Source organism: Cervus canadensis, chromosome 2 (assembly GCF_019320065.1).
Source record: "Cervus canadensis isolate Bull #8, Minnesota chromosome 2, ASM1932006v1, whole genome shotgun sequence".
Taxonomy (NCBI): domain Eukaryota; kingdom Metazoa; phylum Chordata; class Mammalia; order Artiodactyla; family Cervidae; genus Cervus; species Cervus canadensis.
The window spans coordinates 54,189,956-54,259,389 of record NC_057387.1 but is presented as its reverse complement, the minus strand read 5'-3'; the positions used below and the strand labels follow the sequence as shown (position 1 = coordinate 54,259,389).

Sequence of the window (69,434 nt, the reverse complement as noted above, 5' to 3'; positions counted from 1 at the left end):
TCTCTCTCTCTGACTAAGTTCTCTGGGGCATGGAAACCTGCTGAGCTCACTTTCCTGCCCAGGTTTTCAAGACCTCCTCGAGAGGAAGCCCTGTGCCTTCGTGAGCGGTACAAACCCTGTTCTAGGGCTTTATTGGTTTTCTGCATAACCCAGGGAATGTTAGTCTCTTTCCTTCTTTCACTTTCTTATTGTCGACTCCAGACTACCAGCTTCCGGTCCATTAAAGGACAGCAACACATAGTGATAAATAAAACTTTTTTCTCTTCTTGCTGTCTGGTTGAATGTTACTTCATACAAAAGTTTTCTGGAATAATAATTCAAACTTTATCAACATGTTAAAGTTGTCTATGTGAATAGTAAAAATACAAGTGTCAGAATGAAAAGAGCAATATTTGGGGGAAAATTAATTTGATCTTGGTCCTATTAAGTATTGATGACATTGTATCCTCTAAATATCTACAAAATAATGTAATGTTTATTGCACTTTATGGAAATTGAATGTTATAGCATACAATACAGTCACCACCTATCATATCATGACTTTTTCCTATTTCATCCCAATATAAACAAATATCTATGCCTCTTACCTTAAAAATACATATGTCCTTGTATGCTTTTCTTTTATTATAGAAAAGAGTTAGTGAAGCTGCTATACATTGCCCTTGTTTTCAGATAAATAAAGAAAAATAAATGTTTATAAAATATTTTTCCATCATTTAGAGTCATAGATCCTGAGACGAAGATGGATTCCAAAACCTACATTTGATTAATCTCAAAAAATGATGCTCAAGATACACTCTCCAATGGATTCTGAAGGGCCTGAGGCTTATGGAAGAAAGTCTGAGCTTCATTCTAAGTGTAGAAGAAGTTGTTGATGATCTATAAGTGTACTCTAATTTACATTTCAAAACCATTCTCTGGTTTCTGTGTATAAAGGGAATCTACAATACATGAGAGGAAATGTCCCATGAGAAAGCTATAGCAGTTCTCCTGGGTTTGAAATGATTTTGGTTTAAAGAAGAACAATAGGGGAAAATGAACATACTGAAAATAAAATTAAGTGGAATAGAGAAGATATGGTCATGGACTGTATGGGGGAGATAAAGAGGAGTGAATGTGAGGATGAATCCCAAGTTTCTAACTGAAACTATGGGCAAACAGAAGTGTCATTTACTGAGATGAGGAAGATTTTGGAAAAGAGAATTTTAATAAAAGGAATAAAGAGCTGAGTTTGGATATTTACATTTAGGTAGCCTGTGAATAAATGTTGTTAAATAGAGATACACATTTTATGGTTGTCAGCATATAGATGGATTAAAACCATAGTAATGATTAGATCAATTAAAGAGAGAGTGTAGCTTGAAGAAAGCAGATTTAAGTAGCAGGCCATGACCATGCCTACAGAGGTCCTAACAATGAAGAAAAAACTAATAAAACCACATAAAACTATGGTCTACCAAAATGCTAAAAGAATTTGGCTTCAAGAGAGCAGGCAGACTTATCAGTCCAAGTTTATAGGCTTATTGTTTCTTTCTTCTCATGTTGCAAAGGGAATTTTACCACCAAAATTCCGCTCCCTGAGGACTGGAGAGATATGAAGATGACCATCCATCATTTGCCTTCTTATCACTGATTTGGGCTTCCCAGGTGGCTCAGCAGTAAAAAATCGCCTGCCAATGCAGGAGATGAGGATTCAATTCCTGGACTGAGAAGATTCCCCTGAAGAAGGAAATCGCAACACACTCCAATATTCTTGCCTGGGAAACCTCATGAACAGAGGAACCTGGTGGGCTACAGTCCATGGTGTTACAAAAAAGAGTTGAACATGACAGTGACTAAACAACAACAATTCACTGATTTGGAAGCAAACCAAAATGCAAGCCAAATAAGGTGAGCTTGGGGGTCATCTTTAACAATCTTCAAACACAGACCAGACTTTGACCTGGCGTAATTCCTTTGGTCTGAGTGGCAGGATTGACAAGAAGGATGCTGTGGTTCAAATGAGAAGTGCAGAAATCTAAAATCAGAGGAAAGTGGGAAGTCCTCAATCAGTGAGATGTTCTGATTTATGCTCATGACACTCAGTGGAACATGAGCTCTGCATATAGGCATTCTGGGGCCTGCCTGAGCTGTTGAGGCAGAAAATCTGTTGGCACTCTGTTCCTCCAGTGAGCTCGCACCAACTCAACCAGTGCTAGTGGTTCTGAATAAACAGGTAAGTGTGGAGGAGGTTTGAGAGGGGTAAGTGTAGAACACTTGAACTATTGCTAAGATGATCAAAGCCTGAAGTTCTGTGTTGGCAACCAGTGGTGTAATTAAGATCACCGATGTAACTTGTAGGGCCCAGAGTAAAATGAGAATGAGAGGGCCTCAGTTGAAAAACAATTATGAAATTCAAGATAGCAACAGCAAAGCACTAAACAAAGGGCAGGGCCTTCTAAGCTTGGGGCTCTGTGCAAGTGCAAAGGACTTATGTCCACTAAGCCAGCACCAGCTATAATCCAGGTTAAACTAGTAATAACACATGTAATATGGAATCTCTGTACAGACTTTCCATTATAGCCATACAGCAACATTCATGATCTAATACTTGATGTAGTTAATCACAAAAAAACATGAAGTTTGGAAAGAGAACCTTAAGACTATTGCCTCTTGGAAGGAACCTAGCTACAGAAAATAAATATAGGTTTTCCCAAGTACAGGAAAAGAGACAGCCCTATGTGAAACAGGGCAGCCTTAGAACCAACCTCAGAGTCTCAAATGACTTCAGAGTTTCTGAATTAAAAAAAAAACCACACAACTGACTACTGCCCCTGGAGGTGGGCAGTCAGAAGTGCCACAAAGTATACTCCATCTACCTTCAGGAATCTGTCCAAAGATATAATACTGAGGGGTGGTATATATTCACCATCCTTCCAAACCAGTCAGAAGGGACTCCCTTTCTGTGCTCCTAATTCATGTGATGACAGGAGTTGCAGGTCAGAGTCACCTAACAGAGCACATGCAGATGGTGGGACCCAAACCATAGTGTCTGATGAACAGTCACCATAACAGAAACCTAAAATGAGATTCAGAAAAGCACAAAGCACGTCTTGAGTTAACATTAAAGTGAGGTCAAACAGAAAAGTATAGTAGCTAGTTTCCAAAACTAGCTTTGGAGTTTGGAAACTGTTTTCAAAGATTCATAAGACCTCTTATTTATGCCTTTGTGTAGGCCCTTCACAAACTGGGTCTGGGCCGGTCCAGTGACTTGCTTTAATTAGTAGGATGTAGCTGGGTGTTCATTGGAAGGACTGATGCTGAGACTGAAACTCCAATATTTTGGTCACCTCATGCGAAGAGTTGACTCATTGGAAAAGACCCTGATGCTGAGAGGGGTTGGGGGCAGGAGGAGAAGAGGATGACAGAGGATGAGATGGCTGGATGGCACCACCGACTCAATGGACATGAGTTTGTGTGGACTGCGGGAGTTGGTGATGGACAGGGAGGCATGGCGTGCTGCGATTCATGGGGTCGCAAAGAGTTGGACACGACTGAGCGACTGAACTGAGCATGGATTATGAAAGCTTCCATTTTTGTGTTCTTGGGAGCCCATGTGTAAAATCCAGCTATGCTGATGGAGAAGTTCCAAGACTATAGGCAGAAAGAAACAACCTAACTATTTCAGATTCCAAGTCAACCCTCTAGATGATTCCGTTCATAATTATCAGACTTCAAGTAAGACCAGGAGAGCCACCTAAGTTAGTCCAATCAACCCACAGAATCATGAAAATAATAAATTGGTTGTTTCAAACCACTAAGTTTTGGGATAGTTTGGTACACATTAATAGCCAAAACAACCAATAACGATATCAGAGTTCCATCAAGAAAACAGAACTACTATGAATATTATACAGTAGGGAAGTTATTATAAGAGTTAATTGGGGAAGCAAAGAACTGAAGAAAGAGTTGGAGAGTTAAGAAAAGTTACTAACAGTGTTTCCTGAAGCACTGGAGCTAGCTTTTGGTGTTGAAAGTTAGAAGCTAAGCAAGGCCAGGAACAATTAATAAAGTGTGGCTGTGAGAGTCTGGTGTCAAAGTCTGTGGAAGCCTGTGGCCACTGTACAGCTACCACCTCTGTGAGTTCTTCACTAAGTGTCTCGTTGTGGGTCAGGGATCATGATAGGTGAACAAAGCCAGAATTCATGAAGAAGAGTTGAAAATGGAGTAGGGAAGAGTAAGGGTGCCAGTCCATTTCCATCTGTTTTCTTTCTTACTGTGTCCTGTCATCTCTCTCTTCAGACAGTAATGGCTGTTGTTTTACTTCTGTCTTCCATTTTAACATGTATTTATTTTAAAAACTCGAACCAAAGTCTTGTGGTTTCTGGGAAAAGTAGTTCAATCTTCTCTATGTTGCCTTCAAAGCCAATTGATACATGGAAATAGGCAATGCTGAAAATTGTGAAAAAGCAAAGAATGTCCTTATGTAGCAGTGTAAGGATCCTGTCTTAGATGAACAATAAATAAATAATAAAACAATAATTTATAAGTAATAAAATAGAAATAACTATATAATAATAAACAACAAATTAGTTTAGTTTAATTTTTTTGCTTTTTAAAAATTTGTTTATTTTAATCAGAGGCTAATTACTTTACAATATTGTAGTGGTTTTTGCCACACATTGACATGAATCAACCATGGGTGTACATGTGTTCCCCATCCTGAACCCCCCACCAACTTCCCTCCCCATCCCATCCCTCTGGGTCATCCCAGTGCACCAGCCCTGAGCACGCTGTATCATGCACTGAACCTGGACTTGCGATCTGTTTCACATATGATAATATACATGTTTCAATGCTATTTTCTCAGATCATCCCACCGTCACCTTCTCACACAGAGTCCAAAAGACCGTTCTATACATCTGTGTCTCTTTCACTGCCCCGCATATAGGGTTATCATTACCATCTTTCTAAATTCCATATATATGCGTTAGTATACCTTATTGGTGTTTTTCTTTCTGACTTACTTCACTCTGTATAATAGGCTCCAGTTTCATCCACCTCATTAGAACTGATTCAAATGCATTCTTTTAAATGGCTGAGTAATATTCCATTGTGTATATGTACCACAGCTTTCTTATCCATTCGTCTGCTGGTGGACATCTAGGTTGCTTCCGTGTCCTGGTTATTATAAACAGTGCTGTGATGAACATTGGGGTACATGTGTTTCTTTCAATTCTGGTTTACTCCATGTGTATACCCAGGAGTGGGATTGCTGGGTCATATGGCAGCTCTATTTCCAGTTTTTTAAGGAATCTCCACACTGTTCTCCACAGTGGCTGTACTAGTTTGCATTCCCACTGACAGTGTAAGAGGGTTCCCTTTTCTCCACACCCTCTCCAGCATTTATTGTTTGTAGATTTTTGGATAGCTGCCATCCTGACCGTTGTGAGATGGTACCTCATTGTGGTTTTGATTTATATTTCTCTGATAATGGGTGATGTTGAGCATCTTTTCATGTGTTTGTTAGCCATCTGTATGTCTTCTTTAGAGCAATGTCTGTTTAGTTCTTTGGCCCATTTTTTGATTGGGTCATTTATTTTTCTGGAATTGAGCTGCAGGAATTGCTTGTATATTTTTGAGATCCTTTGTCAGTTGCTTCATTTGCTAGTATTTTCTTCCATTCTGAAGGCTGTCTTTTCACCTTGCTTATAGTTTCATTTGTTGTGCAAGAGCTTTTAAGTTTCATTAGGTCCCATTTGTTTATTTTTGCTTTTATTTCCATTACTCTGGGAGGTGGGTCATAGAGAATCCTGCTGTGGTTTATGTCAGAGAGTGTTTTGCCTATGTTCTCCTCTAGGAGTTTTACAGTTTCTGTTCTTAACATTTAGATCTTTAATCCCTTTTGAGTTTATTTTTGTGTATGGTGTTAGAAAGTGTTCTAGTTTTATTCTTTTACAAGTGGTTGACCAGTTTTCCCAGCAACACTTGTTAAAGGGATTGTCTTTTCTCCATTATATATTCTTGCCTCCTTTGTCAAAGATAAGGTGTCCATAGGTGTGTGGATTTACCTCTGGGCTTTCTATTTTGTTCCATTGATCTATATGTCTGTCTTTGTGCCAGTACCATACTGTCTTGATGACAGTAGCTTTGTAGTATAGCCTGAAGTCAGGCAGACTGATTCCTCCAGTTTCATTCTTCTTTCTCAAAATTGCTTTGGCTATTTGAGGTTTTTTGTATTTCCATAAAAATTGTGAAATTATTTGTTCTATTTCTGTGAAAAATACCATTGGTAGTTTGATAGGATTGCACTGAATCTATAGATTGCTTTGGGTAGTATACTCATTTTCACTACATTGATACTTCTGATCCATGAACATTATATATTTCTCCATCTATTTGTGTCCTCTTTTTTTATCAGTGTTTTATAGTTTTCTATATGTAGGTTTTCTGTTTCTTTAGGTAGATATATTCCTAAGTATTTTATTCTTTTCATTGCAATAGTAAATGAAACTATTTCCTTAATTTCTCTTCCTGTTTTCTCATTGTTAGTGTATAGGAATGCAACGGACTTCTGTGTATTAATTTTATATCCTGCAACTTTACTATATTCATTGATTAGATCTAGTAATTTCCCAGTGGAGTCTTTAGGGTTTTCTATGTAAAGGATCATGTCATCTGCAAACAGTGAGAGGTTTACTTCTTCTTTTCCAATCTGGATTACTTTAATTTCTTTTACTGCTCTGATTGCTGTGGCCAAAACTTCCAAAACTATCTTGAATAGTAGTGGTGAGAGTGGGCACCCTTCTCTTGTTCATGACTTTAGGGGAAGTGCTTTCAGTTTTTCACCATTGAGGATAATGTTTGCTGTGGGTTTGTCATATACAGCTTTTATTATGTTGAGGTATGTTCCTTCTATTCCAGCTTTCTGGAGGGTTTTTGTCATTAGAGGGTTTTTAGCATTAATGTATGTTGAATTTTGTCAAAGGCTTTCTCTGCATCTATTGAGATAATCATATGGTTTTTGTTAATGTGGTGTATCACACTGATTGACTTGTGAATATTGAAGAATCCTTGCATCCCTGGGATAAAGCCCATTTTGTCATGATGTATAACCTTTTTAGTATGTTGTTGGATTCTGTTTGCTAGAATTTTGCTAAGGATTTATGCATCTATGTTAATCAGTGATATTGGCCTGTAGTTTTCTTTTTTTGGTGGCATCTTTCTCTGGTTTTATTATTAGGGTGATGGTGGCCTCATAGAATGAGTTTGGAAGTTTACCTTCCTCTGCAATTTTCTGCAAGAGTTTGAGTAAGATAGGTCTTAGCTCTTCTCTAAATTTTTGGTAGAATTCAGCTGTGAAGTCGGCTGGTCCTCGGCTTTTGTTTGTTAGAAGATTTTTGATTACAGTTTCGATTTCTGTCCTTGTGATGAGTCTGTTAAGATTTTCTATTTCTTCCCAGTTCAGTTTTGGAAAGTTATACATTCCAAAGAATTTGTCCATTTCTACCAAGCTGTTCATTTTAATGGCATATAGTTGCTGACAGTAGTCTCTTATGATCCCTTGTATTTCTGTGTTGTCTGTAGTGATGTCCCCATTTTCATTTCTAATTTTGTTGATTTGATTCTTCTCCCTTTGTTTCTTAATGAGTCTGGCTAGTGGTTTGTCAATTTTATTTATCTTCTCAAAAAACCAGCTTTTAGCTTTGTCGAATTTTGCTACAGTCTCTTTTGTTACTTTTACATTTATTTCTGGCCTAATTTTTAAGATTTCTTTCCTTTTACTAACCCTGGGGTTCTTCATTTCTTCCTTTTCTAGTTGCTTTAGGTGGAGAGTTAGGATATTTACTTGACTTTTTTCTTGTTTCCTGAGGTAAGCCTGTATTGCTATGAACCTTCCCCTTAGCACTGCTTTTACAGTGTCCCATAAGTTTTGTGTTCTGATTTCATTTTCATTCATTTCTATGCATATTATAGTTTCTTTGTTGATTTCCTTTGTGATTTGTTGGTTAGTCAGAAGCATGTTGTTTAGCCTCCATATGATGGAATTTTTAACAGTTTTTTTTCATGTTCAGGTCGTTCAGTTCGTTCACTCGGTCATGTCTGACTCCTTGTGACGCCATGAACTGCGCCATGCCAGGCCTCCCTGTCCATCAGCAACTCCCAGAGTCCACCCAAACCCATGTCCATTGAGTCTGTGATGACATCCAACCATCTCAACCTCTGTCTTCCCCATCTTCTCCTGCCTGCAATCTTTCCCAGTATCAGGGTCTTTTCAAATTAGTCAGTGCTTCGCATCAGGTGGCCAAAGTATTGGAGTTTCAGCTGCAGCATCAGTACTTCCAATGGAAATTCAGGACTGATCTCCTTTAAGATGGACTGATTGGATCCCCTTGCAGTCCAAGGGACTCTCAAGAGTCTTCTCCAACACCACAGTTCAAAAGCATCAATTCTTCTGAGCTCAGCTTTTTTTTAGTCCAAATCTCACATCTATACCAGACCACTGGAAAAACCATAGCCTTGACTAGACACAGAGAGTGAAGAGGAACTAAAAAGTCTCTTGATGAAACTGAAAGAGGAGAGTGAAAAATTTGGCTTAAAGCTTAACATTCAGAAAACTAAGATCATGGCATCTGGTCCCATCACCTCATGGGAAATAGATGGGGACAGAGTGGAAACAGTGTCAGACTTTATTTTTTGGGCTCCAAAATCACTGCAGATGGTGACTGCAGCCACGAAATTAAAAGAAGCTTACTCCTTGGAAGGAAAGTTATGACCAACCTAGATAGCATATTGAAGACCAGAAACATTACTTTGCCAGCAAAGGTCCGTCTGGTCAAGGCTATGGTTTTTCCAGTGGTCATGTATGGATGTGAGAGTTGGACTGTGAAGAAAGCTGAGCACCGAAAAATTGATGCTTTTGAACTGTGGTGTTGGAGAAGACTCTTGAGAGTCCCTTGGACTGCAAGGAGATCCAACCAGTCCATCCTAAAGGAGATCAGTCCTGGGTGTTCACTGGAAGCACTGATGCTGAAGCTGAAACTCCAGTACTTTGGCCACCTCATGTGAAGAGTTGACTCATTGGAAAAGACCCTGATGCTGGTAGAGATTAGGGGCAAGAGGAGAAGGGGACAACAGAGGATGAGATGGTTGGATGGCATCACCGACATGATGGACATGAGTTTGAGTAACTCCGGGAGTTTGTGATGGACAGGGAGGCCTGCGTGCTGTAATTCATGGGGTCACAAAGAGTCGGACAGGACTGAGCAACTGAACTGAACTGAACTGACTAGACGGACCTTTGTTGACAAAGTAATGTCTCTGCTTTTCAATATGCTCTCTAGGTTGGTCATAATCTTCCTTCCAAGGAGCAAGCGTCTTTTAATTTCATGGCTGCAATCACCATCTGCAGTGATTTTGGAGCCCAGAAAAATAAAGTCAGCCACCATTTCCACTGTTTCCCCATCTATTTGCCATGAATTGATGGGACTGGATGCCATGATCTTAGTTTTCTGAATGTTGAGTTTTAAGCCAACGTTTTCACTCTCCTCTCTTACTTTCATCAAGAGGCTCTTTAGTTCTTCTTCGCTTTCTGCCATAGGGTTGTGTCATCTGCATATCTGAGGTTATTGATATTTCTCCCAGCGATCTCTATTCCAGCCTGTGCTGGAATCAGGCACACGAATCGATGATCCATCAGATGTTGGCAATTTGATCTCTATTTCCTCTGCTTTTTCTAAAACCAGATTGAACATCTGGAAGTTCATGGTTCACGTATTGCTGAAGCCTGGCTTGGAGAATTTTAAGCATTACTTTACTAGCCTGTGAGATGAGTGGAATTGTGTGGTAGTTTGAGCATACTTTAGCATTGCCTTTTCTGGGGAATCAGAATGAAAATTGACCTTTTCCAGTCCTGTGGCCACCGCTGAGTTTTCCACATTTGCTGGCATAGTGAATGCAGCACTTTTACAGCATCATCCTTCAGGATTTGAAATCACTCAACTGGAATTCCATCACCTCCAATAGCTTAGTTTGTAGTGATGCTTCCTAAGGCCCACTTGACTTCACTTTCCAGGATGTCTGGCTCTAGGAGAGTGATCACACCGTTGTGATTATCTGTATTGTGAAGATCTTTTTTGTACAGTTCTTCTGTGTATTATTGCCACCTCTTTTTAATATCTTCTGCTTCTGTTAGGTCCCTACCATTTCTATCCTTTATTGAGCCCAACTTTGCATGAAATATTCCCTTGGTATTTTCTTGAAGAGATCTCTAGTCTTTCCCATTCTATTGTTTTCCTCTATTTCTTTGCATTATTCGCTGAGGAAAGCTTTCTTATCTCTCCTCGCTATTCTTTGGAACTCTGCATTCAGACGGGTATCTTTCCTTTTCTTCTTTGCTTTTTGCTTCTCTTCTTTTCACAGCTATCTGTAAGGCCTCCTCAGATAGCCATTTTGCTTTTTTAAATTTCTTCTTCTTGGGGACGTTCTTGATTCCTGTCTCCTGTATAATGTCATGAACCTCTGTCCATAGTTCATCAGGCTCTCTGTCTATCAGATCTAATCCCTTAAATCTATTACTCACTTCCACTGTATAGTCATAAGGGATTTTATTTAGGTCATATCTGAATGGTCTAGTGGTTTTCTCCACTTTCTTCAATTTCAGTCTGAATTTGGCAATAAGTAGTTTATGATCTGAGCAACAGTCAGCTCCTGGTCTTGTTTTTGCTGACTGTATAGAGCTTCTCCATCTTTGGCTGCAAAGGATATAATCAATCTGATTTTGGTGTTGACTATCTGGTGATGTCCTTGTGTAAAGTCTTCTCTTATGTAGTTGGAAGAGGGTGTTTGCTAGGACCAGTGCATTCTCTTGGCAGAACTCTATCAGCCTTTGCCCTGCTTCATTCTGTACTTCAAGGCCAAATTTCCTGTTACTCCAGGTGTTTCTTGGCTTCCTACTTTTGCATTCCAGTCCCCTATAATGAAAAGGACATCTTTTCTGGGTGTTAGTTTTAGAAGGTCTTGTAGGTCTTCATAGAACTCTTCAACTTCAGCTTCTTCAGCATTACTGGTTTGGGCACAGACTTGGATTACTGTGATATTGAATGGTTTGCCTTGGAAATAAACAGAGATCATGCTGTTGTTTTTGACATTGCATCCAAGTACTGCATTTCAGCCTCTTTTGTTGACTATGATGATCCATTTCTAAAACCAGCTTTTTTCCTGTAGTTGACATCTAATCTTACTGCATTGTGGTCAGAAAAGATGCTTGGAATGATTTCAATTTTTTTGAATCTACCAAGGCCAGACTTATGGCCCAGGAAGTGATCTATCCTGGGGAAAGTTATGTGTGCACTTGAGAAAAAGCTGAAATTCATTGTTCGGGGGTGAAATGTCGTATAGATATCAATTAAGTCTAACTGGTCCATTGGAACATTCAGCAATACGCAAACCATGAACTTCCAGATGTTCAAGCTGGTTTTAGAAAAGGCAGAGGAACCAGAGATCAAATTGCCAACATTTCCTGGATCATCAAAAAAGCAAGAGAGTTACAGAAAAGCATCTATTTCTGCTTTACTGACTATGCCAAAACCTTTGACAGTGTGGATCACAATAAACTGTGGAAAGTTCTGAAGGAGATGGGAATACCAGACCACCTGACCTGCCTCTTGAGAAATCTGTATGCAGGTCAGGAAACAACAGTTAGAACTGGCCATGGGATCGATGACGACACCCTCTCATGTATTCCTTGGAAATGTGAACAAAATGAGTGAGAACTCACTACCGTCTCCTCATCGAAACTGAAGTCCAGCACGTTGGAAAAAAAAAAGAACTGGACATGGAACAACAGACTGGTTCCAAATAAGAAAAGGAGTACGTCAAGGCTGTATATTGTCACCCTGCTTATTTAACATTTATGCAGAGTACATCACAAGAAACGCTGGGCTGGATGAAGCACAAGCTGGCATCAACATCGCTAGGAGAAATATCAATAACCTCAGATATGCAGATGACACCACTCTTATGGCCCTTATGGCAGAAAGTGAAGAAGAACTAAAGAGCCTCTTGATGAAAGTGAAAGAGGAGAGTGAAAAAGTTGGCTTAAAGGTCAACATTCAGAAAACTAAGATCATGGCATCTGGTCCCATAGCTTCATGGCAAATAGATGGGGAAACAGTGGAAACGGTGGCTGACTTTATTTTGGGGGGCTCCAAAATCACTGCAGATAGTGATTGTAGCCATGAAATTAAAAGATGCTTATTCCTTTGAGGGAAAGTTATGACCAACCTAGACAGCATATTAAAAAGCAGAGGTATTACTTTGTCAACAAAAGTCCGTCTAGTCAAGGCCATGGTTTTTCCAGTAGTCATGTATAGATGTGAGAACTGCACTATAAAGAAAGCTATAGAGTGCAGAAGAATTGATGCTTTTGAACTGTGGTGTTGGAGAAGATTCTTGAAAGTCCTTTGGACTGCAAGGAGATTCAACCAGATCTCTTAAAGATCCAACCTTTAAGATCCTTCCATCTTAAAGGATATTAGTCCTGGGTGTTCATTGGAAGGACTGATGCTGAAGCTGAAACTCCAATATTTTGGCCACCTGTCCAAAGAGCTGACTCATTTGAAAAGACCCTGATGCTAGGAAAGATTGTATGTAGGAGGAGAAGGCGACGACAGAGGATGATATGGTTAGATAGCATCACCAACTCAATGGACATGAGTTTGGATAAACTCCTGGAGTTGGTGATGGACAGGGAGGCTTGGCATGCTCTGGTTAATGGGGTCGCAAAGAGTCAGACACGACTGAGTGACTGAACTTGACTGGTCCATTGTATCATTTAAAGTTTGTGTTTCCTTAACTTTCTGTTTAGTTGCTCTATCCATAGGTGTGAGTGGGGTATTAAAGTCTCCCACTATTATTGTGTTATTAATTTCCCCTTTCATACTTGCTAGCATTTGCCTTACATATTGTGGAGCTCCTATGTTGGGTGCATATATATTTATAATTGTTATATTTTCTTCTTGGATTGATCCTTTGATCATTATGTAGTGTCCTTCTTTGTGTCTTTTCACGGTCTTTATTTTAAAGTCTGTTTTGTCTGATATGAGTGTTGCTACTCCTGCTTCCTTTTGGTCTCCATTTGCATGAAATATCTTTTTCCAGCCCTTCACTTTCAGTCTGTATGTGTCCCTTGTTTTGAGGTGGGTCTCTTGTAGACAGCATATATAGGGGTCTTGTTTTTGTATCCATTCAGCCAGTCCTTGTCTTTTTTGGGGGGCATTCAACCCATTTACATTTAAGGTAATTATTGAGAAGAATGGTCCCGTTGCCATTTACTTTGTTATTTTAGGTTCGCATTTATACACCTTTTCTATGTTTCCTGTCTAGAGAAGATCCTTTAGCATTTGTTGGAGAGCTGGTTTGGTGGTGCTGAATTCTCTCAGCTTTTGCTTGTCTGTAAAGCTTTTGATTTCTCCTTCATATTTGAATGAGATCCTTGCTGGGTACAGTAATCAGGGTTGTAGGTTTTTCTCTTTCATCACTTTAAGTATGTCCTGCCACTCCCTTCTGGCCTGAAGAGTTTCTATTGAAAGATCAGCTGTTATCCTTATGGGAATCCCCTTGTATGTTATTTGTTGTTTTTCTCTTGCTGCTTTTAATATTTGTTCTTTGTGTTTGATCTTTGTTAATTTGATTAATATGTGTCTTGGGGTGTTTTGCCTTGGGTTTATCCTGTAGGGACTCTGAGTTTCTTGGACTTGTGTGACTATTTCCTTCCCCATTTTCGGAAAGTTTTCAACTATTATCTCCTCAAGTATTTTCTCATGGCCTTTCTTTTTGTCTTCTTCTGGGACTCCTATGATTCGAATGTTGTGGTGTTTAACATTGTCCCAGAGGTCCCTGAGGTTGTCCTCATTTCTTTTAATTCTTTTTTCTTTTTTCCTCTATACTTAATTTATTTCTACCATTCTAGAAGATAGAATGTTCTTGCGTTGCTGGAGAATTTGCATGGTGTATCTTCTGCCTCTGTTATTCTACTGTTGGTTCCCTCCAGAGTGTTTTTGATCTCATTTATTGCATTATTCATTATTGACTGACTCTTTTTTATTTCTTTTAGGTCCTTATTAAACATTTCTTGTGTCTTCTCAATACTTGTCTCCAGCCTATTTCTCTGTAACTCCATTTTGTTTTCAAGATTTTGGGATCATTTTTACTATCATTATTCCAAATTCTTTTTCAGGTAGACTCCCTATCTCCACCCCTTTTGTTTGGTTTCATGGGCATTTATCATGTTCCTTTACCCACTGAGTATTTTTCTGCCTTTTCTTCTTGTTTACTGTGTTTGGGGTGGTCTTTCTCCATTTTGGCAGTTTGTGGTTCCTCTTTATTGTGGAGGTTCCTCACTGTGGGTGGGGTTGGACAGGTGGCTTGTCGAGGTTTCCTGGTTAGGGAAGCTTGTGTCAGTGTTCTGGTGGGTGGAGATGAATTTCTTCTCACTAGAGTGCAATGAAGTGTTCAGTAGTGAGTTTTGAAATGTCTATGGGTTTGGTGTGACTTTGGGCAGTCTGTATATTGAAGCTCAGTGCTATGTTCCTGCATTACTGGAGAATTTGCATGGTATATCTTGCTCTAGAACTTGTTGGCTCTTGGGTGATGCTTGATTTCAGTGTAGTTATGGAGGCTTTTGGATGTTCTCTTATTGATTAATGTTCCCTGGAGTCAGGAGTTCTCTGGTGTTCTCAGGTTTTGGGCTTAAGCCTCCTGCCTCTGGTTTTCAGTCTTATTCTCACAGTAGCCTCAAGACTTCTCCATCCATAGAGCACCCATGATAAAACATCTAGGTTAATGGTGAAAAGATTCTCCACAGTGAGGGACACCCAGAGAGGTTCACAGAGTTACATGGAGAAGAGAAGAGGGAGGAGGGAGATAAAGGTGACCAGGAGGAGAAGAGGGGGAATCAAAAGGGGAGAGAGCAATCTAGCCAGTAATCAATTCCCTATGTGCTCTCCACAGTCTGGAACCCTCAGAGAGGTTCATGGAGTTACATAGAGAAAAGAAGAGGGAGGAAGGAGACAGATGTGACCAGGAGGAGAAAAGGGGGAATCAAAAGGAGAGAGACAGATCTAGGCAGTAATCAGCTGCCTAAGTGTTCTCCACAGCCCGGAACACACACAGGGATTCACAGAGTTGGGTAGTGAAGGGGAGGGAGAAGATAGAGGTTACCTGGGGGAGAAAAAGGAGAGTCAAAATGGGGAGAGAGTAATCAAGCCAATAATCACATTCCTAAGTAAAAATGGGTACTGAAGATTGGATTCTTAAAGGTACAAAATTGATAACAAATACCAAAAAGCAAAGATTAAAAATCTAGAGTAGAGGTTAGACTCTCAAAAATACAATATTAAAAAAACAAATGAAATCACAAAAAGTATAAAAAATATATATGAAGTTTGCTCTAAAAATAAGGTCTTTTTTTTTTCAAGGTAATAGTAGGTTATAAAAATGAAAATTAAAGGAGTAATTCAGTTCAGTTCAGTTGTTCAGTAGTGTCTGACTCTTTGCTACCCCATGAATCACAGCATGCCAAGCCTCCCTGTCCATCACCAACTCCCAGAGTCCACCCAAACCCATGTCGAGTCGGTGATGCCATCCCACCATCTTATCCTTTGTCTTCCCTTTTTCCTCCTGCCCTCAATCTTTCCCAGCATCAGGGTCTGTTCCAATGAGTCGACTCTTCGCACCAGGTGGCCAAAGTATTGGTGTTTCAGCTTCAACATCAGTTCTTCCAATGAACACCCAGGACTGATCTCCTTTAGGATGGACTGTTTGGATCTCCTTGCAGCCCAAGGGACTCTCAAGAGTCTTCTCCAACACCACAGTTCAAAAGCATCAATTCTTCTGAGCTCAGCTTTTTTTATAGTCCAAATCTCACATCTATACTAGACCACTGGAAAAACCATAGCCCTGACTAGACAGACCGTTGTTGACAAAGTGATGTCTCTGCTTTTTAATATGCTGTCTAAGGGAGAAGCAGTCAATTGAGACTGAGGCTCTATACGCCTTTCTTCCCTATTTCAAGTCAGAGACGGAAATCTGATCTGAGTTAGAGGAAGGGAAAGAGGAAATCTGAAACTCAAGTAAAAGACACACGTTTTAAAATGAATAGGTTTGGGTGTTAACCATCAAACCAAAACCATATGAATACTCAATACTGACAATGCTAATAGAACTGGACTACGATGTAAGTAATAGAAATTGCTACCCAATTAGATAATGGAAACAATGGAGCACAGCTCATTATAGATACTGAAAAACATTACTTTTCCATACTTATGTATCAAAGAGATAACACTGCTCAATAAATTGATTTCACAGTGATCACAGCTGCATGAACTTATGGTGACAAACCAACTGATATCCAGACCCATTCCCTAGACATCAAACTCTTACTGTCTGACAGGGAAGTTACTGTCACATTTCCCTCTTGCAGATAACATCTGTGTTCATTTTCCTATCATATATTCTCCCATCTACAAGAGGTCCAATCATATTCCATGTTAGATTTCTTGGCAATTCCTCGACTTAATCTCCCATCAGCCCTCCTACCATCACCCTCTCCTTCTGGCTTCATTCCTTGTGCTGGCTGCGTTTCCTCCTATTTTTGTCTTCTGTTTCCACATAACCCTAAATTTTATCTGGGACCACCATATACACAACTCTAAAGGATACACAACTATAAGGATTCATTCAAATAATTTCTTAAATGGCACCCATGGAGTTTCACAAAGAGTAATCTGCATATGTTCTTGCAGTAGTCCTACTCTTACAGCTGACATATGAAAAAGTATTCATTACAAATCATTTTATATTATTCCATAAGCCAGAAAGTTGTGTTAAAGCTTCTGTATCTACAACAACATTTTAGTAAAACACTTAGTCAAATACAATTTGTTGCTAGTTAATTTTTTGTGCTTCATCCAATCCAGCGTTTCTCATGATGTACTCTGCATATATGTTAAATAAGCAGGGTGACAATATACAGCCTTGATGTACTGCTTTCCCTATTTGGAACCAGTCTGTTGTTCCATGTCCAGGTCTAACTGTTGCTTCCTGACCTGCATACAGATTCCTCAAGAGGCAGATCAGGTGGTCTGGTATTCCCATCTCTCTTCACCTATACTTTCTTCTAAATGTCTTATCTCAGAGAAAGAAAAATATTTCATCACCGAGTCACCTAAATCAGAAACCAGGAGGCAATTGCTTGACCCTCCAATTCCCTCACACTTTGCATCCAATCAATCAACAGTCTTATCATAAACATCCCCCTTAACCTTTGTCTCTCCCCACCTCATTTTCAGTAACATAGCCTCAGTTCAGCATCCACAGTTATCTCCTGGATACAGATGCTCCCTCGCAGGCCTCTGTCTTCATCCTACCCTCCCCAATATGTCTACAACGCTGGCCCCAAAGTAACACACAAAACCAAAATAGCTCTTAAATTATTTTAAAAATAAAGTTTCATGCCACAAAAGCAGATACTATGACATTACATAAATTTTTCTAAGAATCAAGGACAAAAGGAACAAAATATTTGTCAGATAAATGAGTGCCAGGCCTGCGACTATGCGGCCCTTGCCTCCACTTCCCTATCTATTCCATCCCAGTGATCTCACACTTTTAATCAAAGACTTTTAATCTTCCCAAAAGTCCACGTTGTTTTATATCTTTGTATCTTTATCAGAAATACCATACCCCTTTCGCCCTTCTCCATTTCTATTTATTTTTCTTTTTAATTAGAAGATAATTGCTTTACAAGGGCTTCCCAGGTGGGACTAGTGGTAAAGAACCTGTCTGCCAATGCAAGAGATGTAAGAGACACAGGTTGACCCCTGGGTCAGAAAGATCCCCTGTAGGAGGGAATGGCAACCCACGCCAGTATTCTTGCCTGGAGAATCCCATGGACAGAGGAGCCTGGTGGGCTACAGCCCGTAGGGTGGCACAGTCGGACATGACTGAAGCGACTTAGCAGGTATGCCCACGCTTTACAATGTTGTGCTGGTTTCTGCCAAGCAATAATGTGAATCAGTCATAATTATCCCCTACCTTTTGGGCCTCCCTTCCCCCTTCCATCCTACACCTCTACGTGACTGGGTGTCTTAAACAAAAGAAATTTATTTCTCACTGTTCTGGAGGCCAGGAAATGAAGATGAAGGCACCAGCAGATCTGGTGTCCGGTGAGAACTCTCTTCTTGGTTGTCAGATATTTGTCTTATCTTATCCTCAGATAGTGGTGTCCTCATTTCTAATTCTACCACCTTCAGGCTCCATCTTCTGCCCCTGAACGTGTTTCTCTTTTAAAACCCCACCTCTACTGCCATCCCTGACTGTCTTTACCACTCTCAGGCAGAAGAGAGGATTCTTTTTTGCATACAACCCTCCACTCTTCATAATGAATCTAACTTCCAAATGAATTTACCTCTTACATCTGACATAAGCCTCCCTAACTCCCCTCAATGATACAGTGAGCTCTTTACCCTGTTACAACCAGTCACCAAACCTTGTCAGTTCTGAGTACCTCAAAAAGTCCTCCACCTTTCTTTATCCTTAGTTCATGCCCCCAGCATCCCTCACCTGGACTCCTACATAACCTTTTGCAAACTGAGCCACTGTGAACCACTGTGCAGGTTATGCCCTGCCTGAATGCACCCAGTCTTGTCAGGGGCATGGAGACTAAGGGTAAGATACAGTCCAAACTCAGCTCCCAAGATTAAGGTTTGGGAGGGGCGGCAATATCTGATCGTCCCTCTGCCTAGTGGGAATACATTTTTCTAGTTCACCAGTTGTTTTTCTAACTCACACAACATATGTGCAAGTAATGTGGCCCTATTTCAATCATTATCCACCTTGCTGACAGAATCTTTCTAAAGTACAAATCTGATCCTTTCACTCTCCTCTTTAAAACCTTCTAATGACTTTCCTTTCTACTCTGTGTGAAGTTCAAGCCCTATGATATGATTGATAATGTCTTTCATGTTCCACCTCTTGTTGACCACTCCCGTCACAGTCCTTACACCTCACACTCTCCAATGTATATACTGAGCTCCATCTAACCTCTCTGTGTCCCCAAGCTGCATCTCCATCTTCCCTCAATCAGCCGCCCATTTCCACATTCTGCAGTTATATGAATGACTCATGCTCACACTTCCCCTAGACCTTTGGCTCTAGGTGCACACCAGGACCCAGGAGAAAGGGGCAGTAACCCCACAAGAGACTGACCCTGACTTGCCTGGGAGTGTCCAGGAGTCGCCAGTGAAGGTGTGGGTCAGTGGTGGCCTGCTGCAGGGTGGTAAGCACCGAGTGTAGCAGTACATGCATGGGACCTTTGAAGGAGGTTGCCATTATCTTCATTACATCCACCAGTTTGGCCTAGGTAAAGAGCAGGAAGGGAACACAGCTCCACCCATCAGAAAATTGGATTAAAGATTTACTGAGCATGGCCCAGCCCATCAGAACAAGATCCAGTTTCCCCACAGTCAGTCTCTCACATCAGGAAGCTTCCATAAGCCTCTTATTCTTCACCAGCAGAGGGCACACAGACTGAAAATCACAAGCAGAAAAGTAACCAATCTGATCACATGGAACACAGCCTTGTCTAACTCAATGAAACTATGAACCATGCCTTGTAGGGCCACCCAAAAATGGACAGGTCATGGTAGAGAGTTCTGACAGAATGTGGTCCACTGGAGAATGGAATGGCAAACCACGTCAGTATTCTTGCCTTGAGAACCCCATGAATAGTATGAAAAGGCAAAAAGATAGGAAACTGAAAGATGAACTCCCCAGGTCCGTAGGTTCCCAGTATGCTACTGGACATCAGTGGAGAAATAACCCCAGAAAGAATGCAGACTGAGCCAAAACAAAGACAACACCCAGTTGTGGATGTGAATGATGATAGAAGCAAAGTTCGATGCTGTAAACAGCAATATTGCATAGAAATCTGGAATGTTAGGTCCATGAATCAAGGCAAATCAGAAGTGGTCAAACAGGAGATGGCAAGAGTGAACGTTGACATTTTAGGAATCAATTAACTAAAATGGACTGGAAAGGGTGAATTTAACTCAGATGACCATTACAGCTTTACTGTGGGCAAGAATCCCTTAGAAGAAATGGAGTACCCTCATAGTCAACAAAAGAGTCTGAAACGCAGTACTTGGATGCAGTCTCAAAAAGGACAGAATGATCTCTGTTCATTTCCAAAGCAAACCATTCAATATTACAGTAATCCAAGTCTATGCCCAGACCAGTAATGCTGAAGAAGCTGAAGTTGAATGATTCTATGAAGACCAACAAGACCTTCTAGAACTAACACCCAAAAAAGATGTCCTTTTCATTATAGGGGACTGGAATGCAAAAGTAGGAAGTCAAGAAACACCTGGAGTAACAGGCAAATTTGGCCTTGAAGCACAAAATGAAGCAGGGCAAAGGCTAACAGAGTTTTGCCAAGAGATCAAACTGGTCATAGCAAACACCCTCTTCCAACAACACAAGAGACAACTCTACACATGGACATAACCAGATGGCCAATACCGAAATCAGATTGATTACATTCTTTGCAGCTGAAGATGGAGAAGCTCTATACAGTCAGCAAAAACAAGACTGGGAGCTGACTGTGGCTCAGATCATGAACTCCTTATTGCCAAATTCAAAATTAAACTGAAGAAAGTAGGGAAAACCCCTAGACCATTCATGTATGACCTAAATCAAATCCCTTATGACTATACAGTGGAAGTGAGAAATAGATTTAAGGGACTAGATCTGATAGAGTGCCTGAAGAACTATGGACGGAGGTTCACGACATTCTACAGGAAACAAGGATCAAGACAATCCCCAAAAAAGAAATACTAAAAAGCAAAATGGCTGTCTCAGGATTCCTTACAAACAGCTGTGAAAAGAAGAAAAGTGAAAAGCAAAGGAGAAAAGGAAAGATATACCCATCTGAATGCAGAGTTCCAAAGAACAGCAAGGAGAGATAAGAAAGCCTTCCTTAGTGATCAGTGCAAAGAAATAGAGGAAAGCAATAGAATGGGAAAGACTAGAGATCTCTTTAAGACAATTAGAGATGCCAAGGGAATATTTCATGCAAAGATGCGCACAATAAAAGACAGAAACGGTATGGGCCTAACAGAAGCAGAAGATATTAAGAAGAGGTGGCAAGAATACACAGAAGAAATACACAAAAAAGATCTTCATGATCCAGATAATCACAATGGTATGATCACTCACCTAGAGCCAGACATCCTGGAATGTGAAGTCAAGTCGACCTTAGGAAGCATCATTATGAACAAAGCTAGTGGAGGTGATGGAATTCCAGTTGAGCTATTGCAGTCCTCAAGGATGATGCTGTGAAAGTGCTGCACACAATATGCCAGCAAATTTGGAAAACTCAACAGTGGCCAGAGGACTGGAAAAGGTGAGTTTTCATTCCAATCCCAAAGAAAGGCAATGCCAAAGAATGCTCAAATTATCGAACAATTGCACTCATCTCACACAGTAGTAAACGAATGCTCAAAATTCTCCAATCCAGACTTTAACAGTACGTGAACCATGAACTTCCAAATGTTTGATCTGGTTTTAGAAAAGGCAGAGGAACCAGAGATCAAGTTGCCAACATCAGCTGGATCATTGAAAAAGCAAGAGTTACAGAAAAACATCTATCTCTGCTTTATTGACTATGCCAAAGCCTTTGACCGTGTGGATCACAATAAACTGTGGAAAATTCTTCAACAGATGGGAATACCAGACCACCTGACCTGCCTCTTGAGAAATCTGTATACAGATAAAGAAGCATCAGGTAGAACTGGACATGGACCAACAGACTGGTTCCAAATAGGAAAAGGAGTATGTCAAGGCTGTATATTTTCACCCTGCTTATTTAACTATTATGCAGAGTACATCACGAGAAATGCTGGGCTGGAGGAAGCACAAGCTGGAATCGAGATTGCTGGGAGAAATATCAATAACCTCAGATATGCAGATGACACCACCCTTATGGCAGAAAGCGAAGAACTAAAGAGCCTCTTGATGAAAGTGAAAGAGGAGAGTGAAAAAATTAGCTTAAAACTCAACATTCAGAAAACTAAGATCATGGCATCTGATCCCATCACTTAATGGCAAATAGATAGGGAAACAGTGACAGACTTTATTTTTTTGGGCTCCAAAATCACTGCAGATGCTGACTGCCACCATGAAATTAAAAGAGGCTTTCTCCTTGGAAAAGAAGTTATGACCAACCTAGACAGCATATTAAAAAGCACAGACATTACTTGGCCAACAATATCTGTCTAGTCAAAGCTATGCTTTTTCCAGCAGTCATGTATGGATGTGAGAGTTGGACTATAAAGAAAGCTGAGCACTGAAGAATTTATTTTTTTGAACTGTGGTGTTGGAGAAGACTCTTGAGAGTCCCTTGAACTGTAAGGAGATCCAACCAGTACATCCTAAAGGAAATCAGCCATGAATATTCATTGGAAGGACTGATGCTGAAGCTGAAACTCCAATACTTTAGCCACCTAATGCGAAGGACTGACTAATCTGAAAAAACCCTGATGCTGGGAAAGACTGAAGGCAGGAGAAGAAGGGGAGACAGAGGATGAGACGGTTGGTTGGCATCACTGACTAGATGGACATGAGTCTTAGTAATTCCGAGAGTTGGTGATGGACAGGGAGGCCTGGCATGCTGCAGTCCATGGGGTCACAAAGAGTCAGACATAACTGAGTGACTGAACTGAACAGAACTGAACTTACTAATATTTTAAAATTCTTCTCTGAATCTGACATTGATTCTTGAGACTGGTGGCTCAAAGAGTAAAGAGTCTGCCTGCAATGTTATTAAAATTAGTCTTTAAAAGTCTAGCTTTATTTACAGAAAAACACTGAATTCAGAAGCAAGATTCAATTTAGAAAATAAGGGATAAGATTTTTAAAATCTATTATTCTTGTATTTTTCATTTAAAAAGGAAGTAAAATGAGTTTCAGCAAGATATATATAAAAATGAAACTTTTTAAATACTTGAGTGTATTATTTAAAGTTCTTATGAAGAATTTTCTTGGATTATTATTTAAAAATTATGTCAGAGATAACTTATATGTGATACAAGCTATAAATGGAAACTGAGGTCAATTTTAGAAGAGATTTTCAAATGCAAATTTTGATTTTTCAAAAAAAAAATGATCTCGAAGATATTTTTGTTTACTCTAAGTGCTACTGGCAAAGCTGCCTTTCGTAGGAGTTTTGTGGACTATTTAAACATCCATGAATCAATAAATTAACAAGTACTAATGATCCATAATTCATTCAGTGAAGATTTAATTATGTGTATTCAATTTGTAATCAGAAGGTAGGTACCTAAACCTTAGCATCATTTTTACTAATCACATGCCAATTTTTTTTCTTTTTATGTAAATTTGTAAGATATGAAGAAAAACACTCCAGGGTATTTTGAAGATCTAAATACAGATAATATATGTAAATTCCCTAGCATAGAACCTAGCAAATAATAGCTAATCAACCCTATAAGCTGTCCTTTCCAGTTTTCTTAACTGTAAAATTATATTAATTTATATCTGTCAGAGTAGTCATGGGAAATAAAAATGAAGTACGTATTGCAATGTATAAGCACCTATCAAAATGCCTGGCACATGGTAGAAGCTCAGTCATTCTTCCATTAGCTCCTGATTTCCTGTCATTTCATTTTCACACCAACATATTTGCTAAGCATCTACTTATGTGCAGTGGATCCTGAGCAATGAAGGTAAACAAGACAAATGTGATCTGTGCCCTCACAGAATTTATAATCTTGTGCTGGAGCAAAGACAAATTAGTCATTTAATTATAATTAGGTGGTAAGAAAGCCTTCATAACCAAAAATATGTGTTAGTCTCTCAGTCATGTCTGACTCTGCAATCCCATGGGCTGTAGCCCACCAGGCTCCTCTGTCCATGAAATTCCCCAGCAAAGAATACTGGAGTGTGTAGCTATTCCCTTCTCCAGGGGATCTTCCCAATCCAGGGACAGAACCCAGGTCTCCCACACTGCAACAGCTTCTTTACCATCTGAGCCACCAGGGAAACTCAACCAGCTTTTAAGTCTGCCAAGTCAGCACTAGGCACTGGGAATACAAAGGTTATATGTACTTGCTTTCATTTGTTTTCAGAAATTATTTAGAGAAGCCTGTCTACAGCATGATCACAGGTATGTCAGTGAGGTCCTGACCATCCCTCAGTCTCATCTGTCATTTGGGTTCTATTGTTTCTCTGTAGTTTTTATTCTTCTTGACTCAGCAAGTGATTAATATCTGTCAATGACTGTTTTGTTGTCACAACATTCACATTCCTAAAATGTGAGTGGTAAATGGTTGTTTACTATAGTTCAAGTAGAGGCTAGTATCAGCATTGCTGACAACAGAATGTGACCCAGTGAAGAGGAGATGCTAATAAACTCTTCACTTTGTTACTGTCATAGAAAATCTCCTGCAGGTTCATGCAGGTGTAAAGCAGCTATTTACTTGAAATGATTTTTAGATCACTGTGTTCAAGCTTACCGCCTGTGCAAAGTTCTCCTATGGCTTACCTTGGAGTGCGTCTACCCTTCCTACATTATCTACTTGCCATCAGTAAATTCATTTCTTCAGGTTCAATTCACTATGACAAATATTTATTGAGTGCCTATTGTGTGCATATCCTCAGGAATCTAACATTTCAAATACTCCTTGTGTGGGAGCAAAGTTCTTAGCCCTCCAAGAAGTAGGGGAAACCTATTAAAGATGCTGAAGGAGAGACCATCAGCAGAGGTTCAGCAGTGTCAGTACACTAAACCAAGGAAGGTGCACTGAGCTGACAAGATAAACCTGGCATGGATGGACATGACTGACTGTTGAGCAGTACCCTTCTTTAGCACCTATTCTAGTTCATATCCTCAAAACAAGAAGTATTAAAACATCACAAAAGAACCTCTTGAGAACTGTATAAGACACCAACCAAGGAAATGCCTGACCTCCCAGTAATTTAACACTTGGCCATGTTGTTATCGCTCAGTTTTCCTTATGGAACACCATAGCTCCCCTCACCTCATTCACTACCCTAATACATAGCCTAAATATGTCACTTAGGACCATTCCTCCCTTGCCATGGTGTGTACCTAACACTGGATATGCCAGTCGCAAAGACCTGACACCCTGACCACGCAGATTGGTTCAGAGGGTGAGCACATAGCCTGAACCAATATAACCAGAGTCCCTTGTCTTGCATGTTTAAGCTGTGAGGTACGTGACAATAAGCTCTTTTTTCTCAGGTGGTGATGTTGAAAAGATATGAGTCTGATCTGTCAGCAGCCAAAATTCCTAGCTTGTAGAGAAAGTCAGTCTGAAAGATGGATACTAACATGATAAGAGAAACAAAAGCAAGAAACGAAGCGTGATTCCTGCTCATCCTGGGGTCCCCTACACCTAACCTTATTCCTATTTCTAATATAGTAATAAACTTGGCATGTTCAAGGAACTGAAATCAAGCAAATGAGGAGACAGTGAAAGCAGATGAGTTGAAGATCTCAACAACAATGAAATTTTGGTGTCTGTTAATATAACTCCATAGTTAAATATTAAAATCATCTAGAAGGTTTATACAAACACTATGGATTTACACTTATAATAATGTCAATTTGGCAATTCAAGTCAACCTTCCCTCTTGTATCAATATTCCTCTGGAGATTCTAGCAGTGTAATAACATGAGAAAACAAATAAAAGTCATCAAGATTAGAAAATAAGTAAAACTCTCCTTGTTTGCAAATGATATGATCATCTATGTGGAAAATCTAACCTCTTCTACAAAAGCTATAAAACTAATATGTGATTTTATCAAGGTTGCTTTATACAATAGCAATTTATTTTTTAAAAATCCATTACTTCTGTGTGTGTTCAGTCTCCAAGTCATATTCAACTCTTTGAGACACCATGGACTGGCATGCCAGGCTTCCCTGTCCCTCCCAGAGTTTGCCCAAATTCCTGTGCATTAAATCAGTGATGCTATCTAACCATCTCATCCTCTGCCACCCGCTTCTCCTTTTGTCTTCAGTCTTTCCCAGTATCAGGGTCTTTTCCAACAAGTTGGCTCTTTGTATCAGGTGGTCAAAGTATTGGAGCTTCAGTTTCAGTATCAGTCCTTCCCATGAGTATTCAGGACTGCTTTCCTTTAGGGTTGACTGGTTTGATCTCCTTGCTATCCAGGAGACTCTCAAGAGTCTTCTCCAGCACCATAGTTCAAAAGCATCAATTCTTCAGCATTCTGCCTTCTTTATGGTCCAACTCTCACATTCATACATGACTACTGTAAAGACCATAGCCTTGACTATATGGACCTTTGTTGGCAAAGTGATGTCTTTGCTTTAATACATTGTCTAGGTTTGTCATAGTTTTTCTGCCAAAAGCAATCATCTTCTAATTCCATGGCTGCAATCACCTTCTGCAGTGATTTTAGAGCCTAAGAAGAAGAAATCTGTCACTACTTTCACGTTTCCCCCTTCTATTTGCCATGAAGTAATGGGACCAGATGTCATGATCTTAGTTTTGTTAATACTGAGTTTTAAGCCAGCTTTTTCACTCTCTTCTTTCAGCCTCATCAAGAAGTTCTTCAGTTCCCCTTGGCTTTCTGCCATTAGCGTGGTATCATCTGCATGTCTGAGGTTGTTGATGTTTCTCCCAGATCTTGATTCTAACTTGTAATTCATCCAGCCTGGCATTTCACATGATGTGCTCTGCATATAAGTTAAATAAACAGGGTGACAATAAACAGCCTTGTCATACCCCTTCCTCAATTTTGAACTGTCTGTTGTTCCACATAAGGTTCTATTGCTGCTTGACCCACATACAGGTTTCTCAAGAGACAGGTAAGATGGTCTGGTGTTCCCATCTTTTTAAGAGTTTTCCACAGTTTGTTGTGATCCACACACTCAAAGGCTTTAGCATAGTCAGTGAAGCAGAAGTAGATGTTTTTCTGGAATGCCCTTGCTTTCTCTATGATCCAGCAAATGCTGGCAATTTGATCTCTGGTTCCTCTGCGTTTTCTAAAACTAACTTGAACATCTGGAAGCTCTTGGTTCATGTACTGCTGAAGCCTAGCTTGGAGAATTTTGAGTATAACCTTACTAGCATGGGAGATGAATGCAATTGTCTGGTAGTTTGAACACTTTTTAGTACTGCCCTTCTTGAGAACTGGGATGAAGATTCACCTTTTCCAGTCCTGTGGCCACTGCTGGGTTTTCCAAATTTGCTGACATATTGAATGCAGCATTTTAATAGCATCATCTTTTAGGATTTTAAATAGCTCAGCTGGAATTCCATCCTCTCCACTAGCTTTATTGGCAGCAGTGCTTCCTACGGCCCACTAGACTTCACACTCCAGAATGTCTGGCTCTAGGTGAGTGATCACACCATCATGGTAATCTGGGTCATTAAGATCTCTTTTGTACAGTTCTTCTGTGTATTTGTTCCATTTCTTCTCGATCTCTTCTGCTTCTATTAGGTCTTTACCATTTCTGTCCTTTACTGTGCACATTTTTGCCTGAAATATTCCTTTGATAACTCTAATTTTCTTGAAGAGATCTCGTGTTTCCCTTTCTGTTGGTTTCCTCTATTTTTTCGCATTGTTCATTGAAGAAGGCGTTCTTGTCTCTCCTTGTTTACTTCTATACGCTAGGAAAACAGCTGAAAAAATTTAAATGCCGTTTATAACAATACCTTCGAGGAAGAAAATGGCAACCCACTCCAGTATTCTTGCTTGGAGAATCCCATGGACAGAGGAACCTCGTCAGCTATAGTCCAAGGGTCACAAAGTATTGGACATGACTGAGTGACTAAGCAAATGCACTGTATAGAGATAATATGACAATAATTGTAAAAACAAAAACAAAAAAGCTTGTACACTGAAAACTACAAAATATACTGAGAGAAGTTAGATGACCTAAATAAAATTGAGCAATAAAATCATATTTATGTACCAGAAGACTTAATATTGTTAAGATGATAATTTTCTCAAAACTTATCTATAAGTTTAACAAGATCTCACTAGGTTTTTTGGTAGAAAGTGAGAAGAAAATTCTAAAACTTGGAAATTGAAAGGAACTAGGAAAAAAAAATTTCTGAAAAGGAAGAACAAAGTTGGGGACTCACATTGTCTGATTTCAAGAATTACTATAAAACAACAGTAGACTGAAAACTATAAGTCATTGATGAAATTGAAGAAGACACAAACAAATGGAAAAAAATTCCATACTCATGGATTGGAAGAAATAATTTAAATTTTCATACTCAAAGCAATACAACTAAGCCCGTGTGCCACAGCTACTGAGCCTGAGCTCTAGAGCCCATGAGCAGCAATTACCAAAGCTCGCATGCCCTAGATCCTGTCCACAACAAGAGAAGTCACCACAATGAGAAGTCTGAGGACGGCAACTAGAGAGTAGCCCGTGCTCCCTCAATTAGAGAAAGTCCCTGCACAGCAATGAAGAGCCTAAATAAATAAATAAAGTGGAATTAAGATATATGAGAAGGATAATATAAATGGGGAAGAAGGATTGGAATTCAAGTTTTCTAAGGTCCTTGTTTAATCTGAAAAAAAAAAAAAAAGATAACTTGATTAACTTTGAACTTTGTTAAGACAAATATGGATACTAAAATTTTTAGGGGAAACAGTAAACAAATAGAAATATAGCATATAACTTCCAAACTATCAGAGGAGAAAAAATGGCAAGAGAACTACCTGATGATCATGAGCCCAGCCAGTTAGCTCAGCTAGTTAAAGCCCACCACAGGAAAGACTTCTCCTGCAGATTTTATCTCTATATACTAATACAGAACAATTAGTATTACACAGAGAACATTTTGTTTTATGGCTGGAGACTTTGGACTTTAACTTTAGGTAAAAGATCTATTTAGCATGTGTATTACTGGAGTAGATAACAGAAAATGTGTTACTTCCAGCATGAATGTATCAGTAACATTTCAAAAACAACTCAAGTCATATGACTTCCCAGTGCTGAGTTCTCTTCATAGACCAAGGTCCACACCTGACTTCTTAGCTTTATTGTATGGGATAGACTTGTGGTACTGAACACCCTATTTAATATTCTAAATAATAACGCTTTCTATTTGAATAGTATTTTGTATATACGGGCTTCCCTTGTGGCTCAGCTGGTAAAGAATCTGCCTGCAATGTGGGAGACCTAGGTTCAATCCTTGGGTTGGGAAGATCCCCTGAAGAAGGGAAAGGCTACCCACTCCAGTATTTGGGACTGGAGAATTCCATGGACTGTATAGCCCATGGGGTCGCAAAGAGTCGGACACCACCAAGCGATTTTCACTTTTACTTTTCCTTTCTTTTGTATATACAAACAGTACTTACATTCTCATTTAATTTCCATGGGAATTCTTAAAGATAGATATAAATTTATGTTATAAATGAGGAGCTAGAGGTTATACAAGTTGACACAGTTTGTACAAAGTAAATTCAGTTCAGTTCAGTACAGTTCAGTCACTCAGTCGTGTCCAACTCTGTGCGACCCCATGAACGCAGGCAACGCCAGGCCTCCCGGCCCCTCCTGTCCATCACCAGTTCCTGGAGTTTACTCAAACTCATGCCCATCGAGTCAGTGATGCCATCCAGCCATCTCATCCTCTGTTGTCCCCTTCTCCTCCTGCCTCCAATCCCTCCAAGCATCAGGGTCTTTACCAATGAGTCAACTCTTCGCATGAGGTGGCCAAAGTATTGGAGTTTCAGCTTCAGCATCAGTCCTTCCAATGAACACCCAGGACTGATCTCCTTTAGGATGGACTGGTTGGATCTCCTTGCAGTCCAAGGGACTCTCAAGAGTCTTCTCCAACACCACAGTTCAAAAGCATCAATTCTTCGGGCACTCAGCTTTCTTCACAGTCCAACTCTCACATCCATACATGACCACTGGAAAAAACCATAGCCTTGACTAGACGGACCTTTGTTGGCAAAGTAATGTCTCTGCTTTTTAATATGCTGTCTAGGTTGGTCATAACTTTCCTTCCAAGGAGTAAGCGTCTTTTAATTTCATGGCTGCAGTCACCATCTGCAGTGATTTTGGAGCCCCCAAAAATAAAGTCTGCACTGTTTCCACTGTTTCCCCATCTATTTGCCATGAAGTGATGGGACCAGATGCCATGATCTTAGTTTTCTGAATGTTAAGCTTTAAGCCAACTTTTTCACTCTCCTCTTTCACTTTCATCAAGAGGCTTTTTAGTTCTCTTCACTTTCTGCCATAAGGGTGGTGTCATCTGCATATCTGAGGTTATTGATATTTCTCCCAGCAATCTTGATTCCAGCTTGTGCTTCTTCCAGCCCAGCGTTTCTCATGATGTACTCTGCATATAAGTTAAATAAGCAGGGTGACAATATACAGCCTTGACGTACTCCTTTTCCTATTTGGAACCAGTCTGTTGTTCCATGTCCAGTTCTAACTGTTGCTTCCTGACCTGCATACAGGTTTCTCAAGAGGCAGGTCAGGTGGTCTGGTATTCCCATCTCTTTCAGAATTTTCCACAGTTTATTGTGATCCACACAGTCAAAGGCTTTGGCATAGTCAATAAAGCAGAAATAGATGTTTTTCTGGAACTCTCTTTCTTTTTTGATGATCCAGCGGATGTTGGCAATATGATCTCTGGTTCCTCTGCCTTTTCTAAAACCAGCTTGAACATCTGGAAGTTCTCGGTTCACGTATTGCTGAAGCCTGGCTTGGAGAATTTTAAGCATTACTTTATTACCATGTGAGATGAGTGCAATTGTGCAGTAGTTTGAGCATTCTTTCGGATTGCCTTTCTTTGGGATTGGAATGAAAACTGACCTTTTCCAGTCCTGTGGCCACTGCTGAGTTTTCCAAATTTGCTGGCATATTGAGTGCAGCACTTTCACAGCATCATCTTTCAGGATTTGAAATAGCTCAACTGGAATTCCATCACCTCCACTAGCTTTGTTCGTAGTGATGCTTCCTAAGGCCCACTTGACTTCACATTCCAGGATGTCTGGCTCTAGGTGAGTGGCATCACACCATCATGATTATCTGGGTTGTGAAGATCTTCTTTGTATAGTTCTTCTGTGTATTTTTGTCACCTCTTCTTAATATCTTCTGCTTCTGTTAGGTCCATACCATTTCTGTCCTTTATCGAACCCATCTTTGCCTGAAATTTTCCCTTGATATCTCTAATTTTCTTGAAGAGATCTCTAGTCTTTCCCATTCTGTTGTTTTCCTCTATTTCTTTACATTGATCGCTGAGGAAGGCTTTTTTATCTCTCCTTGCTATTCTTTGGAACTCTGCATTCAAATGGGAATATCTTTCCTTTTCTCCTTTGCTTTTGCTTCTCTTCTTTTCACAGCTATTTGTAAGGCCTCCTCAGACAACCATTTTGCCTTATTGCATTTCTTTTCCATGGGGATGGTCTTGATCCCTGTCTCCTGTATAATGTCATGAACCTCCGCCCATAGTTCATCAGGCTCTCTGTCTATCAGATCTAGTCCCTTAAATCTATTTCTCACTTCCACTGTATAGTCATAAGGGATTTGATTTAGATCATACCTGAATGGTCTAGTGGTTTTGCCTACTTTCTTCAGTTTAATTTTGAATTTGACAATAAGGAGTTCATGATCTGAGCCACAGTCAACTCCTGGTCGTGTTTTTGCTGACTGTATAGAGCTTCTCCATCTTTGGCTGCAAAGAATATAATCAATCTGATTTCACTGTTGACCATCTGGTGATGTCCATGTGTAGAATCTACTCTTGTGTTGTTGGAAGAGGGTGTTTGCTATGACCAGTGCGTTCTCTTGGCAAAATTCTATTAGCTTTTACCCTGCTTCATTCCATACTCCAAGGCCAAATTTGCCTGTTACTCCAGGTGTTTCTTGACTTCCTACTTTTGCATTCCAGCCCCCTATAATGAAAAGGACATCTTTTTTGGGTGTTAGTTCTAAAAGGTCTTGTAGGTCTTCATAGAACCGTTCAACTTCAGCTTCTTCAGCATTACTGGTTGGGGCATAGGCTTGGATTACTGTGATATTGAATGGTTTGCCTTGGAAACGAACAGAGATCATTCTGTGGTTTTTGAGATTGCATCCAAGTACTCGGACTCTTTTGTTGACCATGATGGCTACTCCATTTCTTCTAAGGGATTCCTGCCCACAGTAGTAGATATAATGGTCATCTGAGTTAAATTCACCCTTTCCAGTCCATTTTAGTTTGCTGATTCCTAGAATGTCGACATTCACTCTTGCCATCTCCTGTTTGACCACTTCCGATTTGCCTTGATTCATGGACCTAACATTCCAGGTTCCTATGCAATATTGCTGTTTACAGCATTGGACTTTGCGTCTATCACCAGTCACATCCACAACTGGGTATGGTTTTTGCTTTGGCTCCATCCCTTCATTCTTTCCGGAGTTATTTCTCCACTGATCTCCAGTAGCATATTGGGCACCTACCGATCTGGGGAGTTCCTCTTTCAGTATCCTATCATTTTGCCTTTTTATACTGTTCATGGGGTTCTCAAGGCAAGAATACTGACGTGGTTTGCCATTTCCTTCTCCAGCGGACCACATTCTGTCAGACCTCTCCACCATGACCCTACCATCTTGGGTGGCCCCACACGTCATGGCTTAGTTTCATTGAGTTAAACAAGGCTGTGGTCCTGTGATGATTGTCTAGTTATCTATGATTATGGTATTAGTGTGTCTGCCCTCTGATGCCCTCTCGCAACACCTACCGCCTTGCTTGGGTTTCTTTTACCTCGGACGTGGGGTATCTCTTCACAGCTGCTCCAGTAAAGCGCAGCCACTGCTCCTTACCTTGGACAAGGGGTATCTTCTTACAGCCACCCCTCCTGACCTTGAACGTGGAGTAGCTCCTGGCTGCCTATAGACTACTTCAAAAAATACTTCCAAGTTGCTACTTTACTAAATTTCTTTCTCCAAAAGAAGTTTAATCATAATAAATTACAAAATGTTTAATTTTCAAAATGTTTATTTTGCTATACTATAAATTGTCTTCCTAATCCATTATGTCAATAATGTTTTAGTGTATATATCTATGTGTGTATGTGAACATATATCAAACTACCAAAATGACTTATTTCAGAGAAGTAGCAAATATTGATTCCTGATACATAACTAGGAAGAGTTAATCTAATACTGTATCCCTCCCTTGGTTTACCTCTTCTTTCAAATTTTTTAAACTATTTCTCACGTTACCCATAAGTTTGTTTAGCAAACATAACATCAACAAAAAACTCTTTCCTGGGTATTAAGGGATGAATGATTAAAATGCAAGTCAGAAGATGGCGGAGGAATAGGATAGGGAGAACACTTTCCCACCTACAAATTCATCAAAAGAATAATTAAACGCAGAGCAAACTTCACAGAACAACTTCTGATCGCTAGCTGAGGTCATCAGGCGCCCAGAAAAGCAACCCATTGTCTTCAAAAGGAGGTAGGACAAAATATAAAAGATAAAAAGAGTCAAAAGAGCTAAGGACGGAGATCCGTCCCAGGAAGGGAGTCTTAATACAGGAAGTTTCCAAACACCAGGAAACCCTCGCACTGGCGGGTCTGGGGGAAGTTTTTGAATCTCGGAGGGCAACCTGACTGGGAGGGGAAGAATAAATAAAACCCACAGATTACGTGCCTAAAAGCAACTCCCAGCAGAAAAGTACCCCAGACACCCGCATCCGCCACCAGCAAGTGGGGGCGGAACAGAGAGGAGCCGGCAGCATTGCTTAGGGTAAGGACCGGCCCTGAGTGCCCTGAGGACAAGCGGAGGGAGCTTTTGTGAGTTACCAACTTAAACTGTGGGATAGCAAGAGAGAGAGAGATAATTAACCAGCCCGAATACACTGCCGGCCATTCGCAGAACAAAGGGACCGAACAAGTCCAGAGAAGAGCTCGCAGGCTGCGGACTGGCCCAGCCCCGCCGGAGGCAGGAGGCAGTGGGGAGGGGAAAGGGGCAGGCTCGGCCCCAAGGACCGCATCCCCTACCGCACTGCAAACAGGCCTCCAGTTTCTAGTCAAAGACCTCCTGAGATTCTGGATGGTCGACATCCGCCGGGAGGGTCGCGGTGAGACACAGGGTGCAGGCACCCAACCGGCGCGGGCGGGGACTGGGGCTGGGGACGCGGAGGGCAGAGGGCACACGCACCCGACTGGCACTGGCGGAAACTGAGACTGGCACCGCGGAGGGGAGAAGGTGCGCCGCACCCGGGGAGAGTACGCCCGTCAAGCTCCTGGCTGCCTGAGCCGCTTGGACGGGGAAGGCATAAAAAGCAGGCACGGCTTTTTGTTCCGCGCTTTTGTGGAATACCTGAGGGCTGGAACCGCGCAGAGCACAGGGCACGCTCCATATAGAACAGCCGGGAGCCTGAGCAGCGTAGACGGGGAAAGCAGCACCAGCCCCTCCCCGCAGCGCGTCGGAACTAGCAACCTGAATAAGAGACCACCTCCGCCTGCCTGTGTCAGGGCGGAAATTGGGCACTGAAGAGACCGGCAAACAGAAGCCAAATAAACAAAGGGAACCGCTTCCGAAGGGACCGGTGCAACAGATTAAAATCCCTGTAGATAACACCGACTACACCAGAAGGGGCCTGTAGATATCGAGAAGTGTAAGCTGGAATGAGGAGCTATCTGAAACTGAACCGAACCCACACTGACCACAACAGCTCCAGAGAAATTCCTATATATATTTTTACTTTTTTTTTTTAAGTAAAAAACAAAAAAAAAAAATTTTTTTTCTTTTTTCTTTTTTCTCTTTTATTTTCTTTTAAAATTCCCTATTACTCCCCCATTACTCCTTAACTTTCATTTTGATAGATTTTTACAATATTTTAATTAGGAAAAAATTTTTTTTCTTGTTTTTTTTTTCCTTTTTCTCTTCTATATTCTACTTTTCTTTTTCTCTTATTTCCTTTTAAAGTCCTCTATTACTCCTCTACTACGCCTCAATTTTCATTTTCATTACACTATAACCTTACCAAAAAAAAAAAAGAGAAGCCCTATTTTTAAATCGAACTTCATATATAGTTCTAAAAATTTTTTTGTGTGTTTTGGTTTTTGTTTTTAACATTGTATTTTTAAGAGTCTAACCTCTACTCTAGATTTTTAATCTTTGTTTTTAAGTATATGATATAAATTGTGGACATTTAAGAATCCAATATTCAGTTCCCATTTTTATTCAGGATTGTGTTGATTACTCTCTCCCAATCTTGACTCTCCGCTTTTTACCTCAGAACACCTCTATTTCCTCCTTTCCCCTTCTCTTCCCAATCCAATTCTGTGAATCTTTGTGGGTGTCTGGGCTACGGAGAACACTCTGGGAACAGACAACTGCGTAGATCTGTCTCTCTCCTCTTGAGTACCCCTTTTTCTCCTCCTGCTCATCTCTATCTCCCTCCTCCCTCTCCTCTTCTTCATGTAACTCTGTGAACCTCTCTGGGTGTCCCTCACAAGGGAGAATCTTTTTGCCATTAACCTAGAAGTTTTATTATCAGTGCTGTATAGTTGGAGAAGTCTTGAGACTACTGGAAGGATAAAACTGAAATCCAGAGGCAGGAGACTTAAGCCCAAAACCTGAGAACACCAGAAAACTCCTTACTACATGGAACTTTAAGTAATAAGAGACCGTCCAAAAGCCTCCATACCTACACTGAAACCAACCACCACCCAAGAGCCAATAAGTTTTAGAGCAAGACATACCACGCAAATTCTCCAGCAACGCAGGAACATAGCCCTGAACATCAACATACAGGCTGCCCAAGGTCACACCTAACACATAGACCCATCTCAAAACTCATTACTGGGCACTCCATTGCACTCCAGAGAGAAGAAATCTAGTTCCACGCACCAGAATACCGACGCAAGCTTCCCTAACCAGGAAACCTTGACAAGCCAATCGTCCAACCCCACCCACTGGGTAAAACCTCCACAATAAAAACGAACCAGAGACCTCCAGAATACAGAAAGCCCACTCCAGACACAGCAATCTAAACAAGATGAAAAGGCAGAGAAATACCCAACAGGTAAAGGAACATGAAAAATGCCCACCAAGTCAAACAAAAGAGGAGGAGATAGGGAATCTACCTGAAAAAGAATTTAGAATAATGATAATAAAAATGATCCAAAATCTTGAAAACAAAATGGAGTTACAGATAAATAGCCTGGAGACAAAGATTGAGAAGATGCAAGAAATGTTTAATAAAGACCTAGAAGAAATAAAAAAGAGTCAATTAAAAATGAATAATGCAATGAATGAGATCAAAAACACTCTGGAGGGAACCAAGAGTAGAATAACAGAGACAGAAGATAGGATAAGTGAGGTAGAAGATAAAATGGTGGAAATAAATGAAGCAGAGAGGAAGAAAGAAAAAAGAATCAAAAGAAATGAGGACAACCTCAGGGACCTCTGGGACAATGTGAAACGCCCCAACATTCGAATCATAGGAGTCCCAGAAGAAGAAGACAAAAAGAAAGGCCATGAGAAAATACTCGAGGAGATAATAGCTGAAAACTTCCCTAAAATGGGAAAGGAAATAGCCACCCAAGTCCAAGAAACCCAGAGAGTCCCAAACAGGATAAACCCAAGGCGAAACACCCCAAGACACATATTAATCAAATTAACAAAGATCAAACACAAAGAACAAATATTAAAAGCAGCAAGGGAGAAACAACAAATAACACACAAAGGGATTCCCATAAGGATAACAGCTGATCTATCAATAGAAACCCTCCAGGCCAGAAGGGAATGGCAGGACATACTTAAAGTAATGAAAGAGAATAACCTACAACCTAGATTACTGTACCCAGCAAGGATCTCATTCAGATATGAAGGAGAATTCAAAAACTTTACAGACAAGCAAAAACTGAGAGAATTCAGCACCACCAAACCAGCTCTTCAACAAATGCTAAAGGACCTTCTCTAGACGGGAATTTTCATCTAGACCCCAATGTTCATTGCAGCACTGTTTATAATAGCCAGGACATGGAAGCAACCTAGATGCCCACAGCAGATGAATGGATAAGGAAGCTGTGGTACATATACACCATGGAATATTACTCAGCCATTAAAAAGAATACATTTGAATCAGTTCTAATGAGATGGATGAAACTGGAGCCCATTATACAGAGTGAAGTAAGCCAGAAAGATAAAGAACATTACAGCATACTAACACATATATATGGAATTTAGAGAGATGGTAATGATAACCCTATATGCAAAACAGAAAAAGAGACACAAATGTACAGAACAGACTTTTGGACTCTGTGGGAGAAGGCGAGGGTGGGATGTTTCGAGAGAACAGCATGTATATTATCTAAAGTGAAACAGATCACCAGGCCAGGTGGGATGCATGAGACAAGTGCTCCGGCCTGGTGCACTGGGAAGACCCAGAGGAATCGGGTGGAGAGGGAGGTGGGAGGGGGGATCGGAGTGGGGAATACATGTAACTCCATGGCTGATTCATGTCAATGTATGACAAGACCCACAAAAAAAATAATAAAAATTAAAAAAAAATAATAAAAATTATTAAAATTTTAAAATAAATAAATAAATAAAATGCAAGTCAATTATAGCTTCTAAGAAACAGTTTACTCTTTATTAACAGGGTTTCTTGAATATTTTAATGAAAACACACTACCAAAATCAAATATTTATTAATTTGTATTTAAATTAAGTGATACTGATTGTATTGACATTTTAGAAATAGTTTTCAAACATCCACTGATTTAGAAAACATCACAAATCAAGTTAATTGATATTCTGTTAAATAGCTCTGTATGTATATCATATTTTGAATGGATATTTACACTTGTGTAATTTTTTAGTATCATGCATTGATGATTTGGAAAATACTGATTCACTGATTTGCAAATCTTCTAAATGTTGACACATTTCACTCTACAATAGCAAAAACTCACATCAATTGATACCACCTACTACCAACCTTATGAGAAAAGTCTTTATCAAGTTTACAATATTTCCAAATTCTAATTTTTAAAAGCTTAAATTTTATCTTTGTCAAGAAATAGTCAGTTGTCTCCTCCTATATGACATTTTTGAGAAAACATTTGCCAAATATCTATGTCTGAATAACCATAGTTTGTCAATAATTCTTTCAAGTAAAACATGGCACTTATGACAAATGTGACTAGTTCAGCTTATACCTTTTGTCCAAGTGGTTTTCCTTATTTGTGCTAAGGTCTTAGCAGTATTATCCTCTGCAACTTTTGCATCATCATCAAATGTCAACAAATTTACATTAATAAAACACAAATACTGTAACTTCTTAGTACAGTCATCAAAATAGTTTTTGGCCTTTTAGATCTTCTGAAAGAGTCTTGGAGACCTTTAGACGTCTGCAAACCACACTTTGAAGACCATGGGCTTAGATCAACCTAGAATTATTCTTGAGCTTGAGATAGGGATGACCTTCATTCAAGTCACATGAAAGTTGAAAACACCTGGACAAAATTGAAATTCTATCAGCAAGGGGGAAAGGGTAAGTGGACATTGTAGAAACTTATAGAGTATGCTACAGCAATGTAGTAATTAACACTTGGCTGAGATAGTGTTAAGTTCAAAAATCACAGTAATAAATTGCATAATGATCAGAGTCTCTAGATTGAAATAATGCTCAACAATGTAGGAAGAACAAGAGAAAATCAAGATAATTACTAGTATCCAGGATGCCAAGTAGATTGGAAGCATATTGAAGAAGATAATGATTATAGCTTAATACACTAGCAGAGTGCCTGATACATAGCAAATGTCCATTAAGTTTGTTGAATAAATGAATGAATGAACAGATTTGTAAAATAAAATAATGAAGAGAATAGTCATGAACGCAGAGCATGTATGTTGGTAGCAAATAAAATAACATTCCAGAAGTGATGGTATAAAACAAGCAAAGAAAAAGGAGGGGCCAATAAAATTTTAAGGCAGCATCTACAAGGAGACTAAGCTAACAATTCACTGTACTCACCAGTTTAAAGCTTATGTAACAGTTGGCAAAATCCAGTATAATCTCTACAGGAATTAACTGTGACACCTAAAAATGATTGGACAGTAGCATGAGTGGGTGTGGTTCATAAACCTCTGAATCAGTGCAACATACCCAGAGGAGAACTCTTAACATTTCCTTCTTCATATCTCATGCTACAAAGAATAGCATTTGCTTTTAATTCATTTTATGTAACTCTTTGAAAGGTAGTATATATAAAAAATAATTTGCTATTATCTCAACACTTCTGTGAGGCATCCAGAGAAACATCTTTCAGGAGAAGAGGCAACAGGGAAAGAGTAAAGAAATAAGTTTTAATAAAAATCATCAAAAGAAACTTAGAGATTAAGTTTTTGGAATTTTTATGACAATATGATTTTTTACCTCTGTTGACCATTTCAATTTCAGATACAGTTTAAGAATTGCTTATTGAAAGGTTTTCTGCCCTTAAAATAATCAAAAAATGAATAAATTCTGAAAGACTTGTACTTAACTCTAAGTTTTCATGGCAAAAGTCTTTTGAAAATTCCATTATTCAACCTAAAATTGAAAAAATGATAAAAGTTCTATTGATTTATAGCAAATAATCATAGCAGTCCCCATTCTCTGGCAAGCACTAGTCTGCAATAGAAACAAAAAGAAACTGCTTTCAAAATAATTTTCTAGGCTGATACTCACTGATTCATCCTTTGAGAAGTTATGTATGTTACATATACTTTAAAAACATAGATTCTGAAAGTGGATGACCTAAGTTCAAATCTCAAATTTGCAAGTTCTTTAAAGGCAGTACCTGTGTTTTACTCATTTCTGTACTCTTTAAAGAGCAGGAAGAACACTGATTAGCCACTATGGAAAACAGTACAGAGATTCCTCAGAAGTTAAAAAAAAAAATAGAACTACTACATGACTGAATAATTCCAGTCCTGGGAATTTATTCAAAGAAAAGAAAATAATGAAATAGAAAAGATATATGCATCCCTATGTTCATTATTGCATTATTTACAATAGCCAAGATACAGGAGCAATTTAAGGCCCATGAATAGATGAATAAATAAAGATGTGGTATATATATAATGGACTATTCAGTTCAGCTCAGTTCAGTTGCTCAGTCGTGTCCAACTCTTTGTGACCCCATGAATCACAGCACACCAGGCCTCCCTGTCCATCACCAACTCTTGGAGTTTACTCAAACTCATGTCCATCAAGTCAGTGATGCCATCCAGCCATCTCATCCTCTGTCGTCTCCTTCTCCTCCTGCCCCCAATCCCTCCCAACATCAGGGCCTTTTCCAATGAGTCAACTCTTCACGTGAGGTGGCCAAAGTACTGGAGTTTCAGTCTCAGCATCAGTCCTTCCAATGAACACCCAGGACTGATCTCTTTTCGGATGGACTGGTTGGATCCCCTTGCAGTCCAAGGGATCTCAAGAGTCTTCTCCAACACCACAGTTCAAAAGCATCAATTTTTCAGTGCTCAGCTTTCTTCACAGTCCAACTCTCACATCCATACATGACTACTGAAAAAACCACAGACTTGACTAGACAGACCTTTGTTGGCAAAGTAATGTCTCTGCTTTTTAATATGCTATCTAGGTTGTTCATAACTTTCCTTCCAAGGAGTAAGCATCTTTTAATTTCATGGCTGCAATCACCATCTCAGCCATAAAAAAAAAAAAAAAATGAAATCTTGCATTTATGACAGCATGGACAGACCTACAGGGCATTATGCTAAGTGAAATAAGCCAGACAAAGACAAATGCTGTATGGTTTCATTTATAAGTAAAACATAAAGAATACAACAAACTAGCAAATACAACGAAAAAGAAACAGACTCACAGATATACAGAACTAGTGGTCACTGGTGGAAAAAAGGAAGAAGGGTCAGGCAAGATAACGGTAGGGGACTAAGAGTTACAAACTACAAAATGTATAAAATAAATAAGCTACAAGGGTATATTGTACAACACAGGGAATATAGCCAATATTTTATAAGTATAATATGATCTTTAAAAACTATGAATCATTTTGTTGTGCACCTGAAACTTATATAATATTTTACACCAGTAAGTAAGCAAGTAAATGAAAGTCGCTTAGTCGTGCCCAACTCTTTGTGACCCCATGGCCTATACAGTCCATGGAATTCTCCAGGCCCAAATACTGGAGTGGGTAGCCTTTCCCTTCTCCAGGGGATCTTCCTAACCCAGGGATCGAACCCAGGTCTCCTGCATTGCAGGCAGATTCTTTAGTAGCTGAGCCACAAGGGAAACCCAAATATTTGACACCCACTACACCTCAATTTTTTAAACTGTTTATTTAATTGGCTGCATCAGGTCTCAGTTGTGGCCTGCAGGATCTTTTGCTGCTGCACGCAGACTCCAGAGCACAGGAGCTTCAGTAGTTGCAGCATGCAGGCTTAGTGTTCTGGGGCATGTGGGATCCTAGTTACCGACAAGGGATCTAACTTGTGTCCCTGCACTGAAGGTGGATCTTAACCACTGGGCCACCAGGGAAGTTCCTTTACCTCAATTTTTAAAAAGAATCACATGACTGTGAAATGACCACGGCAAGGGTCAGGTTTAGATTCATCTGACTCTAAAGCCAGCTCACAATGCTATGCATACAACTATTTCAAGCTAACAGAATATTGGCAGATTTGTGTTCAATTCAAAAAAGAAATATAATTGAAGCATATTAACTGTCCAAGTTATACAAGGATTTAAAGCATTCAGTGCTATTTGAAAACTTACCCAAGTAGTCATCACAGAAAGTAGGGGAAAAACCCAGTTCCCTCTTGACACATAGCTGTTTCCAACCACTGTGCTTATATGACTCCCATCATCATCAAATAGGTATTTTACAGTCCTGGGTTCTGTTTACAGAAAAGTGCTCTGTGAAAGCATGAGGAACTGAAACGCAAAGCACCAGGAAATAACAGATGAAAAAGTCTTGTTTAGAAACCAAAACAAAAATGAATAAAGGAATTAGAGTAGGAGTGGCAGTGGATAATTCACTGCCACTCCTGCTCTAGTTCCTTTATTCATCTTTGCTTTTTTTTTAAACATGGCTTTTTCATCTGTTATTTCCTGGTGCTTTGCATTTTGGTTCCTCAGCTTTTCACAGACCACTTTTCTATAAACAGATCCCAGGATTGTAAAATACCTAAAACTATTTGATGATGATAACAATGAAGACAATGAATGACCACCATGATGAGGATTATGACTAACTACATAATATAAAAGAATTCCTCAATTCAATGAGTATTTAACATCTTAGCTGTCTTAGAAAGTACAATAAAGGTCCAGTATAATCCCCGTTACTACTTAACAATTAAAGAATTCTTTAGAATAAGGAAGTTCATCAAGATATTTTGCAATACTTTTATGCAAATTTGGGGCTACAGACAAATCTCTTGAGTTATACAGATACATAAATACTCTCCTTACATTCCAATAGGTTTATTGTAACATGCACAAAAATGGTGCTCTGTCTGACTGTCATTCTGTTCCTAACTTTGCATCTCCTGCCTGGAATGAAAAGTTCAATGGTAAATTTGATTAACAATGGATATGATGGCATTGTCATTGCAATTAACCCTAGTGTGCCAGAAGATGAAAAACTCATTCAAAACATAAAGGTAAGAGAAAAGCTTATTATCAACTTATTTCTATTTTGTTAAGTATTTCAACTCATGTTGCCTAGGCAGATACACACATTCACATAGTTATAACTTTCCAAAATTCCTTTGATAATATCCATCATTTATTTAGCATGTATCTAAACTGTCAAGGTTAATATTTGCTTAGTTTAAGTATTATGTATCATATATTAATAGCTTTAGTCACTTCCTTAATGAATTATTAAAAGGCCAAACTACTAATATTTTCAACTTATTAAGCTAAAAAAAAGATCTTCAAACAACTAGAGACTAATTTTGAAACTTTATGAAGTTACTTTTATAATGTCTAAAAAACTAACCTTATTTAAAGCCCTTGAGGTTCATTATCTTATACATTTTTTTCAATTTTTTCAGTTTTCATATTTGTTTAGCTCTGAAAATTTTGAAATTCTTACATATCTGATCATAAAGAAAATATTATATGTTTGAAGTTGACTTATTTCCTAATTTGCTTTGGGTTACTCAGTACAACATTCTATATATAGTACTCTTAATATATACTATTTTCTTTGTATCTCAATATCCCTATAAGGTGGTCAACAATGCATGCATGCACGCATGCTCACCCATTTCAGTCGTGTCTGACTTTTTGTGACCCCATGGACTGTAGCCCACCAGGCTCTTCTGTCCACAGGATTCTCCAGGCAAGAACACTGGAGTGGGTTGCCATGACCTCTTCCAGGGGATCTTCCCAACCCAGGGATCAAACCCACGTCCCTTATGTCTCCTGCACTGGCACACAGCTTATCACCAGCACTACCTGCAAAGCCCACACAATATAGATTATTAATTACCATTGTTGTATAAATTGAGAGAAGTTAAGTGATTTGTACAGTCATACATTAATTAGCGAAACTAGCACTTGAAGCCAATGACTTAGGTATTCTTAGAAAATTACTGCTTGGTAAAACTTGGCTTTTTATGAACACATTCCATAACTAACTCAAAATAAATCTAGCAAACGGTTTTTACAATTAACAACAGCATAAAATCAACCAAACTTTAAACTCCCAACCCAGTTTTAAGCACCTCTGTCCAATTCAAGAAACAACTTGCTAACAGACTTCCAGTCTTAATTACCTTTATATCTCACCTAGCACCCTCACTCCCTGCTCCAACTCATGTTGAATGCAGACCTGGACAGGTAAAAATTAAAGAACTGATTTCTAGGTATATAAAAATGAGAGTTTACAGACTAGATAGATATAGTAAAATGTAACCTACTTTTCAGTTAGTGTTTGCCAAAATATTTGGGGAGATGGGCTTAGATCAGCTTCTTCTTGCTTGCATGTACACATTCACATTCACTTCATTGTGAAACTGCTACTACAAGGTACTTTTAATTTTGTCAGGAAATGGTAACTGAAGCTTCTACTTACCTGTTTCATGCCACCAAACGAAGAGTTTATTTCAGGAATGTAAGCATTTTAATTCCAATGACGTGGAAGTCAAAATCTGAGTACTTAATGCCAAAACAAGAATCATATGACCAGGTAGGGTATTTTATCTAGCTTCTAAATTGTTTCTTCTTGCTGTGATTTTTAGAAATTAATGCTCATAATTTTGAGTAATTAGTAATGACTACTTTAGTATTTAATTTAGTAATATAAATGTTCTAAATTTAGATGAAAAATTCCTTGTTTCTATTGCTCATGAGTTCTGTTTTGGTTTGTTTATTCTGCCTTTTAGGCAGAAGTCATAGTTGCTAATCCTTACCTAAAACATGGAGATGATCCCTATACACTTCAATATGGAAGATGTGGAGAAAAAGGACAATATATACATTTTACTCCAGACTTCTTGCTGAATAATAATTTGCCTATCTATGGGTCCCGAGGTAAGGATATCTATTTCATAATTCTGTTTTGATTTCCACTGGAAACAAATATAACACTGTGATTAATGGTATTTTTTAAATTTTTAAAGGAAAAAATAAGTATTAATTAATATTTTTGTTTGGAAAGTTACTAGTTATGTTCAACCTAACTATATTTCTTTTTGTATGTGTGTTTAATAATAAAGTTAGCCATTTACTGATACTAACCGATTTAACTTCTTTGGTCTAATGAAAGTTGTCAATTTCTAGATTTCGTTGACTCAGTTAGATTGATGATGTGGGGAAGGGAGACTTAAAATATAAGGAAACTATATTTATATACAAGTTTCCCTCAATATCCAAAAGAAGTGTTTCTATGAAATTTTCATAAGTCAGAATGATATACAAGAAGCAATTACCTAAGGACACATCTTGTTAACAGATACACAAAATATGTTGAGATAAATCACAGATGCTCACAGACACATTTCAAATCTATGAGGCTTGATGCCAAGCACAGTTGCATAAGTCAGAATGATATACAAGAAGCAATTACCTAAGGACACATCTTGTTAACAGATACACAAAATATGTTGAGATAAATCACAGATGCTCACAGACACATTTCAAATCTATGAGGCTTGATGCCAAGCACAGTTGCTAGTGGTGGTGCCACTTTTCCTGCTCTGGGTGTGTGCTGACTGTAAAACAGTTGACTGCAAAACAAATGCCTAACGCTATCTTTGCTTTTCGCCTTTTTTCATAAAAGCAAAAATTCTCTTCAAATTTCTTTCTGTTAGTGAAAACAGGTACTAAGGTGGGTCTTTCATAAAAGTGAAGTGGTGTATAATGAATTTTCAAAAAGCAGGGATACCTCTGTTGTAAACATAAATTTAAAAGCAGCAATATTCTCTCATAGGCAGAGCATTTGTCCATGAGTGGGCCCATCTCCGATGGGGAGTATTTGATGAGTATAATGGGGACCAGCCATTCTATATCTCCAGAAGGAACACTATTGAAGCAACAAGGTATCATTCTATTGAATAAATCTGTTTTCAAAAGTTTTCACTTATGAATTTTTAATTTTCTATACTAGGCAAACAAAGACTATCTCTGTGATCGAGTGCTCACACAGTTAATTGCAATATTAACCTTCCTCATTATATATCTAACAATTTCTGAGTATTACATTTTGGAAGCACGATCAATCAAAATTTGGGAATAATTTCAATATTCATGGGGTTGTATTAAAAATATGTTGTTGTCAGAGGAATGAGAAAGAAAAAAGTTGTAATCTAAACCTTAAGACATCTGAGAATTAGAGCTCAAGTTCCTACCCAATCTTTTATTCCATGTGGTTCAAAGCTTTTTAAGGTGAATCTGTTTCACTGAAATCAATTAAACTGTTAGAGCCTCATGTTAAGTATATTCTATTTTTCATTTACTCTTGAGCTTAAAGAAAAGAAGTACTTTTCATAAAAATAAGTGAGAAATTAGATTTTTTTAAAGAATAGGTAGAATTAGACAGTTTTTATTTATGAATAGATGAGATATTTAAATTAAAACTATCAAACACTTAAAACTATCAAACACATGGAATAGTTAATGAGTATTAAAGGACAACAGAAATCAGTGTAATTAAAAATGCTTTAGAATAAAAAACATATTAGAGAAAAGAGGTGTGGTAGAAAAATGCCTTTGCGTTGTTCACCTTATGTCTACTAAGCTGCTAGGGTTTCACAGAGATTAGGGATTCAACCCAGGAAACATTACTCTCTTCTCTTCTCATGCAACAACCCCTCCCAGCGCCTCCTCCCCTATTCAGATAATGCTTGTCAATCCTTCAAGTCTCAGTTTAAATGCTTCCCCCCAAGTGTCTTTCCTCTCCCTCCGTTTGGGGTTAGATATCCTTGAGGCTGTTCCCAAAGCAACATGCATGGGCTTCTCTCACCTGCGTGTGTGTGTGTGTGTCTGTGTGTGTCTGTGTGTGTACGTGCTCACTCATTCATGTCTCTTTGTGACCCCATGGACTGCAGTCCACCAGACTCCTCTGTCCATGGAATTTTCTAGGCAAGAATACTGGAGGGGGTTGCCATTTAATCCTTGAGGGTGCTTCTCTCACAGTGGGCAATAACTTTCTGTATCATTTTATTTTCTCCACTAGACTTCAAGATCCTTGAGGACTGATTTTTTTTAATCTCCTAGCCTTTTACATGGCATAAAGTAAAAACTAAACAAAGAATGTATCACATAACTACTTTTAAAAGTTAATGAAAAATAAATCAGTTTCCTTATCAGTCGTAAAGATATACAGTAAAAACAAGTATCGAAAATAACAGTGAGTTCCTACTGTGAGCCAGGCACTTTGTCAGAGGCAGCGTAAGTTTAATTTTCAGACTTACTCTAGAGCTAACCTTCTGGGAAAATATGACTAGTCATTTCTTTTAATCCTTGAAATACAAATAAATGTATTTAAATGGATTAATGGAATGAAGTTTAATATTAACACAGAATGGGATAAATCCTACAGATAAACAAGAACTCTTTAGAATCTTTTACCCATACCCTACTCCACCTCCTTCTATGCCAGGGATTTGACAATTCTCTTACTTACGAAGACCAAAAGGTTTGAACACACAAGCATTTCTATATAGGGTTTATTTTCATTTCTTCTTTCAGTCTAGCTCAATAAAATGTAAAATGTAAACACAAAAACCACACATGGTTTTTTATGTATGATATATACATCTATGTATAAATGTATACATCTGTATAGCGATATGGGCTTCTCTGGTAGCTCAGCTGGTAAAGAATCTGCCTGCAATACATGAGACTCCGGTTCGATTCCTGTATCAGAAAGACCCCCTGGAGAATGGATAGGCTACCCACTCCAGTATTCCTGGGCTTACCTGGTGGCTCAAACGCGCCTGCAACGCGGGAGACCGGGTTCAATCCCTAGGTCGGGAAGACCCCTTGGAGGAAGGCATGGCAACCCACGCCAGTAGTCTTGCCTGGAGAATCTCATGGACAGAAGAGCCTGGCGGGTTACAGGCCACAGGGTCGCAAAGAGTCAGACACGACTGAACGACTAAGCACAGCACAGCACATACAGCACTATCAGTTCAGATCATCTGTGTCCGACTCTTCGCAGCCCCATGGACTGCAGCAAGCCAGGCTTCCCTGTCCTTCACCAACTCCCGGAGCTTACCCAAACTCCTGTCCATCAAGTCAGTGATGCCATCCAACCATCTCATCCTCTGTCGCCCCCTTCCCCACCTTCAATATTGCCCAGCATCCGGGTCTTTTCAAATTAGTCAGTTCTTCGCATCAGGTGGCCAAAGTATAGGAGTTTCAGCTTCAGCATCAGTCCTTCCAATGAATATTCAGGATTGATTTCCTTTACGATTGACTGGTTCGATCTCCCTGAAGTCCAAGGGACTCTCAAAAGTCTTCTCCAACACCACAGTTTAAAAGCATCAACTCTTCAGCGCTCAGCTTTCTGTATAGTCCAACTCTCACATCCATACATGACTAATGGAAAAACCATAGCTTTGATTCAACGGACCTTTGTCAGCAAAGTAATATCTCTGCTTTTTAATATGCTCTTTAGGTTGGTCATAGCTTTTCTTCCAAGGAGTAAGCGTCTTTTAATTTCATGGCCGCAGTCGCCATCTGCAGTGATTTTGGAGCCCAAAGAAATAAAGTCTCTCACTGTTTCTATTGTTTCCCCATCTACCTGCCATGAAGTGATGGGACCAGATGCCATGATCTTAGTTTTCTGAATGTTGAGTTTTAAGTCAACTTTTTCACTCTCCTCTTTCACATTCATCAAGAGGCTCTTTATATATATACATATACTTATATATATATATATATATACACATACATATATATATATATATATATACACACACACACATGTGCAAGTATATATGTATATGTGTACCATGAGTAGGAAATCTAAGAGGGTTTTAAGCATAATGTTGACTCTCCCCTCTCCACTGGGAAGCAACTCCTCTGTATCTTTTAACTCAATTAATTTTCACAACATCCCTGTGAGGAATTATCATCTTTAGCTCAAAGTCACAAGGAGCTAATAGATATGTTGATCACTTTAATGAACAGTGAATATTAATACATATGAATTAACATCATGGTTCTTGTTGAAGTTGATGGTGAATAGGGGTAGGACACTGTGCTTACTTTTGTCAAAATGGAATTTGGTACATGGTCCATAACAATTATCACTGAGGGAATGATTTTAGGATGTTAATATCTATTCATAATCTCTCTGGCCTTCATATATAAATGTAATCTAATTCTTTCACCATAGATGTTCGACTCATATTACTGGTACTGTGGTTTTCAAGAAATGCCAGGGAGGCAGCTGTATAACAAGGCCATGCAGACGTGACTCACAGACAGGGCTGTATGAAGCAAAATGTACATTCATCCCAGAAAAATCCCAGACTGCAAAGGAGTCCATCATGTTTATGCAAAGTCTCCATTCTGTAAGTACCTTCTTTTTCTGGTCTCACAAAGGAAGCCTTTGGGAAAAATTAATTAGGGAAGCTGAATTTTCTACTGTGAAATTATATATACCAATAGAAGTAAGGAAAATTACTAAGCCAGTTAACTAACAGTCATTTTATCCAGTCCTGTGTCACCAGTCCTGTCAGAATATATCTGGAAATTATCCCATACTTTATTACTAACCTGTCTTTTTTTCTTCAGAGGTAAAACTGTACCCTCCTCATTGCTATCACAGAATTTCTTATAGCATCCCTTCACTCATTTGGCTTCTGTAGTGTCTAGAACTACAACCTTACTTTAATTATTTCTTCTAAGTGTTATTCATACTACTTTTCCAAAGTAAATCATTCTGTAGCTTCGGAAAGTACTGCTTTCCATTACCTTCACACTAAAGCACACTAAGCTTGGCAAAATGGTATTGTGAAAACATAAATGGCTCTGTCTCTACAGAATAACAAAAAGCTGCTTAATCTGAAATTTAATTCTCTAGTTTTTTAAATGGGAATTTAAAAATACTTTACAGTTGTTAGTTTTATAAGAGCTAATATAAATAAAGTATGACCACAGTGCTTAGCACAAGGTGAGTACAAAGTTAACTTAAAATTTTTAATTTTTTTAAATTATAAAATATTTGGATAATAGGAAATTGTCTCTTTCCCTGGATAAATTCAGCTTCATTAATGTAAGCATATTATAGTTTTTCAGTGTAAGTTTCCAAACATTAAAAATAGGCTTTTAAATATGAAACATATGAAAGTTATCAAAAACAGCAAATCAAAATAAAGAATACTATCTCTAGATAGTAAACTAACAATTATAAGAAGCAAATTTTCATATACCAAATTACTAGTAACACAGACTTTATGGATAGAGGTTTGTAAAAGTCTATTATTTCCAATAAGCTTTAAAATTGCTTTGAAGTCTAGGGCATTAATAATGAAAGACTTAAGTAAAAATATAGACTTGATAATTTCTTCTAAAACTCCTAAATGAATCTAGTGAGATTTTTAAGTAAAAATTGTTTTCCAGCCTAATAAAGCTCCCTCCTCGGAATATTTGAAGCATGAGTCTAGAAATCTCACTTTAACCTGCAGCAGGTAGATCCACAAAGGTAGCCAAGAATTCAGCATCCAAATAGATATTAGATCATGTGACACAAGAAGATAATTGGAATATATACTGTCTGTACCAAACTATAAATTCCAAAAGCATTTGCCTATTAAGAGATAACTGATGCTGCCTATCAGAAAATAAATAATAATGAAGAAGGAAAATCATGTAGCTGAAATATGGAGGGCAACATATAAGATATGGCTCAGAGATAAATACTGTACTTTAACTATAATATCTTGTGCATAACACCACCTTCTAATTATTATAACATAGACTAAATACATACCTTCTAATTATTGTCACATGGACTAAATACATTGTATGACTGTACCCAAGGCATAAGCTCAGACCCAGGAGGAATATGCTCTGAAATAATGAATATTCAAGTCCATGATTTTCTTCCTTTAATTTCATTACTCCCACTTCATGTCCAGCACTGTATTAGGAGCAGAAAAAATATACAAATAATTAAAAATAATTGTTTTTGAGGAACTCAATTTAGTGAGGCTGGTAGATATAAGAAAAATAAATAAGAATACAAAGTAGGAAGAAATAGAAACCAAGTATTGTGGGAGTACAGAAAATGTCTCCAACTAGAGGTCAGAAAACGTTTCTAAAAGAAATGAGCTTTGAGTTGGGATTTGAAAAAAAAATTAGTATGAACTTGCTAAAGCGGGAAAAGGAAGTGTATTCTAGGCAAAGAAACAGGTTTACAAAAACAAAGATGGAAAAATACACGGATGCCACACATGACTGCACAATTTGAGCACTGCCCAAATTATCGGCAGCATGGTCACTAAAATTTTAACATTTATTAGAACAATTTTCAAGTTATTGTTGTTGTTCAGTCACTAAGACTTGCCCAACTCTTTGCAACCCCGTGAACTGCAGCACGCCAGGGTTCCCTGTCCTTCACCACCTCCCAGATTTTGCTCAAACTCATGTTCATTGACTCAGTGATGCCATCCAACCATCTCATCTGCGGTTGCCCCCTTCTCCTGCTGCCTTCAATCTTTCCCTGCATCGGGGTCTTTTTCAATGAGTCAGTCCTTCGTATCAGGTGGCCAAAGTACTGGAGCTTCAGCATCAGCATCAGCATCATTCCTTCCAGTGAATATTCAGGGTTGGTTTCCTTTAGGATTGACCATTTTGATCTCCTTGCTGTCAAAGTGACTCTCAAGAGTGTTCTCCAACACCACAATTCAAAAGCATCAATTCTTTGGCACTCAGTCTTCTTTATGGTCCAAATCTCACATCCATATATGACTACTGGATAGAAATAAAAAGAACTTGAGAAAGGGGCACCTTTTTATAATTTGCACAAATTTCCTCTTCCCTTTTTCCACTTGGATTGGTGAGAACCTTATAAAAGTTTCTGGCATACTCTAAAGAACAGGAGAAAGTTCAGTGTTCTATAAGCAAAATATACACGGTAAGGAAGAAACATGGAATGAGACTGAAACACAAAATTGGAACCTACAAACCTAATATGTTTGGATTTTTATTTTATCAACATCAGGCTTGTAATGTAACCAGCTAATTCCTTCAGGACAATTCTATTGGCTATGAAAAACAAAAGGGAGTGAGATAGTGGAGGTAGGCAGACCAGTTGGAAGGACACGAAAACAGGCAGACAAGAGACCTGAAGGTCACGAATAAAGGCAGTGACAGTAATAAAAGGAGTCATGTTTCATATGTGTTTCATATGTATTTCATAACATCAAGATGATTATAAATCACTGCTTTGACTGAAAACTATACTTTTCTTCCATACAAAATATCCCCTTCTGAGAAATATAAGTTAGAAACATAAGAGAAGGAAAAGAAACTCTTACAACTTGAATAAAAGTTATGCAGGTTTAATAATTTAGTTCTAAACCTGAACTTATAGCCAGAGATTTATATAAGGAAGGCATTTAAAAAAACAAAATGACACTTACAAAGCTGAGGCTTTACTGTAAGACGAATTCTCTCCTAATGCCACACTAGTTTATCCAGTGTTTTTCCAAGTTACTAAATTTTCAAAACTTGGAGAATTTTAATAGGTTCTATAGTAATGGAACATCATTTGGCAGAATTACTGGACACAACTCACCAGTTCAGTTCAGTTCAGTGGCTCAGTCGGGTCCGACTCTTTGCGACCCAATGCACTGCACACGCCAGGCTTCCCTGTCCATCACCAACTCCCAGAGGTTACTCAAACTCATGTCCATCGAGTCAGTGATGCCATCCAACCATCTCATCCTCTGTCATCCCCTTCTCCTCCCACCTTCAATCTTTCCCAGTAACAGGGTCTTTTCAAATGAGTCAGCTCTTTGCAACAGGCGGTCAAAGTATTGAAGTTTCTGCTTCAGCATCAGTCCTTCCAATGAATATTCAGGACTGATTTCCTTTAGGACGGATAGGTTGTATCTCCTTGCAGTCCAAGAGACTCTCAAGAGTCTTATCCAACACCACAGTTCAAAAGCATCAATTCTTCGGCGCTCAGCTTTCTTAATAGTCCAGCTGTCACATACATACATACTGGAAGAACCATAGCTTTGACTAGACAGATCTTTGTTGGTAAAGTAATGTCTCTGCTTTTTAATATGCTGTCTAGGTTGGTCACAACTTTTCTTTCAAGGAGTAAACATCTTTTAATTTCATGGCTGCAATCACCATCTGCAGTGATTTTGGAGCCCCCCAAAATAAAGTCAGTCACTGTTTCCATCTATTTCCCATGAGGTGATGGGACCAGATGCCATGATCTTAGTTTTCTGAGTGTTAAGCTTTAAGCCAACTTTTTCACTCTCCTCTTTCACTTTCATCAAGAGGCTTTTTAGTTCCTCTTCACTTTCTGCCATAAAGGTGGTTTCATATACATATCTGAGGTTATTGATATTTCTCCCGGCAATCTTGATTCCAGCTTGTGCAATTATGGTGACTGTAGTCATGAAATTAAAAGACGCTTACTCCTTGGAAGGAAAGTTACGACCAACCTAGACAGCATATTAAAAAGCAGAGACATTACTTTGCCAACAAAGGTCCATCTGGTCAAGGCTATGGTTTTTCCAGTGGTCATGTATGGATGTGAGAGTTGGACTGTGAAGAAAACTGAGCACTGAAAAATTGATGCTTTTGGACTATGGTGTTGGAGAAGACTCTTGAGAGTCCCTTGGACTGCAAGGAGATCCAACCAGTCCATCCTAAAGGAGATCAGTCCTGGGTGTTCACTGGAAGGACTGAGGCTGAAGCTGAAACTCCAATACTTTGGCCCTCTCATGCGAAGAGTTGACTCGTTGGAAAAGACCCTGATGCTGGGAGGGATTGGGGGCAGGAGGAGAAGGGGATGACAGAGGATGAGATGGCTGGATGGCATCACCTACTTGATGGGCATGAGTTTGAGTAAACTCCGGGAGTTTGTGATGGACAGGGAGGCCTGGCGTGCTGTGGTTCATGGGGTCGCAAAGAGTCGGTCACAACTGAGCGACTGAACTGACTGACTGGCTGACTGAAAATCTGTGAAGGATATATAACACAGCCAGCTGTATATTTGGAAAGGGAGGTAATGCATCAGTTACTGTGTAATTGTCTTTCAATTGATTTTTTTCCAGGTTACTGAATTTTGTACAGAAAAAACACACAATACGGAAGCTCCAAACCTACAAAACAGAATGTGCAATGGCAAAAGCACATGGGATGTAATCATGAACTCTACTGACTTCCAAAATACATCTCCCATGACAGAAATGAATCCACCAACCCATCCTACATTTTCATTGCTCAGGTCCAAACAGCGAGTAGTTTGTTTGGTACTTGATAAATCTGGAAGCATGTCTTCAGTAAGATTTTTATTTTGTAGCTCCTTTAAATTAGATATTTAAGCTAATAGAAGTATAATTTAATCTTAGGTTTAGTTTTACTAAGCTAACTAAAATTTATTGTTCTAATAAATTTTAATTGATGATTTTGTATGGACAAGCACTAGAAGATAATATACCAAAATAAAAGTAATTATCATATTAAGGTTATTGGATTATGTATGACATTTATTCTTTTAACTTTTAGTTCTAACAAATAAGAAATAATATAAATGAACAAAAAGAAAAAATGAAAATCACTCATGATTCCACCACTGAGCATATTATAATTCTTTTTTTTCTGTTAATGCATTTGTATTTCCTCCTCAAAAATGTGATTATCTTACATAATATTTCATATTCACTTTGGGAGACATTAACTCCCCATGACACTAGCTCCCCATGGTGGAAGACTATTTTAATTACAATAATTCTGATTGTTCTATTTTTGCTGTTTGCTCCCTGGATCTGTAACTGTGTAATTGGATTTGTTTCTAGTTGCATGAAGGCTTTCAAGTTACAAATGGTTGTCCAAGCTCCTATGAGTGCCACAGCCTCCTCCAACAACTATTACTTGGGGCCCCTGGATCAGAGACCCTCAATATAAGGGTTAGGAGAATGTGTTGCCTCAACAATTTAGGGACTACACCCCTAAACAGCAGGAAGTAGTTATGGAATGAAAATGATGCCCCTTTCCCTTGGCAACATAATTCTCCTAAAAGAAAAGGGGGGAATGAGAGAGTCATTACCTAAGCAGGTTGATAAGAAGTCTAGGGGTCCCCAAGGAGAGAGAGGTCTAGAATATTCAAGGAGGAAGAAAGGACAAACTTTTTTACTTTTTTCCTCTACATTCCTTAGGATTATACAACAATAATGTATCCTGCCTGAGGACAGTCTTTGGATTAAACCTTCTGGCTAATTCTGTTGTCTTAAAATGTAAATTATGGGAGTAGGTCTGGTGAGGTCTCCAGACCTCCAGACTTTCTTTGGATTCACTGGAGAATATATAACTCCATTGCTAACACTAGCAAGGGGGTACTCTTTCTACCCTCTTCTGATGTCTATGTCAGAAGCTTTCTCTGTCTCCTTTATACTTTAATAAAACTTTATTGCACAAAAAAACATAATATTTCATAATATGATATTTTTACTATACCTTAAACACTCCCCAGGGGAAAAAATAATTCCATGAAACATATTTTAATGATTGTATCATATGCACAAACTATAATTTAGTCAAATAACCTCCCATTAATGGACATTTTGATGATTTTCAACTTATCAAAAACTACACTGCAACAAACATTTTTGTGTGCGCTTTTAATTATTTCCTTATTGTTAAAGAAGACGGTATACGTTTTCAAGGCTTTCACAAGTATAACATGACTGACTTTTAAAGCTTTTATTTAACATTTTTTTTTAATATAATGAAGTTAAATGCCAAAATACAGTAATCAATTATTACCATGCTCTCTGGCCATGAACTTTCTTTTCACCAGTCTGTCAAGATTGGAGGAAACTGAGGGATTGTTCAGACATGCCACAATAATTGATTCAATGATTACTGGAATTATTTAATCCTTTTCATTTAAATTATAAGAATTTGTTAGGGATATTAAAACAAACAGGGGCTTCCCTGGTGGCTCAGAGGTTAAAGCATCTGCCCGCAATGCGGGAGACCCGGGTTCGATCCCTGGGTCAGGAAGATCCCCTGGAGAAGGAAATGGCAACCCATTCCACTATTCTTTCCTGGAGAATCCCATGGAGGGAGGAGCCTGGTAGGCTACAGCCCACAGGGTGGCAAAGGGTCAGACAGGACTGAGCGACTTCACTTTCACTTTCTTTTCTTACAGGAAGATCGTCTCTTTCGGATGAATCAAGCAGCAGAATTATACTTGATTCAAGTTATTGAAAAGGACTCCTTTGTTGGGATGGTTACATTTGACAGTGTTGCTGAAATCCAAAATAATCTAACAAAAATAACTGATGATAATGTTTACAAAAATATCACTGCAAATCTGCCTCAAAAAGCTAGTGGTGGAACTTCAATTTGTAGGGGGCTCAAAGCAGGATTTCAGGTAAAATAAAAATGCTTTTATAAGTATCATTTGTATTTATTATTACTTTTAATATTGTCCAGCTCTCTTACAAGAGTTGGGAGCATAGAGGTCTCCCATTTAAATAATTTTTTTCAATAGTAAAAGATGTTTATCTGTTTTCACAATCAATAGCCAGACAAAAAATAAAAGATAATTACAATCACAGGCCATAATCGGGACATGATTAACCTAACAATATAAAATAATTACATACAGTTTGGCAGGTCAAGCAAAGTGATGTGGTAAGTGGAAGTACCTACATGCACATGTTTTTATCCGCCCAGCCAGTCTACGTCTTTTAGTTGGTGCATTTAATCCATTTACATTTAAGGTAATTATGGATATGTATTGTCCTATTACCATTTTCTTAATAGTTTTGGGTTTATTTTTTGTAGGTCTTTTTCTCATCTTGTTTCCTGCCTACAAATTCCTTTAGCATTTGTTGTAAAGCTGGTTTGGTGACACTGAATTCTCTCAACTTTTGCTTATCTGGAAAGCTTTTGATTTCTCCATCAAATCTGAATGAGAGTCTTGTTATGTAGAATATTCTTGGATGTAGATTCTTCCCTTTCATCACTTTAAATATATCATGTCATTCCCTTCTGGTTTGTAGAGTTACTGTTGAGAAATCAGCTGATAACCTGATGGGAGTTCTCTTGTATGTTATTTGTCATTTTTCCTTGTTGTTTTAAATATTTTATCTTTGTCTTTAATTTTTGTCGGTTTGATTACTACGTGTCTCAGTGTGTTGCTCCTTGGGTTTATCCTTCCTGGGACTCTCTATGCTTCCTGAACTTGGTTGACTATTTCCATTCCCATGTTAGAGAAGTTTCAGTTATTATCTCTTCAGATATTTCCTCAGGTCCTTCCTCTCTCTCTTCTACTTCTGGGACCCCTAAAATGTGAGTGTTGGTGAGTTTAATGCTGTCCCAGGGGTCTCTTAGGCTGTCTTCATTTTTTTTTCATTATTTTTTCTATATTCTGTTCTATGGGAGTGATTTCTACCTCACATATTAGTTCAAAAGTTTTTCTTAATGTTTTGATATGTGTCATATGACATTTTGACCACAGACTATTGCTGAAGAGATTATATCAAATTACATTCAAACAAATAAAAACCTCTTAATTACTTATGTAATGAAATCATATAAGCTTTTACTTACAGAATCATAGCAATAATATCTGAAATTTCTAGAGCATTATTAGTGCCTATATTAAATGCTTTTCATTCATAATCTTACTTTATTGCTACCATTAATTTTTAGTCAGGCACTATTATTATGCCTATTTTGCACATAAAGAAACTGAGGTACAGAGTAATTAAATATCTTTCTCAAGGTCATATAATCAGTAATTGGCAAAACCATGATCAAAACCTGCTCTTTCTTACTCCAAAGTTCAAAAAGGTAATCATTACACTGAACTCTTTATAGAACTTTATTATAAATATAAATTATATTCACATATACATATATTTTATATATACATATACTACAGAGAGACTAAACACTAGCTATTTAATTCAGCAAATGGAAGAGCTAGAATTTACTCTCAATTTCCTGAGTAAATTGTGTTAGCCACTATTCTTCGTAAAAAATCAGGAAAATACCACCCCTCCAAAATTACAGTATTTGATAAATTCATGAACTTCCTTCTTCATGACAGGTCAATGTTTTTTCCAGGAAATCAAGATTCTTTAATTATCAGCTAAAATGTGTAAAAAGACACAAGTCACATCATTTAACTTTGCATACCTGCCTTCAGTCATGGTTTTACAAATGTTGTCTAGTCTGCAAATTACCAAAACTGCCTGGGTCATCAGACTCCACCCCAAGTATCTCCTGAGATAATAATAGTTAGCATTCACTGAATATTTACTGTATGTTAGTGTTCTAAGTGTTATATTCTTTCTGTCTTGGATAGCTTGAGTATATGTGAAAGCACTATTAACATTCTGCCTTTGGAAACCTACAAGACCATTGTACATTACACTCATTTCCAAGCTAGCTCAACCTGGAATGACAACACGAAGTTTTCTTTTGCCTACTCTGATGTATAGGCCTAAAGACTTTTCCAAGATTAAAGAAGAGGTTTATCCTTAGTTTGTATGTATTTAGATAAGATATTCTCTAATTATTCATAATAGTCTGGTTTTTCAACATTAGGCAATTATCCAGAGTCACCAGAGCACTTCTGGTTCTGAAATCATACTGCTAACTGATGGGGAAGATAATGAAATACACTTATGCATTGAGGAGGTAAAACAAAGTGGTGTGATCATTCACACCATTGCTCTTGGACCTTCCGCTGCCAAAGAACTGGAGACACTGTCAGATATGACAGGTAAACCTTTGGAATAGAGTTTGAATAGAAAATACCTTTTCAGTTTCTCTCATTCCAGGGATTCTTTCCCCTTAAACTATAAACTGCTCAAAATTTTTCTGTCCTAAAAAATTCATCTTTGTCCTTTCCTTCTCTTCATCCTTCAAATTAATCTTTCCTCACCCCATTTCACTTCTCTCTGTTTCTACCTATAATAGCTTCTTCTAACATTAGTCAATATTGTGTTGTCTTCATTCATTTCTCATCACTTTTTACCATCAAATGAACCTTTGTTCTCATGGTTACTGGACTTACTCAACTGCACTTCCAAAATTCTTACTCAATATCTTATCTGCTCAATATTACAGTAGAGATTCAGCTAGCACTATTTTATTGAGGAAGAAATGTAAAATCTAGAGAATACAAATTATTTGCCCAAAGCAATAGAGTAAGACAGGGCTTCCCTGGTAGCTCCGCTGGTAAAAATCTGCCTGCAATGCAGGAGACTTAGGTTAGATTCCTGGATCAGGAAGATCCCCTGGAAAAGGGATAGGCTACCCACTCCACTATTCTTGGGCTTCCCTGGTGGTTCAGATGGTTAAGAATCCACTTACAATGCGGCAGACCCAGATTCAATCCCTGGGTTGGGAAGATCCAGGGAGGAGGAGCTGGCAATCCACTCCAATATTCTTGCCCGGAGAATCCCCAAGGACAGACAGCCTGGTGGGCTACAGTCCGTGGGTCTCAAAGAGTTGGACACAACTAGCAACTAAGCACAGCACAGCATAGTTAGAGAACTGAATACCAAATCTTGTTCTCTGCAATCCACGCTTTTCCAGCTCCTGACACCTAAGTTATCGCCCTCTTCATCAACTCTTGTGTCATTTAGTATCTGCATTTAATCAATTTTAGGGCTTCCCTGGTGGCTCAGAGGTTAAAGTGTCTGCCTGCAATGCGGGAGACCTGGGTTCGATCCCTGGGTCAGGAAGATCCCCTGGAGAAGGAAATGGAAACCCACTCCAGTATTCTTGCCTGGAGAATTTCATGGACGGAGGAGCCTGGTGGGCTACAGTCCACAGGGTCGTAGAGTTGGACACGACTGAGCGACTTCACTTTCACTTTACTTTCACTTTCTTTAATCAATTTTACTTTATTCTACACTGTCATTCTCTAATCGTTTTGGTATATCTTAATATAACTAGAAAATAAGCAGCTAGTTTAATATTGTCTTTAATTTTTATAACATTATTTGGTGATTAAATAAGCTTTACTAACGTGGCAAGCACTTAAATCTAATGACTGATTTTAAAATAATATTATTTGGCCAGTTTTCTTCTTTATTCTAAGATATTTTGAGCAAGGTTTACTTATTGTAGCGTTACATCTAGGATACTGATATACTACAAGTTCCTAAGGTCTGGAAAATTCATCTTTTTAAGTTTAAAAAGAAATTTTTTAATGTATTTTATAATATATTGATAAGAGTATAATATCAAATATGACTTTCCCACTTAAAATTAGAATCCTATGGAATATGACTCAGCCATAAAAGAGAACTAAATACTGCTGTTTGCAGCAACATGGATGGACCTAGAGATTGTCAAACTGAGTGAAGTAAGTCAGACAGAGAAAGACAGATCTATGATATCACTTATATGTGGAATCTCTAAAAAATGGTACAAATGAACTTATTTACAAAACAGAAACAGAGTCACAGACGTAGAAAACAAATTTATGGTTACCAGGGGCAAAAGGAGCTGGGGAAAGATAAATTGGGAGATTAGGATTGACATATAAACACTACTGTATATAAAATAGATAACTAATAAAGACCTATTGTATAGCACAGAGAACTCTACTCAATATTCTGTAATGTCCTATACAGCAAAAGAATCTAAAAAAAGAATGGATAAATGTATAAATGATTCACTTTGCTACATACCTGAAACTAACATTTTGTTAATCAACTATATTTCAGTAAAAATTTTTCAAATAAAATAAAAAATTAATATTATAAAAGAAATAAAATTCTATTTTAGGAGGGAATCGGTTTTATGCCAATAAAGACATAAATGGTCTTACTAATGCGTTCAGTAGAATTTCATCTAGAAGTGGCAGTATCACTCAGCAGACTATTCAGGTCAGTATCTTAAAAAAATTATTTGCCTTTTCACACTTGTAACAAATTTTTATTATCCTAAATAGTAACTTCTTTCTCTAACAAATAACTCATCTGTCTGAAAACATTTCAGGCTCCAGAAGAAAAACATCCTACTGAATTTGCTTTTTGTGATACTTATAGTCACTTTTTCTTTGGATTCTTCTATTTTTAATCAATATAAACATTCAGCCTAAGTCTTGGTTATTTTAACTGAAATCTTAAAAGTATATTTAGAATTTCTCTGAACTGACTAAACTTTGAAATCTTAACTGTAATAACAAATCAGTCTCATGTGTTTGTTGTTTATATTTACATTAACAGTTGGAAAGCAAAGCCTTGGCAATTATAGGAAAGAAATGGGTAAATGGTACGGTGCCCGTAGACAGTACAATTGGAAATGACACTTTCTTTGTTGTCACATGGACAATACAAAAGCCAGAAATTCTTCTCCAGGATCCAAAAGGAAAGAAATATAAAACCTCAGATTTCAAAGAAGATAAGCTAAATATTCATTCTGCTCGTCTTCGAATACCTGGTATTGCAGAGGTAAAAATATTTTTTTATTTTCTCCATGCTTTATCAACCAATTTTAAGGAAAAAATGAAGACAACATCTCATATAGGAGTAGGAATATATTACAAAAGCTCTAAAATAGATGTTTTTTTAAATTTTCAGACAGGTACTTGGACTTACAGCCTTCTAAATAATCATGCCAGCTCTCAAATGCTAACAGTGACAGTGACCACTCGAGCAAGAAGTCCTACTACACCCCCAGTAACTGCAATAGCTCACATGAGTCAAAATACAGCACATTACCCTAGCCCAGTGATTGTTTATGCACAAGTCAGTCAAGGGTTTTTGCCTGTACTGGGAATCAATGTAACTGCCATTATAGAAACTGAAGATGGACATCAAGTAACATTGGAGCTCTGGGACAATGGTGCAGGTAATAAGAATCTGCATCAACTTCCACTGAACTTAAAATTCTACTACGGTCACATGTCTTAGAAGTCAGGATTTCCTATATATCCAAAGAAACATACTTTAAGTGAATTAAATTTAATTATAATGCTTTTAAAGCTTTTTAACCTTTCACTTAGTTATCTTGTCTAGGCATGAACATAAGCATATTTATCTTCTTTAAATTTTATGAATAATTTTACTTTTCCCATATAACAGAGTACAATTTTTCTCTATTTTCATTAGTATCAGTGTTTTACATTTGCTTTCTCCAGTTTAGTTACATTTTCCTATTTCAATAGGATTCTCTTATGAAATAATAATAACCAACATTAATTGAATGTTTACCATGAATTAGACTTTTCCAAAGTCAAAGGTTGGCAAGTGGCCAAACCAGACTTTGAACCCAAGTGGCCTGATTCTTGGATTCATGTACTTAAAAAAGTGTGCTATACTATCCTCCAAAATAGCTTCCGTCACTAGGGCTCATAAACAGTTGATGTGGTCATTTTTACTTTGTGGTATATCTAATATTACATTTCAATATCAAGGTGCTGATACTGTCAAGAATGATGGCATCTATTCAAGATATTTTACAGATTACCGTGGAAATGGTAGATACAGTTTAAAAGTACATGCCCAGGCAAGAAACAACATGGCTAGGCTAAGTTTAAGACAACCACAGAACAAAGCCCTGTATATACCAGGCTATATTGAAAATGGTAAGTGGCATTAAAATAGAAATATGTCATTTATCTAGGCAAATTGTATGTGACAAGCATTCAAATTAAAAGGTACCATGGAAAAACGAAAAAGAAGAAGAAAAAAAAAAGGTACCATGGAGGCGGCACTAGTGGTAAAGAACCCACCTGCCAATGCAGGAGATGTAAGAGACATGAGTTCCATCCCAGGGTTGGGAAGATCTCCTGGAGGAGGAAATGGCAACCCACTCCAGTATTCTTGCCTGAAGAATCGCCCTGGACAGAGAAGCCTGGCTGGCTACAGTCCACGAGGTTGCAAAGAGTTGGACATGACTGAAGGAACTTAGCATGGAAAACTTAAGTATAGAGTTATATAATCAATTTTATGTTTCAAAACCATATTTATGATGAGGGACCTAGTTTTGTTTACATCTCCCTCAGTTCATTTCAATTACACTGAAAAAAATTTACTGTGGCAAGCATTTTGCTATATACTGGAGCTACAGAGATTAAAAAAGGGGCCATTCTTGTCCTCAAAGAATTTAGAGTCAAGAATAAAGACAGATGGGGTAAACAATAGTACTAATATTTCATAATGTCTCCTCATCAATTTTAAAATAACACCAATAAAATAAGCTTTTTTTCACTAAGTTATTACTTTTTCAATAGCTGCTACTATCACTCAATATTAACCCCTTTACAGCTGCAAATGAGATAACAAGAATAGATATGGCAATATGAAAAGTTAAAAAATTGCTTTTTTGGTAGGTAAAATTATACTGAACCCACCCAGACCTGAAGTCAAAGATGACCTGGCAAAAGTGGAAATAGAAGACTTTAACAGACTAACCTCTGGAGGGTCATTTACTGTATCAGGAGCTCCTCCTCCTGGTAATCACCCTTCTGTGCTCCCACCCAATAAAATTATAGACCTTGAAGCAAAATTTAAAGAATATCATATTCAACTCTCATGGACAGCCCCTGGCAATGTCCTAGATAAAGGAAAAGGTAAGTGTGATATTATATTTTTAAATATTATATACTACAAGAAATCCCACAGGCTTTCATTTGCTCAAAATTTTCTAATGTCCTATTTATAAATAACATATATAGATTGTCTACTATCAGTCACCTGTTTTCATATGTGAAAACTTAAGGCCCAAGAGGTAATGGATTGGCCCAAATTACTTCTATATTTAATAAAAATTAGAAGTCTAACTCACTCTCATCAGATTCTGTTGTACCAAACTGCCTCTCACAAAATGAACTATCTTAGAAATTCTTTGAGAAGACTGATTTCCTAACAGAGAAAATTTTTTCTATGTATTTCTGTACTTGCACAATTTCATTCATTCATTGACCTTTTATTGATGTTTCAAAAACTATTAGGTTCTTAAGAAATAAACCCTACTCTCAACAGTTAAGTAGAGAAGATAGTTCCTGAAAATAAAAGATAATTTTATAGAATATAATGAGATACACCATTGGATGGCCACTTCTATTAATAGTTGAAGGTTAAGATCACAAGGTATATCTTAAAGAACTTTTCAGGGAAGACTATCCCTGACCTAAGTCTTGAAGAATAAAAGAAGTTAACAAATTTAAGTGAAGATGTCCCAAAGAGAGGATCACAAGCAGAGATTTGGGTATGGAGTTTGAATTAAATTTCAAGGCCAAAATATCTCATTCATTCAAAGTTCCTCATAATAAACTGCCCTCATTCCAAAAAGCTTATATCACTTTTAGCTTTGCTTTAAATTTAACTAAATTAAATTAGTATTTATTGAATGACTATCATATTCCAGAATTGTGCTAGACTAGAAGATTCTTATGGGGTAAAGCCAATCTTGTTATTTTCCCTTTAAAGTGGTAAAATGAAAGTAATATGCATATCAACAGACACAATAACTCAGAGGTTGTCAGTGCTTAAAAGTGACTTTCAATGCTCCTTCACTTGGATTATAATACACCCCTCACTATATGCTCTCAAAAGAAATGATGCTTCTTAATCTTTCATTTCCTATGTAGTTATATTTATTTTTGTTATTATTACACAATGAAAAAAATCATTCTGAAGCCAAAGGAAACATAAAATACCTACAAAGAGCTCTTTGTACTTCAGTACTGAGACTCTTATCATGACAGCTTCTGAAATACATTATGACCTTTAAAACTACGGTGAAAAATATATATATATACTTTCACTGAAAAAGCCATAAGTGAAATTATCTGACTATATGTTTAGTTCTAACTTGAATTCAGTTAAGATTAAGCCTTTAGATTAAGGCTGGATTCATAATAAATGTCCCTTATGCTGCTTACAGGAACTAAAAGAAGGAAGAAAGTATTTCAAAGAACTTCAGTGTGTTTAACCTCAAACTCCTACAATAGGTGGGATCTGATCTCCCTCTTTTCTTGTAACTAATAGGAAGATATTGTAGCTCTATCAAATTTTACCCTAGACATTACAAAATGAGGTAGTAGCAGTATCTCAAAACATAAACAAATAGCCTATATAATTTTGAATGAAACACTTAAATTTACTGGGACCCAATTTCCATATCTGTCATATATGCAAATCAGACTAGATGGCCTAGAATTACTAAAACAAGTAGATATAATTCTAATATTTTATGATCCTCTAATTTTGTCACTTTGGGCATCAACTGAATAAACATTTTTGGCCAAAAAGTAATATTTTTATTAAAGTACAATGGATAAGGAAGCTGTGGTACATATACACCATGGAATATTACTCAGCCATTAAAAAGAATTCATTTGAATCAGTCCTAATGAGATGGATGAAACTGGAGCCCCTTATACAGAGTGAAGTAAGCCAGAAAGATAAAGAACATTACAGCATACTAACACATATATATGGAATTTAGAAAGAAGGTAACGATAACCCTATATGCAAAACGGAAAAAGAGACACAGAAATACAGAACAGACTTTTGAACTCTGTGGGAGAAGGTGAGGGTGGGATATTTCAAAAGAACAGCATGTATACTATTTATGGTGAAACAGATCACCAGCCCAGGTGGGATGCATGAGACAAGTGCTCGGGCCTGGTACACTGGGAAGACCCAGAGGAATCGGGTGGAGAGGGAGGTGGGAGGGGGGATCGGGATGGGGAATACGTGTAAATCTATGGCTGATTCATATCAATGTATGACAAAAAAAATAAAAGTAATCTATGTTCATCATGAGAACAAAGTAAAAAAGAGTAAAAATATTAAATAAAGTCACAGACCAAAATGAAAAAAAAAATAAATAAATAAAGTACAATTGATCTACAATACTATTTTAGTTCTCAATACATAATACAGTGATTTGATATATCTATACAGTACAAAATGATCACCACTTTAAATCTGGTTACCATCTGTCACCATATAAAGTTACCATAGTATTATTGACGACTTTCTCCATACGCACATTTCATCACCATGACTCATTTATTTTGTAACTGGAAGTTTGTACCTCTTAATCTCCCTTACAGACTACACTCACTCCCCCAACTCCCCTCCCATTTGGCAAATACTTCTTTGTCCTATGTATTGATGAGTCTATTTCTATTTTGTTATATTTGTTCATTTGTTTTGTTTTTTAGATTCCACATATAAATGAAATCACATGGTATTTGTCTTTTCTATTTGACTTAATTTACTTAGCATAATACCCTCTAGGTCCATCCATGTGGTTACGTAATACAAGATCTCATTCTGTTGTGTGTAAGTATGTATATATAGGACTTCTGTAGCAGTTCAGCTGGTAGAGAATTCACCTGTGATGCAGGAGACCCCAGTTCAATTCCTGGGTTGGGAAGATCCCCTGGAGAAGGGGTAGGCCACCCACTCCAGTATTATATATATATATATCTCCATTCACCTATCAATGGACACTTAGGTTGCTCCATATCTTGGCTATTGCAAATAATGCTGCAACGAACATAGAAGTGCATATATCTTTTTGAATTAGTGTTTTTGTTTTCTTGAGAAAAATACCCAGAATCAGAATTGCTGGATCATACAATCATTCTACTTTTAATGTTTTTAGTAACTTCTATACTGTTTTCCTGGAGAAGGCAATGGTACCCCACTCCAGTACTCTTGCCTGGAAAATCCCATGGACAGAGGAGCCTGGTAGGCTGCAGTCCATGCGGTCTCGAAGAGTCGGACACGACTGAGCGACTTCACTTTCACTTTTCACTTTCATACATTGGAGAAGGAAATGGCAACCCACTCCAGTGTTCTTGCCTGGAGAATCCCAGGGATGGGGGAGCCTGGTGGGCTGCCGTCCATGGGGTCGCACAGAGTTGGACACGACTGAAGTGACTTAGCAGTAGCATACTGTTTTTCATAGTGGTGCAGCAATTTACATTCCCAGCAACAGTGCAAGAGGGTTTCCCTTTTCTCTACATTTTGGCCAACACTTGTTTTTTGTTGTTTTTTTAATAATACATATTCTGACAGGTGCAAGGTAGCTTTGATTTGCATTTCCCTGATGATTGGTGATGTTGGGCACTTTTCATGTGTCTTTGGGGGCCCAGAAGTAATTGAAAACATAAACTGAACCTTCATAAAATTGGAAAGCTCCTTCCCAAGCAGAAAGAGTTCATAGAAGAGAGTCATCAAGTGATGAAACACATAACCAAGACTTCAAGGAGAAATTGAACCACCTGTTGGGCCTTGAAGAATAAGTACAATTTGCATAGATAGGGAGAGGGAGGCACATTCCAGGGATTCACGTCAGGGAGAAAAGGAACCAAATAATAAGCTCAAAGTCAAGAAAGCAAAATTTCACAATGAAATATTTGAATTAAAGTAAGGGATGGATGGATAGTTAGATAGACCCACCAAAATTAAATGCAGAGAGGATGTGAAGAGTAGCGGAAAAGATCAGATCGATAAGGTGTATTTATTAAAAGACTCAGATGTTAAGACATAGGGCCTGAATTAAAAAGAAAACCCTAAATTTAAGTTATTCACCACATACTTAAAACATCTTCAACATTTCATGAAATAAAGTCTTCACTTCGAAAAAAGATATTCGATGTTTTATTGTTCACGGCATTTCCTAATGTTAAAATATATTTCTTCATGGCTCTGATGGATTTCTAGAAGCATTTTGAAATGAAACATTTGTATTATCTTTCTTTCCTTTCTTGATAAAGTAACAGTAATAATAACTAATATTTCAAACATGTATTAAGTCCCAGACATTGTGCTAAACACTTTTCATGCATTCTCACATATAATTTTCATCACTAGCATTCCATATATATTTGTTGGATGAAAGGAATGATTGATTCTTTTTATAGTTAAGAAAACTAAGAAATATTAAATAAATTTTTCTTTCTTATAGCTAGAAAGTAGTAGAACTAAGGTGCTAGTCAAAGTCTGCCTGGCTCTTAAACATGTTTAATTAGTACACATTCCAGACTCTTTGCCTCCCTTTGCTCTTTGTCCATATCCCTGGTTCCTACTCTACTTATCTGTTCTCTTACTCATCCATCTTATAACTCCCTCTCTCAGCTTAATGGAAAATAGCACAGACATAAGGTACTGAATGTCTTTACTATACTCAAACATTATTGTGTTCCTTGTTCTAAATCAAAAGTAGACTCGGTTCTTCATATTTCTATTTCTTAAAAAATTGAGATCCATTTTTAGTACTGTACAATTTTAAATTAAATTCTTTGTGATTAGATAACTAGATAAAAAACTGTTCACATATTTGTTCTTAAAATAAAGAAGATGGAATAACCAGACAAAAACCAAGTGTGCATTTCTGATGGACTCTTAAATGTAAAACAATGTGGTAGCAATAAGGCATGTAGTGATTCTAACATACGTGAAATATCTATTTGTTTTCCAGCCAACAGCTACATTATAAGAATAAGTAAGAGTTTCGTGGATCTCCAAGAAGATTTCGACAATGCTACTTTAGTGAATACTTCTAGTCTAAAACCTAAGGAGGCCGGCTCAGTAGAAAACTTTGAATTTAAGCCAGAACCTTTTAGAATAGAAAATGGCACCAACTTCTATATTGCAATCCAAGCCATCAATGAAGCCAATCTCATCTCAGAGGTTTCTAACATTGCACAAGCAATCAAGTTTATTCCTATGCCAGAAGACAGTGTCCATGCTCTGGGTACCAAGATTTCTGCAATCAGTTTGGCAATTTTTGGATTAGCTATGATTTTATCTATATTTTAAACTAGGGATTGCATCAGAACTGAGATTCAATGTTATACATAGTTGGCAAACATTTATTTAGGATTTTAATTTGCTATACACAGTCTATTATAAAGCTATTTGAAATATATGTGAATGTATGAAAGTTGTAAATTTCCTAAATACTTGAGTTTATTAATTATAATTAGTTTCACTTTAAAGCAAAATTAATATACCATTTCCTATCTTAGAAAAATCCATTTATTAACTAACCATAAAATAAAATGCATATTTTTACTTGCTGGCTGTTTTTTTTTTCTTTTTTTTTTTTCTTTTTTTGGCCATGCCATACAACTTGCAGGATCTCACTTCCCCAAATAGGAACTGAACCCAGGCCACACCAGCGAGAGTGCCAAATCCTAACTTTTAGGCCACTAGGGAACACCTTACTTACTGGCTTTTTAAGAAACACTTTCAAAGTGTGCTATAAATTCACTTGGTATACTAACAAAATCAAAGTTTTTTTAAGCCATTTGAAAAATATTTGAGTCCACAATAGAAATAATTTTATGATAGAATTATTTAGGTTTCATTTTTATTATGAATGAATACTTCATATTAACAAAAACTATAATAAAAAAGACTATAAGATAATTTTTCAATGAAATATGATCCAAAGCAGTAAGGAGGTCAAATTTGTTTTTTATCATTGATTAAAAGTGGTCTATCAAAGCTTTGACCCTAGGCATGAAATGACCATTAGACAAGAATAGTTTACTTTTGTATGTATTGTGGAACATCACTAAAGACCCATTCATATTCTGAGACCATTATTAAATCCTAAGGATATCATCAAGATGCTCTATCAAGGCAGGGATTTGTTTTGACTGCTATATCCTCAGAATCTAGAATAGTATTTGACACATAATATACATTTAATAAATATTTGTGAAACA

At 38.0% G+C, this 69,434-nt stretch overlaps 1 protein-coding gene, 1 long non-coding RNA gene and 1 other non-coding gene across 3 annotated transcripts; 2 read left to right on the top strand and 1 right to left on the bottom strand.

The window, feature by feature from the left end:
- Positions 1-11,694: 11,694 nt before the first annotated feature.
- On the top strand, positions 11,695-11,786 carry LOC122437496. Its single transcript, XR_006268311.1, has one exon. It is a non-coding gene; the product is annotated as a small nucleolar RNA SNORD116 (small nucleolar RNA).
- Positions 11,787-37,666: 25,880 nt separating this feature from the next.
- Positions 37,667-41,968, bottom strand: LOC122436739. The gene is made up of 3 exons (XR_006268094.1): positions 41,825-41,968; positions 39,062-39,127; positions 37,667-38,540 (listed from the first exon to the last, which is right to left on the bottom strand). It is a non-coding gene; the product is annotated as an uncharacterized LOC122436739 (long non-coding RNA).
- Positions 41,969-42,518: 550 nt separating this feature from the next.
- Positions 42,519-68,868, top strand: LOC122436735 (calcium-activated chloride channel regulator 1). The gene is made up of 14 exons (XM_043460765.1): positions 42,519-42,714; positions 44,109-44,249; positions 44,446-44,593; positions 45,492-45,600; positions 48,906-49,083; positions 53,812-54,039; positions 55,911-56,135; positions 58,322-58,499; positions 60,518-60,618; positions 60,961-61,185; positions 61,315-61,585; positions 62,151-62,321; positions 63,069-63,308; positions 68,180-68,868. The coding sequence occupies exons 1-14, from the start codon at positions 42,556-42,558 to the stop codon at positions 68,518-68,520; spliced, it is 2,715 nt and encodes a 904-aa protein (XP_043316700.1). The 5' UTR covers positions 42,519-42,555; the 3' UTR covers positions 68,521-68,868.
- The last annotated feature ends 566 nt before the right edge of the window (positions 68,869-69,434 follow it).

Excerpts from the sequence above, each read along its gene's own strand:
- LOC122436735 (XM_043460765.1), top strand. The coding sequence starts at position 42,556 with ATGGTGCTCTGTCTGACTGTCATTCTGTTCCTAACTTTGCATCTCCTG. Across the intron at positions 54,040-55,910 it reads AATCTGGAAGCATGTCTTCA|GAAGATCGTCTCTTTCGGAT; the intron begins GTAAGATTTTTA and ends CTTTTCTTACAG. Across the intron at positions 63,309-68,179 it reads TGTCCTAGATAAAGGAAAAG|CCAACAGCTACATTATAAGA; the intron begins GTAAGTGTGATA and ends TTTGTTTTCCAG.